Consider the following 72,089-nt stretch of genomic DNA (forward strand, 5'->3'; position numbering starts at 1 on the left):
GAATCTGTTCAGTAACTTGGCATAGAGTGATTCATTTCCTGTTTTTGTCACCATTGCTCTCTCCTCTGTTCTCTCCTGGTGGCTTCAGAGGCATCAATAGACAGAAAACAGGGTCAACTACAGAGGGACATTTTTAATGCTTTTCTATGTTTGCAATCTTCCCTAATTCTTTGTTTTCACTTTTACTTTTTTGAAAGACTTTATTTACTAATTGGAAAGACAGAGAGAGAGAGAGCATGGGCAGGTCTCTCTGATAGTGGATGTTTTCTTGTGTCTGTTGGCCAACTGTATGCCTTCTTTAGAAAAGTGTCTATTCATGTTCTCTGCCCATTTTTAAATCAAACTGTTTTTTTTCTAATGTTGAGTTGTACAAATTTCTTAGATATTTTGGATATTAACCCCTTATCAGAAACATCGTTTCTTCTCTCATATATGTTCTTTCATTCAGTAGATTGCTTTTTTATTTTGTTAATTGTTTCTCTTTTTGTGCAAAAGCTTGATGTTAGTCCCAATAGTATTTTGCTTTTGTTTCCCTTGCCTTAGGAGATGCATCTAGAAAAATGTTGCTATGGTCAATGTCAGAGAAATGATTATCTGTGTTATCTTCTAGGATTTGTATGTTTTCTGGTCTCACATTTATGTCCTTAGTTCATGTTTAAAAATTATTTGTTTTAGAGAGAGAGAGAGCACACGAGTGCAGAGAGGAGAAGGTTAGAGGGAGAAGGAGAGGGAAACTTCATCAGATTTCACACTCAGTGCAGAGCCTGACACGGGGCTTGATAATCACCACTCAGATCAGAACCCAAGCAGACACCATGAGTCGGATGCTTAACGGACTGAGCCACCCAGATGCCTCTGTCTTTAGTCTGTTTTGAGTTTATTTTTGTGTATGGTGTTAGAAAGTGGTCCAATTTCATCCTTTTATATGTAGCTATTCAGTATTCCCAGCACTATTTATTGAAAAGACTGTCTTTTTTCCATATTGTACATTCTTGCCTCCTTTGTCAAAGAATAATTGATCGTATAAGCTAGGGTTTAATTCTAGGCTCTCTATTCTATTCCATGTATCTATGTGTCTGTTTTTGTGCCAGTCTCATACTGTTTTGATTACTACAACTTTGCAGTATATCTTGAAATCTGGAATTGTAATACTTCCAGCTTTGTTTTTCTTTCTCAAGATTGCCTTGGGTATTCAGGGCTTTTGTGGTTCCCTAAAAATCTTATAATTATTTGTTCTAGTTTTGTGAAGACTGTTGTTGGTGTTTTGATAGGGATTGCACTCAATCTGTAGACTGCTTTAGGTAGTATGGATATTTTAACATAAACTAATGTAACATTGTGTGTCAACCATACTCAAATAAAATTTTAAAAATCTTTTAATACTTGGTAATAAATGAATAATTTTGAATTATTACCACCATTTCAAAATATGGAAGGCAGTAAAAATAACGTCATGAGAATTCAAATCTTTTTCTCTAAGATCAGGTTTAAGGCAAGGATGTCCCCTCTCACTACTCCTTTTCAACATAGTACTAGAAGTTCTGGTTAATACAATAGGATAATTAAGAGTATACAGATTGGGAAGGAAGAAATAAACTATTTTGTTTGCAGATTATATGATAATCTACGTAGAAAATCTGAAAAAAAATTAACAAAAAACCTCCTGGCTCTAATAAGGAATTATAGCAAGACTGAAGGATACAAAGATTAATACATAAGAATCTATCATTTTCCCATATACCAGTGAACAAGTAGAATTTGAAATTAAAAATGCAATACCATTTACATTAGCACCACTCCACAATAAAATACTTAGGTATAATCTGACAAAATATGTGTAAGATAAATATGAGGAAAACTACAAAACTCTGATGAACAAAATCAAACAGAACTAAATAAATGGAATGGTATTCCATGTTCATGGATCAGAAGAATCAATATTGTCAAGATGTCAGTTCTTCTCAACTTGGTCTATAGATTCAATGTGTTCTCAGGCAAAATCCCAGCAAATTATTTTTTGGTTATCAAGAAACCGATTATAAAATTCATATGGTAAGGCAAAAGATCCTGAATAGCCAACACAGTATCAAAGGAAAAAAATAAAGTTGTAGGACTGACACTACCCAACTTTAAGACTTACTATAAAGCTACATAATCATGACTATTTGACATTAAGAAAATAGTGGATAATAGATCAATAGAACAGAACAGACACCCAGAAATATAGTCAATTGAACTTTGACAAAAGAGCAAAAGTAATATAATGAAACAAAAGTGGTCTTTTCAACAAGTAATGCTGGAAAAAGGGGGTATCTACAAGCAAAAAGAAAAAATCAATCTAGACACAAACCTTATAGCTTTCATAAAAATTAGCTCAGAATGGATTACAGACCTAAATGTAAAATCAAGTATTATAAAACTCCTGGAAGATAACTATTGAAGAAGACCTAAACTAACCCGGGTTTGGTGATTACTTTTTATTTTATTTTATTTTTTATTTATATTAAAAAAGATTTTATTTTATTCATGAGAAGCACAGAAAGAGAGGCAGAGACATAGGCAGAGGGAGAAGCAGGCTCCTGGGGGGAAGCCCAATGTGGGACTCCATCCCAGGACCCCGAGACCATGCCCTGAGCCAAAGGCAGACACTCAACAACTGAGCCATCCAGTCATCCTAAGGTGATGACTTTTTAGAAACAACACTAAAGCTACAATACAGGAAAAAATAAGTGATAAGCTAGCCTTGATTAAATTAAAAGCTTTTTGCTCTGCAAAAGACAAAGTTAAGAAAGTGATAAAACAAATCACAGACTATGAGAAAATACTTGAAAAGACACATATGATGAAGGACTATTATTCAAAACATATAAATAACTCTTAAAACTCAACAATAAGACAGCAAACAACTTAGCTTAAAAAAAAAAAAGGACAATAGACCTTACCAAACACCTCACCAATGAAGGTATACATAACTAATAAGCATGTGAAAAGATACTCCACATCATATGTCATCAGGGGAATACAAATTAAAACAATGGGATACCACTGTACACCTATTAGAATGCCCAAAATCTGGTACACTGGCAACAGCAAATACAGATAAAGAGATGCAGCAACAGGAACTCTCATTTATTGCTGGTATGAATGCAAGATGGTACAGCCATTTTGGAAGATGGTTTAGTGGTTCCTTATAAAAAAGTAAATGTACTCTTATCATATGATCAACCAATTTTATAGTATTTAACCAAAGGAGTTGAAAACTTGTGTAGATGCAAAAACCTGCACACAGATATTTAGAGCAGCTTTCTTCACAATTGCCAAATCTTAGACACAACCACCATGTCCTTCAGGCAGTAAATGAATAAATGAACTGTGATATATCCAGACAATGAAATGTTATCTGGCACTATAAAAGAAAGTTGTCAAGCAATGGAAAGACATGAAGGAACTATAAATATGTATCACTAAATGAAGGAAGACAATCTGAAACAGCTATATGCTGTATGATGCCAGCTATATGACATAGGGAAAAGACAAAACTGTGGAGACAGTGAAAGGTCAGTGTTTCTTTTTATCTTTTGAGATCAGAGTGTTGTTGAAGGATAGGATAGGAGAGATGTGATCGGCAGAACACCAAGGATTTTCAGGGCAGTGAAAATACTCCCTATAATACCATAATTATGGATAGATATCATACATTTGTCCAAACCTATAGTATGTATTCCAAGAGTAAACCGTAATGTAAACTATGGACTTTAGATGACAAGAAGGTGTCAATATAAGTTCATGGATTGTAACAAACGTACCACTCTTGTGGGGAAAGTTGATAGTGGGGAAGTTATGCATAGATGGGCACAAAGGGTCCCTGAGAAATCTCTGTACCGTCCTCTAAGTTTTTCTGTGAACCTAAAACTGCTCTAAAAAAAGATAAAGTTCAATAAATAACTTGGGAAAATAGATCACAAATGACAGTTATAGGACCAGTGTCCTTTTTTTTTAGGACCGGTGTCCTTAATAAACACATGGTTCATGCAAATTAACAGTAAATAAACATTCCTGTAAAAGATTTGGAAAAGTTGCAAATGATGAATTCTTGAAAAAGAGAAATAAGGGCACTCGGGTGGCTCAGTCAGTTAAACTCTGTCTTTGGCCCAGGTCATAATCCCAGGGTCCTGGGATCAAGCCCCACATCGGGTTCCCTGCTCAAGAGGGAATCTGCTTCTCCTACTCCCTCTGCCCCTTCTCCTTCTGCTTATGCGCTGCGCTCTCTCTATATATCTCCCACTAAATAAATAAATAAATGAATAACAAAGACAAAATCTTTTTAAAAAAGGGAAAGAAAAAGAGAAGAAAGAAAAAAATATTTATAGTTACCGTTGAAATTAATTTGGAAAATGATTCTACCTTGCTCATAAAGAAGAAACTGAATTCATTTTTTAGGAGGTAGCTCTCAAGTTCATAATACATTTCAAAAATTAGCTCACAAAACTCATTGTTGTTACAAAATTCACCAGGTGATGTGCAAATGGTCACTTATGATTTGTTCTTGAGAATGCAAATTAGCATAAAGATTTGGGTGACTCATTAACTCTCAAATATATTTATGGGGCAGATGAATTAAGCTTAAATGAATGTACCATTCATAACATAACATAAACATTCTATGACTTTGAGTCAAAAAAGTTAAAAAAAATAAAAATGAAAGAAAAGAAAGAAAAGAAATGAATTATTACACTGTAATAATTCAGAAGTAGTGGGAGAGCCCAGCATAGTTGAGATAAATATGAGGTACATATGAAAAAATTAGTAGCAAGACTCAGAAAAATGTAACTTTAAAAGATGTTATTTAAAATAGTAACTGAATTTTCGCCTAGACTCTAAGAATATTGCTTCCTCATTTATAATTTAATTTAATATAATTTAAAGGGTTTGTAAAGATGGAAAAAATAAAGATTGCAAATTTGCTTGGTGCTGACTTAGAAGCACGGAAAAAACGGAGAAAACCTAGTTTCTCAGTCTGCATTGTTTCTGTTAGATCTCAGTGATGCTTCCTTCATTCCATGAGATGTTTCCATTCCATGAAAACATTCCATGAAAAGTTGACGATGGTGCTGGGAAAAGAGGTTTTGTGGATGCAGTCTTTTTTTTTTAAGATTTTATTTATTTATTTATTCATGAGACTCACACACACACACACACACACAGAGGCAGAGACACAGGCAGAGGGAGAAGCAGGCTCCATGCAGGGAGTCCGCGTGGGACTCAATCCCAGGTCTCCAGGATCATGCCCTGGGGTCTGAAGGTGGCGCTAAACTGCTGAGCCACCCAGGCTGCCCCTGGATGCAGTCTTTTGAGGGCCACTCAGATAAAGAAGCTGGCACCTGACCACCTCCATTGCTACATCTGTGCTCTGAGTGGGGAGACAAGGTTTCTCCACTACAACATGAGAGGAGTGGTGCTGGCTATGGGGAGGGGTGTCAATGCCAACTGTGGACACCAGTCTTACTTACTCCGTATCCTCTCTACATGAGTAAAATGGTATTCCACCTAGTGCTTGACTGCATTGTGTTTTCTTTGGCGAGTCTGATACTGAGATGAAGTGGGCAGCAGTATTTAGAGTGCTCTCCTGGGGTTGGTACCCTGGGCATGGTACTCTGCTTGACAAAAAGAAGACAGGTGCAACAGACACTTTGACAAATGGAAAACCTCAGAAAGCCAATGCTTCGCTCGTCAAATGTTTATATATTGGACTGTTAATAAAGCCGTGAGATTTTCAGCTAAAGCTTAAAATCTTGTCTTCATAGTACAACTATGCTGCTGACTCACTGCCTACATCTAAGTCAGGTCAGTTGACGGTTTGGGCGTTGCCCTGCATAGAGGCAGAGGCATGGATCAGATGGCATCTCAACCCCATCATCCCACAAATCAGGAGCAGGAATCCATGTCCTGATCGCTTCTGCATTACCAAGTCCACTGGGACAGCATGAATGTTGGCTCCAAGCTGCTCAGGAGCTTCCCTGGTATAATCTGAAACTAGCTTCTATCGACATAGGGCAAGGAGAGAGCAAAGAAAGCCTCAGGCCACTACAGATTTGTAGACAGCAGGTTTGATGAACAAGGAAACTTAAGAGGCTAGAACTGGGCAGATGCAAGACAGATAAATCTCCATACCTTCCCTCCAAATCTTCACTGGGCTCAGTCATATATCTAGGTGGTCTCAATGCCACATCCCCATCTCAAGGCTGTGTCCTTAGAGCAGCCTCTGGGAGCATGGAAGGAACTAGAATCCACATGTCAAGGACGGGGAAGGGGCAAGAAGTCTTTAATTATCAAGGTCCATGTAGCTCATGGGTCAAACAGCAGTCACATCCTCTTGATGACTTCTCCCAACAGAAGACAACAAAAGTCATACCCAGGTGAAACAGGGGAAGATCTCTTAGCACAATGTGGCCAACACACCTCACTGAACGTGTTTCAGATAGTGGTCTCCTATGGGAGTGAACTCATTCATCAGGAATAGGTATTTGTGACTTGAAAAGTCAATGCTACTGCTAGTAATAGGATTTTAAGACCATTAACTACTCACTCTGCATAGCCCTATATGAATCAATGGAGGTAAACAAATATAGGACCCAAGCCATAACGTAAAGTAAGTTGCTATAATCTCATTTGAGTGATATGTCACGTGATGCATAACACAAGAGGTGGGATTTGAGTGTCCCCATCATGATAGGACAACAGAATGACATGCAATGTAGGGGAGGGCATAGTCAAAGTTTGGAACTAATATCCATCAGTAGTTTAAGAATATATCTAGTACAGGTGACCAATGTAATAATTCAGATAGAAGAAATATTCATGATTCACAGTAGCATTTTGGGATGCCTCCCGTAAATAGTGTGCAATTCTGAAAAAGATGTTGTTAGTGGTTTGGTGTTATTTATGGGGATGGGAGAGATTATAATGGATCTCATAGTGGAACAGAATCAGGGGCCAGCCCTCCAATCCCAGTCTTGGGCTCTGCCTCCAGCCTGCGAGACAAGACCTGGGCAGGAGGGGACAGCCTCCTGCCATCCACATGATCCTGTGACAGGTGATGACTGGCAGTGCCTCCCAGTCTCCCCACAAGGCCCAGGACATTGCCACCAACAGTGCCACTTCATTCTTATAGCTGCCTGTTCCTCACATAGCCTTCTTGGAGTCTAGCAACTCCCCCCCGCCCCCAACCCCTCCTGTCTTAACGCCCTGATGTGTCTGCTTTGAATGAAAACCCACAGAAACCTCTATATGTCTCTGCTTCTGTCCCTGCCATGCTGGCAGATCCTGTGTGTATGCGTGTATGCAAATGCATGTGTGTATGCACGGGTGTGTGCCTGCGTGTGCGTGTACCTACGTGTTCACACCATCACAGTGAAAAGCCTGGATTAGAAGTGAGTAAGATCCACCTGGGACAGAATCCTGGTCCTGCCAGTCATTAGCCATGTGATCTTGTGAAAATCACCTAACTTTTCTCAGTTTTGGTTTCCTCAACGTTGAAGCAGGAGACAGAAATGACTCTCAATGGTGTCATGAGGGTCAGTAGAATCATGGGAGGGAAGCACAGTGGACACTCACATGTGAACTATCTATCCATCAATAATTAAAAGGGAATGGATTGTTTTCAGAGCACAGCTATTTTCCATCTGACTTTTTAAATGACCATTTTTTCCCACTGAGGTCTTTCATACATTTTCATATAGCAATACTCCTGAGGAGGAGACAGAGAGAAAAGCTGCACTGCTTTGCATGGGATGATGAGAATCTGTCTTATAGGCCGGAGGAGGGTGAGCCTGTGGATGAGAAAGCACGAAGGGGGAGAGACAGCGAGAGGGTTCCAGGCTGGGTGTATGTGGGAGAAGGCCCCACGGAGAGGAAGCCCCAAGGCCTAGGAGGTGGGAAGACCTTATAGAACAGGAGGGCTTGGGACTCATTCAGTAGGAATCTCCAGTGTCGCTGCTTTGCTTCTACATGGACACAAGGTTCTTTGAAGGAATTTGGGGGAACGTTTTTAGGAGAGTAAGATAAAGACTAATGTCAATGTGGCATGTAGCAGGTGTTCCTTCCATGTCTGGAGGGCAACATATCTAAAAAAATAAGCAAATTAATTAGATAAAGACAAATAGACCTGGATAATTGTGAGAAGAAAGTCCTCCCTCCAGAAGTCTCCACAATACTTCTCCAGAGCCTGAGATGAGCCCGATATGACTCAATAATATCTATCCCTGGGTCCTAACAGGCAAGGAGAACCAACAGCTGGTGAAATGTATGTGCGTACATGACTGTCACTATGTTAGGCTCTTTAACTGATGTATGCGTGTGTGTATTACATATGTGGATAATTCTATATATTATGTAGACATAGAGATGTAGATATAAACACAGATACAGATAAAAGGAGAGAGAGAGAGAGAGAGAGAATCCACCTTGTCTGTTACTCTAACCATCAGATATCTCAGAGTACGTGGCCTTCTGTGGTGCTCCACTGCCACTCATCTGTCATGGTTTCTCCTTAATGCACTGGGGAGAACACATGCTTCTCTCTACCATCCCCCACTCCAGGAAAAATTGCCCGTGACCTTAAGAGAGCCTCATCCAGGGCTCCACTGTGTTCAGGGTCAAGGCCAGCATTTTTTAGGGACAGTCAAGGCTCTGTGCAGCATGACTCTGTACAACTATTCCAGTTTCTGTTGGCTTCCCAAGAACTGGCACATTGGCTATACTGTAAACATGTCTCTCCCTACCCCATTCCTAGGCTTTACACCATGATATTTTCCTTTCTGAGACGATGCAGTTCAAGTCTCATTTGCTCAGTATCCTTTATGTAACATTGTCTTACATAGGAGTTCTTAATAAATCCTTTTACAACACAACTGTGTCTCATATTTCTCATTCCCCTTCAGCAACTAGTACACGCTTGCGCATGTATGCGTGGTTAATAGACCTTTAAAAGCCTTTCACTAGCATTAACACTGACTTGGAAGTGTGTGAACAGCCATTCCTGATGATTCCAGTCACCCTCATGAGAGATCATGCTCCAAGATAGGCCTAGTGACATGTGATGGCCACGCCCCTCTTCAGAAGTCAGCCACTGTTCCACCTGGCCATGACATTTGTTCAAGTTGTTCCAGTGGGCTGACATATGGGGGTGGGGTGGGGTGGTGAGGATATCCATGCCTTGGCTCATGTGGGAGCACAGCTCCTGATTCCTAGAATGATGGGGTAAGGAGGTCATCTGGTTCCTGCCTCTGCCTCCAGGCAGGGCAGCGCCCCAACCATTCAGCTGCTTGGACTTAGTGGTGAGTCAACCACGTGGCTGCAAGCATATCACTTGGACTGACACTTTGGCCTTGGATATTAGCTATCAATGGCTTTGGGACCATTCAGTAAACATGTTTGACTACCGAAGGCCTTCTGACATTACCTTTACACCCAAGGAGTCTGTCCCTCATCTCTCAGGCAGCCGGAGGGGGGCACTGCTGAGATCATATGGGAAGCATTTCAGACTGAATTAATTTTCCTCTGGGCCTTCCCACTCTGCTCCCTTCTGAGCTACAAATGAGCACTTAACAAATTGTAGTTTTCTTCATCTCTGCAAGTCTTTCTTTTAAAAATAAATGATAAATCGATATCCTAAAATCAGTAGAACATAGACATGATTGTTGCTTAAGTATTAAGTGGGGCAAGGTGTAATAAGAATGGCACAAAACTCATATAAAGAGTTGACAAATTGAATTACAGAAAGAATATGAATTTTATAGAGCATAAAGTATCATATATAAGGCAAAAAGACAACTACAGAGTGCTACAACGCATATGCCTGGTAAGAAGTTGATACCACTGGTATATAAATACATATTACAAATTCAAAACTACATGAACATACACAATGAAATGAGTAAAGGACACAGAGAGCCCATTCCTAATCCCTCGACCCCCTTGTGTCGTTATTGCCCTCATAGGCACACATATCCACACACGTTGTGTTAGTCCGGATTTTCCAGAGAAACAGAACCAGTAAGATGTGTGCACATAGCCAGAGAGATTTGTTTGAAGGAGTTGCTCACCCAGTTGTGGGTATTGGCAAGTTGGAAAACTGCAGAGCAGGCTGGCAGGCTAGAGACCCAGGAAGCGTTGACATTACAGCCGCCAGACGGAAGGCAGCGGCAGGCAGAAGTCCTTCTTCCTGGGCAGCCCTCAGTCTTTTTTCCTAATTCTTTCAACTGACTGGTGGAGGTCCATCCACATTATGGAGGGTTATCTGTTTTACCTGAAGTCAACTGATTTAAGGTTATCACACATTAAACAAAACAAAACAAAAAAGAAACATAAAAAAAACCTTCACAGCAACATCGAGATTGAGTGTCAGATTTAAAATCTGGGTGCCATGGCCTAGCCAAGGTCACACATAAAATTAACCATCCCAGTTCACTCCTTGTCAACCTGGCACCCATATATACCTCCTTAAACAATATTTAGGGAAGAGGGTGGGGCAAGATGGCTGAAGAGTAAAGTCCCCAAGTCACCTGTCCCCACCACATTACCTAGATAACCTTCAAATCATCCTGAAAATCTATGAATTCGGCCTGGGATTTAAAGAGAGAAGGGCTGGAATGCTACAGTGAGAAGACTTCGCGCTTCTATCAAGGTAGGAAGACGGGGGGAAAAAGAAATAAAGAAACAAAAGGCATCCAAGGGGGAGGGGCCCCGCGAGGAGCCGGGCTAAGGTCGGGGCGAGTGTCCCCAGGACAGGAGAGCCCCTTCCCAGAGAAGCAGGAGCTGCACCAACCTTCCCGGCGGAAAGGGGCCTGCAGGGAGTTAGAGCTGTACCCAGGAGGGCGGGGATGCCCTCGGGCTCCCGGGGACACTAACAGACACCTGTGTTCCGGGGAGAGTGCGCCACACCCCGGCAGCCGAGCTCCCTAAAGTGCTGCAGCGCGCACGGCTGGACCCGGGAGCACCTCAGAGGGGCTCTGGCAGAGGCTCCGTGCGGATGGGGCTGCGCCGCCAGGAGCGCGATTCCACCAGCGCAGGCCCGGGAGCACAGGGCACTGGGACACAGCCCAGGATCCAGCGCTCCCCAGGGACAGGCAGAGGCCAGGAGGGCCCAGGGCAGCAAGGACGCTCCTGCCACCAGCTGTGCAGATCAGCGGCCCCCACCCCCATAGCATCCAGGCCCCGGTGGACTGAGAGCTCTTTAGTTACTGCCGGAGCTGACTCCAGGGCTCCAGAGCTGGCCGCTGCCACTGTGGTTGTTCCTCCTGGGGCCTCACAGGGTAAAAAGCCCCCACTGAGCCTCACGGTGGCCTCATCGGACAAACAGGTTAAACATCACTCACTGAGCCCTGCACCAGGCAGGGAGCTGAGCAGCTCCCCCAAGTGCTAACACCTGAAAATCAGCACAGCAGCCCCCTTCCGCAGAAGACCAGCTAGAGGACAGGAGAAAAACAAATTATTGACCAAGCAGCACTGGAAAGTTCCAGGGGAAGTGGAGGGATTTACAGTATACAGAATCAGAGTATATTCCCCCTTATTTTTTGTTTTTTGATTTCTGTTTGCTTCCCCCCCTTTTTTCTTCTTTTCTTCTCTTTTTTTTCCTCTTTCTTTTCTTCTTTTTTTCTTTTTTCTTTTTTTCCTTTTTTCTCTTCTCTCTTTTTCTCCTTTTCCCAATACAACTTGTTTTTGGCTACTCTGCACTGAGCAAAATGACTAGAAGGAAAACCTCAAGTCAAAAGAAAGAATCAGAAACAGTCCTCTCTCCCACAGAGTTACAAAATCTGGATTACAATTCAATGTCAGAAAGCCAGTTTAGAAGCACTATTATAAAGCTACTGGTGGCTCTAGAAAAAAGCATAAAGGACTCAAGAGACTTCATGACTGCAGAATTTAGATCTAATCATGCAGAAATTAAAAATCAATTAAATGAGATGCAATCCAAACTAGAGATCCTAACGACGAGGGTTAGTGGAGTTGGAAGAACGAGTGAGTGACATAGTAGACAAGTTGATGGCAAAGAGGGAAACTGAGGAAAAAATGACAAACGATTAAAAGATCATGAGGCTAGATTAAGGGAAATAAGTGACAAGCTGAGGAAGAAAAATCTACGTTTAATTGGGGTTCCCGAGGGCACTGAAAGGGACAGAGGTCCAGAATATGGATTTGAATAAATCATAGCTGAAAACTTTCCTAATCTGGGAAGGGAAACAGGCACTCAGATCCCAGAAATAGAGAGATTCCCCCCTAAAATCAATAAAAACCGCTCAACACCTCGACATTTAATAGTGAAACTTGCAAATTCCAAAGATAAAGAGAAGATCTTTAAAACAGCAAGAGACAAGAAATCCCTGACTTTTATGGGGAGGAGTATCAGGGTAACAGCAGACCTCTCCACAGAGCCTTGGCAAGCCAGAAAGGGCTGGCAGGATATATTCAGGGTCCTAAATAAGAAAAACATGCAGCCAAGAATACTTTATCCACCAAGGCTCTAATTCAGACTAGGAGAGATAAAGAGCTTCCAAGACAGGCAGAAACTCAAAAAATATGTGACCACCAAACCAGCTCTGCAAGAAATTTTAAGGGAGACTCTTAAAATTCCCCTTCAATAAGAAGTCCAATGGAATAATCCACAAAAACAGAGACTGATTAGGTATCATGATGACACTAAACCCATATCTTTCAATAGTAACTCTGAACGTGAATGGGCTTAATGAACCCGTCAAAAGGCGCAGGGAGTCAGACTGGATAAAAAAGCAGGACACATCCATTTACTGTCTACAAAAGACTCACTTTAGACAGAAGGACACCTACAGCCTGAAAATAAAAGGTTGGAGAACCATGTACCATTCAAATGGTCCTCAAAAGAAAGCAGGGGTAGCCATCCTTATATCAGATAAACTAAAATTTACCCCGAAGACTGTAGTGAGAGATGAAGAGGGACACTATCTCATACTTAAAGGATCTATCCGACAAGAGGACTTAACAATCCTCAATATATATGCCCCGAATGTGGGAGCTGCCAAATATATCAATCAATTAATAACCGAAGTTAAGACATACTTAGATAATAATACACTTATTCTTGCTGACTTCAATCCAGCGCTTTCTACACTCAGTAGGTCTTCTAAGCACATCATCTCCAAAGAAACGAGAGCTTTAAATGATACACTGGACCAGATGGATTTCACAGATACCTACAGAACTCTACGTCCAAACGCAAATGAATACACATTCTTCTCAAGTGCACATGGAACTTTCTCCAGGATAGACCACATACTGGGTCACAAATCGGGTCTGAACTGATACCAAAAGATTGGGATCATCCCCTGCATATTCTCAGAGCATAATGCCTTGAAATTAGAACTAAATCACAACAAGAATTTTGGAAGCACTTCAAACACGTGGAGGTTACGGACCATCCTGCTGAAAGATGAAAGGGTCAACCAGGAAATTAAGGAAGAATTACAAAGATTCATGGAAACTATAAGAATGAAGATAGCACCATTCAAAATCTTTGGGATGCAGCAAAAGCAGTCCTAAGGGGGAAATACATGGAATACAAGCATCCATTCAAAAACTGGAAAGAACTCAAATACAAAAGCTAACCTTACACCTAAAGGATCTAGAGAAAAAACAGCAAATAGGTCCTACACCCAGCAGAAGAAGAGAGTTAATAAAGATTCGAGCAGAACTCAATGAAATCGAGACCAGAAGAACTGTGGAACAGATCAACAGAACCAGGAGTTGGTTCTTTGAAAGAATTAATAAGATAGATAAACCATCAGCCAGCCTTATTAAAAAGAAGAGAGAGAAGACTCAAATTACTAAAATCATGAATGAGAAAGGAGAGATCACTACCAACACCAAGGAAATACAAACGATTTTAAAAACATATTATGAACAGCTATACGCCAATAAATTAGGCAATCTAGAAGAAATGGACGCATTGTGGAAAGCCACAAACTACCAAAACTGGAACAGGAAGAAACAGAAAACCTGAACGGCCCAATAACCAGGGAGGAAACTGAAGCAGTCATCAAAAACCTCCCAAGACACAAGAGTCCAGGGCCAGATGGCTTCCCAAGGGAATTCTATCAAGCGTTTAAGAAGAAACCATACCTATTCTACAAAGCTGTTTGGAAAGATAGAAAGAGATGGAGTACTTCCAAATTCGTTCTATGAGGCCAGCATCACCTTAATTCCAAAACCAGACAAAGACCCCACCAAAAAGGAGACCAATATCAGACCAATATCCCTGATGAACATGGATGCAAAAATTCTCAACAAGATACTAGCCAATAGGATCCAACAGTACATTAAGAAAATTATTCACCAAGACCACGTAGGATTTATCCCCGGGACACAAGGCTGGTTCAACACTCGTAAAACAATCAATGTGATTCATCATTTCAGCAAGAGAAAAAACAAGAACCATATGATCCTCTCATTAGATGCAGAGAAAGCATTTGACAAAATACAGCATCCATTCCTGATCAAAACTCTTCAGAGTGTAGGGATAGAGGGAACATTCCTCAGCATCTTAAAAGCCATCTACGAAAAGCCCACAGCAAATATCATTCTCAATGGGGAAGCACTGGGAGCCTTTCCCCTAAGATCAGGAACAAGACAGGGATGTCCACTCTCACCACTGCTATTCAACATAGTACTGGAAGTCCTAGCCTCAGCAATCAGAAAACAAAAAGACACTAAAGGCATTCAAATTGGCAAAGAAGAAGTCAAACTCTCCCTCTTTGCCAATGACATGATACTCTACATAGAAAACCCAAAAGACCCACCCCAAGATTGCTGGAACTCATACAGTAATTTGGCACTGTGGCAGGATACAAAATCAATATCCAGAAGTCAGTGACATTTCTATACACTAACAATGAGACTGAAGAAAGAGAAATTAAAGAGTCAATCCCATTTACAATTGCACCCAAAAGCATAAGATACCTAGGAATACCTAACCAAAGAGGTAAAGGATCTATACGCTAAAAACTACAGAACACTTCTGAAGGAAATGGAGGAAGACACAAAGAGATGGAAAAATATTCCAGGCTTATGGATTGAAAAAATTAATATTGTGAAAATGTCAATGTTACCCAGGGCAATTTACACGTTTAATGAAACCCCTATCAAAATACCATGGACTTTCTTCAGAGAGTTGGAACAAATCATTTTAAGATTTGTGTGGAATCAGAAAAGACCCCGAATAGCCAGGGGAATTATAAAAAAGACAACCATATCTGGGGGCATCACAATGCCAGATTTCAGGTGGTACTACAAAGCTGTGGTCATCAAGACAGTGTCGTACTGGCACAAAAACAGACACATAGATCAATGGAACAGAATAGAGAACCCAGAAGTGGACCCTGAACTTTATGGTCAACTAATATTCGATGAAGGAGGAAAGACTCTCCACTGGAAGAAAGACAGTCTCGTCAATAAATGGTGCTGGGAAAATTGGACATCCACATGCAGAAGAATGAAACTAGACCACTCTCTTTCACCATACACAATGATAAACTCAAAATGGATGAAAGATCTAAATCGGAGACAAGATTCCATCAAAATACTAGAGGAGAACACAGGCAATACACTTTTTGAACTCGGCCAGAGTAACTTCTTGCAAGATACATCCACGAAGGCAAAAGAAACAAAAGCAGAAATGAACTATTGGGACTTCATCAAGATAAGAAGCTTTTGCACAGCAAAGGATACAGTCAACAAAACTAAAGGACAACCTACAGAATGGGAGAAGATATTTGCAAATGACGTATCAGATAGTTTCCAAGATCTCTAAAGAACTTATTAAATTCAACAGCAAAGAAACAAACAATCCAATCATGAAATGGGCAAACGACATGAACAGAAACTTCAGCGAGGAAGACATAGACATGGCCAACATGCACATGAGAAAATGCTCTGCATCACTTGCCATCAGGGAAATACAAATCCAAACCACAGTGAGATACCACCTCACACCAGTGAGAATGGGGAAAATCAACAAGACAGGAAACCACAAATGTTGGAGAGGATTTGGAGAAAGGGGAACCGTCTTGCACTGTTGGTGGGAATGTGAACTGGTGCAGCCACTCTGGAAAACTGTGTGGAGGTTCCTCAAAGAGTTAAAAATAGATCTGCCCTATGACCCAGCAATTGCACTGCTGGGGATTTACCCCAAGGATGCAGATGCAATGAAATGCCGGGACACCTGCACCCCGATGTTTATAGCAGGAATGTCCACAATAGCCAAACTGTGGAAGGAGCCTCGGAGTCCATTGAAAGATGAATGGATAAAGGAGATGTGGTTTATGTATACAATGGAATGTTCCTCAGCCATTAGAAACGACAAACACCCACCATTTGCTTCATCGTGGATGGAACTGGAGGGTATTATGCTGAGTGAAATAAGCCAATCGGAGAAGGACAAACAGTATATGGTCTCATTCATTTGGGGAATATAAAAAATAGTGAAAGGGAATAAATGGAAAGGAGAAAAAATGAGTGGGAAAAATCAGAAAGGGAGACAGAACATGAAAGAATCTAACTCTGGGAAACAAACTAGGGGTGGTGGAAGGGGAGGTGGGCGGGGGATGGGGGTTACTGGGTGGCGGGCACTGAGGGGGGCACTTGACAGGATGAGCACTGGGTGTTATTCTGTATGTTGACAAATTGAACACCAATAAAAAATAAATTTATAAAAAAAAAAACAACAACAATATTTAGCCTCCAAATAAGACAAAGACCAGGCCACACTTCCAGCTAATGTGATGCAGTCAGGCTGTGTATAGCAGATAATGCAAAAACCCTTTCTCCAGAAAAGGGTATAAAGTCCTTGAATGATGTTGATCTTTCTCTTTAATATCCTTAGCTTCACTTCTATTGTGTGATGTTGAACAACACTGAAATACGTCAGTCAATATATCTTATGTCATATGATATGGGAGGAAACCAAGGGTTTCCACTCACACACACACACACACACACACACACACACACACACACACATTCATAACAAAGGAAGGAAGTGCTCTTAGTAAGAAATACTCCTGGTTGTGGCCGTGATTCTTTTCTAGCTGGTGAGGTGATCCAATACTCATTCCTGAAGGGTATGGGCCATGAATAGTCCTATTGGAACTGGGTTCTTACGTTTCCCACGGACTTTAATCCAAGGGTGAGGCAGAACCAAGCGTCGCCCTAGGGGTCTCCTGTGTTCCACAGAGACTCTTCTTCACCTCCACTGTGAGGAGCAGTTTAATTTTCTCTGTGAAAATCAGGATCAATCACTCCACTGAGCTCAGTAACTACCTTCTGTGCCTGTTGATTCCGAGTCATGAGGAGGCCTAGTACCAGGTGGCAGTCTTCACTTCCTGTTCAGTGGAATCGCGCTGTCTCCTGGCGCCTTCTCCTATTCTAGACCCCTTTCAAAACAAGTAGGGTTGGAGTTACCCAGTCGATGGGCTAGAGTAGCACAACCCAGATGAAGGCTCTGTTACCTCCAGAATCCAAGGAGGCATGCTAGGTGTTGTGCCTCATGTTTTATTGCTGGAGGGGCCAGATGCAACTACTTCTGTGTCACTTTAGAAGGGATATCTCCACGTGCCCTGTACCACTGGACCCCTGGAAATTCCACTACCTCTTGTCAGTTATTTCCTACCCTCTGACATGCAAATACCTTGCCAGTAAGTCTAGAGTAATTGCTGCTTCTTACTTACCAAGTACTATCAGCATAGTATCATTGATGCAATGGATCAGTGTGATGACTTGTCAAAGGGAAGGACCATCAAGATCCCTGAGAAGTAAATTATGACACAGGGCAGCAGAATTGTCCTACTCCTGAGGAGGGACACAGTAAAGGTATATTGCTGGCCTTTCCAACTGAAAATAAACAACTTCAGCTGGTCTCTACTGACAGATATGAAGGAAAAAACAAAACAAAACATTTTCCAGATTACTAGCTGCATGTCAGTTACCAGGGCATGTGCTAACTTGCTCCAGGAAGGAAACTGCATCCGGTACAGCAGCTACAAGTGGAGTCACCACTGGCTTTAGCTTGCAATAACCCACCCTCATTCTCTAAGATCCATCTGTTTTCTGCACAAACCAAACAGGTGAGTTAAATGGGCGTGTGGTGGGAATCAGCACCCCTGCATCCTTGAGATTAAATTTATAGTATCACTAATCTCTTCAGTCCCTTCAGCGATGTGGTGTTACTTTTGATTTATCATTTTCCTGAGTAGAGACAGTTCTAACGGTTCTAATGGCTCCTAGTTGACCTCCCCATCCCAATAGCCCTCACTCCACTGATCAGAGAACCAATGTGGGGATTCTGACAGTTGCTCTGTGTGTCTATTCCTATCACACATTCTAGAACCAGGGAAATAACCACGAGGTGGGCTCAGGACCCACTGGGCCCACTGTGAGATGAAACTGAGCTAAAACTCCATCGATCACCTGACCTCCAGAAGCTCCCGTCCTACCAAATAGGGAGCAGAGTGGAGCAAAGTGATGTCTTGAGCCTCCTGGAATTAGTGTCAGTCCATAGCCAGTGTCCAGTTAGCCCCAAAGTCTGATTATTTTCTCTTTCCCCAGTGCACAATTCCCTGGAAAAAAGGTGCCATAGGTCCCTTTGGGGAAAGCCGGGGGAAATATTAGTAGCTTAAGTCTTTGGGAGAGTACAAGGGTTCTTCCTCCAGAGGACCCATCCTCCCCTTCATTCAAGGTGTTCCGTGTCTATTAACTAGCTCAAAGTTGGGAATTGATTGAGGGAGCATTATTCTCTTTTTACGGCTCAGAGTTTCGTTCACTTAGAGTTTTTCCTCTGATACCTATCAAGTAAGAAATTAATACCGTTCCCATCAATTTCACTTCCAAACCACCATGATGAACTGGCCAGAGCCACAGCTCTGTGAGCCAGAATGTTCTGATTGCTGCTTTGACCCTGCTCTCCAGGATAGTAACCACACCCGCTTTGCCTTGGGTCCTAAGTGCTGCCAATGGTGTCCAGTTATCCCTACTGCATTTAGGTTTCCCAATTCAGTGGCATCAGATTCCACTGTAGTTTCTAACCTACAGAGAAGAACTATCAGCTAGCTCTTCAAGGGTGCTGTGGTCTCCTCACAAATTTATTTCTCATAGTCAGGAGAGATGTGTCCTATCGACCCTTCCAGAGAAGACGAGCAGATCCCAACTGATAACTCCGCTGTAACATTCCAATAAACCTTTGGACCCCTTCCTCTGTAATATGCCAAGGAAGTCCTGGCATTTCATCTTCATTTAGTGTCAGCCACCTTCTGGTCCATGATTCAGCCAACCAACCAAACACCCGGTTAGAGCCCTGTCAACCCCCTCCATCACCACTGCCACCACACTACATAGCCTTGAGTCTAGGACATCTGCTTGGCAGACCTATAGGAATAAATCTGGCTCGATCCAACTTTATGTCCCTTCCACAATTATCTCATACCCTTAATATGCAGTACACACATATTCCCTGGGTTTATATCTGTATAAATTGGAAAAACTCATGTAGCTCTTTTGGAGTGTAGCATACCTGCTGATAGGTCACCCCTATCAACAAAAGGTGTACTTCACCTTTGGGGCTTAGGGGGCCTTGAGATGAGTTGTGCTTCCAGAAGCAAAGAGAGATGGTGGGATGGGACCTGAAGAGAACCAACAGTGCACTGGAAGGCAGCCACTTCCAGGAGCCTTTCAGCTTCCTCAGGAGATGTGTGGTTTACCTCCTCAGATGATATGAAAAGGTACTTCTACTGGCAAAAAACAAAGAAAACCAACAAAACAAAACAAAACAAAACAACAACAACCTGATGGAATTGAATTTAGAAATTCAAAGTCTCGGCTTTATCAGGATTTTCCCAAATGTCTCTATTCCAACTTTTCAGGGACCCACGGATGCAACAACTGGATATCATATGAGGCATGGTATCAGCCCTCAGGAGGACACTCCTTGCAAAAATGTATGGCTGAACCTAGTCAGGAAGAAACATCAAACAGACCCAAATTGACAGGCATTCCACCAAAGCCAAAACTGTTTCAAAATCTTCAAACCATAAAAAGCCTGGACTGTCACAGATGGGAGGGGACTAACAAATTCTGGCAACTAAAGGCAAGGTTGGTTCCTGAACTGGATTCTGAACCAATAAAAATTGGTTTTGCTCTCAAGGACATTAGTGGTGCCAAGGGGCAAATCTGAGTAAGTTCTGTAGACACCGAGGCCTCAGGGGAAGCAGAAGTCGAGGCCAGTATGAGAAAGATAAAGTAGGAATGAATAGAAAACAACAATCAAGGCAAGAGGGAATGAAGATTTCTAGTTTTATTGTTGCACATCAGGCTGGGTTGACAACAAGGTACGCTACAGAAGGGTGCAGGGTCTGTGCTTTGGGTTCCCAGGGTAGCCACACATATGGGGGAGGTGAGGAAATGGGTTTTTAGGAGAGGGGTTTTGGCTCCTGGACACCAGGGCACAGGGATCCTCTGGGCCAGAGCTCAAGGCTGCACTCAGACCCCGCAGCCACTTGAGCTGACCCAGAGGGGGAGCTGGAGCAGGGGCAGGAGGTAGGGTTTGGCCACTGGCTATCCCCAAGTATGTTCTTCTTGGCTCAGAGTCCGCTTCAGCAGCAGCCTCCAGACGACTGACTGCTGCCCCCTCCACAGCAGCCCGAGCCCCCCGAGGGCTGACTGCAACAACCAGAGCCCCCCGAGGGCTGGCTGCAGCAGCCTGAGCTCTGGTGTCTCTGGCGGTGGGACCTGTGTCGCCTGTGGTGGCTCAGGCAGCAGCCACCACCCCCGGAGCTGGAGCCACAGCAGCCTCCACCCCCGGAGCTGGAGCCACAGCAGCCCCCAGAGCTGACACTGCAGCAAGAAGAGACTGGGGGGCACTTTGGGGGACACTTGGGGGGGCACTTGGGGGCGGGGCACTTGGGAGGGGGCTGGCACTGCTGCTGGTTCTGCTGGCAGGACATCTCAGTGGGCAGGGTCAGGACCTGAGGGAGAGTCACACAGTGAGTCAGACCCAGGACACAGAGCCCCCCTGCCCCACCCCTTCCTGCTCTCAGTATCATTTCTAGTGCCTTTATTTGATGAACTGTTTAAATGGAGTCCTTGATAATTCCACCCTGGAAGTTTCATTATTTCTAATACTTAGGCATATTCTCTCCCACTATGTCCTTTGTGTCTCACAATTTCTATTTTAAGGTAGGCAGGGATTATTCTGTCTTTAAAAAGAAGGAGATGGAGGCAAAACCAGTATGAAACAAAATCTATCATGATTAATTATCTGGTAAGTGAAGGTGGTAATTTTTTCTATCTTGTCAACCAGAACTCTCAAACTGGCCAGTCTGGAAACCAGATCAGAATGTAAATATTCTCTCAAAGAAAGGAAATCAAGTATTTTTGCCTCCTAGTTCATTATTTCTAATAGTTCCGCTAATGTTCTCCTATCATCTCTTTGAGTCGAATGTTATGAGTTGTTTCATCTGTTATATAAGTGGAGAACTTCCGCCAAAAAATGTTATGAAACATTCTCAAAATCAAACATCTAGAGGAAATTTTCTACAGCAGAACACTTGGAACAGTTAATCTATATAAAAATCTCAGAAATAATTTATCTAGGTAGCAGTTTAGAAATGAAATTATTTCTTAGGGAAACCAGTCATTCCCTCTGGAGAACTTTCTAGATAACCTTGTCCTATAGGGACATAGATGTTCCTAGCTGCAAAGGACGTTGGAGATTGACTGGCTGAAAGAGCTGAGGAAAAGATAATTTAGTGTAAGCTGGGACTTGCACCAGGTCCCTAAGTGGGTATGGTGCTGTGGCATCTTGCAGACACTCACCTTAAACTAACACTCATCATCAAGATTTGAATTGTTCCTATTCAACTCTGCAGTCCTTAATCTCAGTATTTAAAATAAATCAGTCAGCTCTGACTTCTCCTCTTCTGACAACAGTTTAGGTCGGTACAGTGGTCAATGTTGCAAATCCTTCCACCAGAGACCAACAACTACAGATCAGTTGGTTTCTCCAAAGTACTGTCACCCTCATATGGTTCCTCCTGCTCATATTCCCAGGCTTCCTTGCTCCCTGCCCCTCCCTCAGTGTCCCTGAGACTTCTTGGTGACATGAACCCAACTTCATCTTCTCACCCACCACACACACACACACACACTGCAAAGGCCCTGCCCCACCCCCTGCTCTGGTTTGAGCTCCCTTTGTGGAAGGAACTGCTCTCCATCCCAGAGGACACTTACCAGTGCACAGGCAGTACTGGATCTGTCAGCACCTCAGGAGAGGAGTGCATGGAAGGGTTCTTCTCTGAGGCCCTTTTATCTTGGCTTTGAGCTCTGTCCTCGCCTGTGAGATAGGACCTGGGCATGAGGGGACAGCCCTCTGCCACCTACTTGGTCCTGTGACAGGTAGCGACTGGCATCTCCTTCCTGCCTCTTTCCACAGGGCCCAGGGTAGTAATAAGGCTGTTTAGAAATGGGGTTTGAGAGTGAATTCCTACCACCATCTGCCACTCAGGACTCTAGCCTCCCATTCTTGGAACCCATACCCCTGACCCCAATTTCCTTTCTTTCCTCCCAAATGTTAATTTAATGGTTACATACAACTGGGTTCCAGCCAAGTTCTTACTATATTCCTTCATGTTTTATTCTGTCCTGGTAATCCTGACACATTATTATTATAATGTGCGTGGTTCCAACTTTATAGAAATGGCATCATATTTGAGGTATTCATCTGCAACTTGCTCTCTTCTTTAAAAATTCTTTTTGTGGATTATTCAAGTTGATCTGTGTAGCTGTCATTTTATTCATTTTTACAACCTTATAGTATCCATCTTATGAGTACAGTGTTATTTTGATACCCTGTCTCTTTTGGACGGACATTCAAGTTGTTTGTACTATTTGCTGTATAAATATTGCAGCTATGGGGATTTGTGTGCATGTCTGCATGGGTATGTGTTGGAGAGACTCTCCAGGGTATGCATCTATAAGTGGAACTGTTGAATTTTCAATCATGTCCATCCCTCAAATTTGCTCTTTTCAATTTCTGTTTCTACTTAGGGTTTATAAGAATCACTCTTTCTGTACATCGTTGCTAAACTTAAATTATTACCATTTGATGTATATAAATTGATGTACACTTGTACCTTTAATATGTGTTTTCTGCTTAGTAATGATCATGAGCATCTTTTAATGTTTGTTGATCATTTTGGTTTCCTTTTCTGTGAATTATCTGTTCTCTTAAAATTTTTCCATTTGTCTCTTTTTGTTAGAATCTGTAATATTCTGGTTTCTAAGGCACTATTATTAAATGAATTGTGAACATCTTTCCTCTTGTTTGCTTTTTAATGGTGTCATTTGATGAGCAGATATTTCACTTTTTAATATAGCTCTATCTCTGCAACATTTACAATGCTATTTGCACTTTTCATGACTCTAAGAAGTCTCAACCATCCGTAAGCCCAGAAATCTGTTCAGAATTTTGTTTTCCTTAAAAAGCTGTAAAAACTCATTTTCTTTTTTAAATTAAGGGTTTTTTTTAACTAAGAATGGAATTTTTGTACATTTTATATTTTTTGACATTTTTTTCCAAATGAAAAATCAGTTGTCTATGATAATCAAATATTTTATTTTCCCCACTAATTTGAAATACCTCCTCAATCATAACTGAGTTTCCACATTTGTACAGCTCTATAGTTGGCCTGATCATTCTTTTCACTGCCAATTTGTTTGTCCCAGTGAGAATATCCTGCTGCCTTAATTACTATAGGTGTGTAATCTATTGTGATATCACATAGGTTCCATAACTTTGTTCCCCTCTTTAAGATTATCTTGGTGATTACCAGACCTTTGCTCTTTCATATAAAATTTAGAGGCAGCTTGTCACTTGTCACAAATGAAAATAAAGGAAAAGAAAACATCTTTAGAATTTTGATAGAAATATTGCTAAATATATGCATTTATATGTGAAGGATTGTCAGATATTTTTCATGATTTTCCTTTTGAGCCATTCAAGAATATGATATATCTCTATTTTGATATTCTGCAATGCCTTTCAGTAAAGACTCCTTATTTTATCAAAAATATTTTACATTAATATTTTAGATACTATAATTTTTGCTATTTTAAATAGCAACTTCTAAAAATTGTAATTTTGGATCTTTTATTTCTATTAATATAAATCTAATTTATTCTGTATTCTTTTTTTTTAATTTTTATTTATTTATGATAGTCACAGAGAGAGAGAGAGAGAGAGAGAGAGGCAGAGACATAGGCAGAGGGAGAAGCAGGATCCATGCACCGGGAGCCCGACGTGGGACTCGATCCCGGGTCTCCAGGATCGCGCCCTTGGCCAAAGGCAGGCGCCAAACTGCTGCGCCACCCAGGGATCCCTTATTCTGTATTCTGATCTTATATCTTGGAACTTTTCTAACTCTTAGTATTATTTTTATTTCTTGTGGTAATCATTCTTATTCACGTGATTTTCTTTCCTTTTTTTTTTTTTTAAGGAATTTCATGAATTTATTTATTCATGAAAGACAGAGAGAGGAAGGCAGAGACACAGGCAGAGGGGAAAGCAGGCTCCTCGCAGGGAGCCTGCCTGATGTGGGACTCGATCCCAGGACCCCAGGGTCACGACCTGAGCCGAAGGCAGATGCTCAACTGCTGAGCCACCCAGGAGTCCCTTACATGATTTTCTTTATCAAATCTTTTCTTTCTCCTTGGGTTACATTCTTAGAAGCTCAATTGCTATATTAAAGCAATTATGCTCATTTTAAAGTAGGCTTATTTAAAATTTTAATTTATATACACAACAATTATGTGTTGAAAATGAATCATCAAATTTCCATCCAGATGGTTATGGCAATTTATATTTCCAAAAACACCAAGACCTATTTCTGATCAGCAATAGTGAACTTTGTTATCCATCCTAAGTCTTTTCCAGTTCAGTATAAAGGAATAAATCTAACCAGAACTCATTACTGGAAAGTCATCCTTGTTTTATATGTAGTTCTTTGGTTATTTGTATGCACAAACATAAAACAATATGTTTCAAAATCTAGTAGTCACTTATATTTCTTTCTAAGCTATTTGTTCCTATGCTTAGCTCGTTGCTTTGTAGATCGTTTTATTTATTTTCTTTAAAATTGTAAGAACTTACTGTTTATTATGAATTTTAATTCCATTACTGACCTATAGATTTTATTTTTTCCTTATTTGATCAATGTTTCCATAATTTTAAAAAATGATGTGTTCTGTCATACAGAATTTTTTCCTATGTGATGAAATTTGTCAATATTTTTTGCCATGCTTAAAATAGTTTACCTATTATAAAGGAACAGTTAGGAGCGTATTTTAGTAATTTTGGAATATTGACTTATTGTTTGTACTATAGAGACTTATAGTTGCTGGCTCAAGAACACTGAGGCTGAATTAATTCTTACCAGGTCTCAACATTCTTCCTTCCTATCTCCTGAGATTATGAGAGCCTGACAACATAAGAAATACACTGTCTCAGAAAATTCATCCTTTGCTAGTACCCATTGTTTATATAAATCCCTTGAGATCTAGTGCCAGTCCTCAATGTTACATCATGCTGTTATCTTTTCACCTAAGCCCAAGTCAGCCTGATGTTTTGGGTGCTGATCTTTGTGGGGTCAGGACACTGACAGAATAGCTTACAAGTCTCATCATGCTTGGAATGGATGAGTTGGGTTCCTGAATCAGAACTCCCTATGTGAACCAGCAATTAATATCTTAATCACACTCACATTAAATACATTCTTTGAAACGATATGACCCACACCCAGATAATTTGCTGGCAGATTTCTGCAAGGTGATAAGGCTAGGACACAGTAATGTGAATATCTCATAGTGAGAATCCTGATGATAACGGCTTAAGTCACAATCAAAGTAAAGTTAGTGCTAGTATTAATGAATGGATTTTTGAACTCAGTATCCATGGAATGCATAGTGCCGTATTAGAGCTGATGAGGAATATAGAAATATAAGACCCAAGCTGGGATTCAAGAGAGTTTGTTTGGGTGTTTTTTTTTTTTTTGTATAATTTTTTATTGGAGTTCGATTTGCCAACATATAGCATAACACCCTGTGCTCATCCCATCAAGTGCCCCCCTCAGTGCCCGTTACCCAGTCACCCCCATCCCCTGCCCACCTCCCCTTCCACCACCCCTTGTTCGTTTCTCAGAGTTAGGAGTCTCTCGTGTTCTGTCTCCCTCTCTGATATTTTCCATTCATTTTCAAGGAGAGTTTGTTATAAGTGTATTTGAGAGAAGACTCACACAGGATACCACAGCAAGTTACATTTAAACAGCACAGTTTTAGAAGTACATAGATCATGGAACAAAGCATGGAGGGTTAACAGGGAGAATAAATTCAAAGTAGAGAAAATAGGCCATGTTAGCTTAAAAAGAACTTTGCTAAAAAGAGGTAGCAAAGCCTAAACTGGAGATGTAGTAAGGATACTACCGCAAAAGGCTTCAACCATCAGTCAGTAGAGACTGGAGCCCATCGTGGACACAGGGACCCCAAGAAGAAACATCCTTAATGATCTGGGGTAAATACTCTTGATGGAGAGGGCTAGAATCCAACAAACAACAATCAATGAGGAATTGAAAGCCAAGGAGGAGCAGAACAAAGAGGAAATATGATAGGCAAGAGGCAGAACAATTCAGGGAAGGCTGGACACCAGGGGCTACTAGAGGCTAAAAGAAACATGGTAAGATATACAGATGTGTATTTGTGCACACCCACACCCACATACACATAGTCACATATGTGGTCTCTCTCATAGTCTCTGTAATATCTCTAAGTAGAAGTACATATAGACACACACGTGCGCGCGCGCACACACACATGCCTCAACCACATACTAGTAGGGTTCATACCACACCAAGTGACCTGGGTGTTATGGAATTAACATCCATTGAGGATCTGGGAAATCCCAGAGTTCTTCCCATGCCTGGAGGCAGTAGACTTCCCTCACACAGTCTCTCTGGCTCTGATTCTTTTTCATCTGATAAGTGGTTTAGTTATTTAATAACCTTGCACCGTCATAGATAGGGCTCTTTTTCTGACTTACTATCAACCCAGATGTGAACTCTGACTCTTTCCTTTATCCCCTAAAAATGTGAAAATACCAGTACTACTTTCAAGAAAAGTCTGTGTTCATATAACTGAATTAAGGCCTTAGAGACTAGGAGTTGGGAGAAGCTTAGAAAACAGAAAGAGGCAAAAAATCATGTGTTGTCTTAATTATGCCTGTTCTTAAACATACTTTGGCCTCCACTCCACTACGGGTATCTTTCCATTGGCTGCTTTATGCTGGGCAATGCCCAGCCTTACACAGTCTCACTGTTTCCTTGCTGCCTTTCCTCTTTCTCATCTGTGGACTTCACTTCAGCCTTCCCACAGGACCCCTGGAAATTCCGAATTCTCAGTCTCACTGGTAGACCAGATCTTTTCTCTCTCCCTTATCTATAAAACTTCATTCCTGTCTCATACTATCTTCCTAAAACCTACCAACAATTTCAACAAAAGAGAAAAGTCTTATATTTTCTAACCAGATTCACTCTCCTTAGAAAACAGTTATAATTAAAAAAAAAAAAAGAATGTGTTGGCATTTGTTTAAAAATATGGCATGTTACAAACTCTCTACCAGAAATTTTCTTTGCATTAGCTCATTGGTTCTCTCACACATGCCCCCAAAGGTTATTTTTATATTATCTTTATTGTAGATGGACAAAACTGAGGACAAGAAGGATGAGGTATTTTTCAGAAGGCCACGCAGGTAACAGGTGGCAGAACCAAGGTCTGATTCCTCAAGCAGTTTCTTGGTTGCTATAGCACACATACATGTGTGCACACACACTCTCACGTATAAGATGATAAAGAATTGGAGGATTCTATGAAACGTGGTTTAAACCAGATTAAAACATTGAATTAAGATTTGAGGGGCAAGAAAAGAGACATTGGGAACTCACGCTCCAAAACTGAGCCAGGAAGGTATCTTATAGTAACAGCGGGAGAGTAAGGTGGGGGAAGTTTGCAGTTTTTCTCCCCTGCCACATTTTCTAAGTAGTTCTATTCCAAGTGGGGAGCAGCTACCTTGGGTTCCCATAGAGGGAGGCAGGGAGCGGCTGCCAGTCACTACCAGTCACAGGTCACAGGACCATGTGGGTGGCATGAGGCAGTACTGTCATGCTCAGGTCCTGTCTCACAGGCTGGGACAGAGCCCAAAGCCAGGATAAAAGGGCCTCAGGGTCAGAGTGGCTCCATACACTCCTCTCTTGAGGTGCTTACAGACTTACTGCACTGGTAAGTATCTCTTGGGAGGGAGCTTAGACCAGAGCAGAGGGGCAAGTGAGAGAGGGTCTTGGGGGCTGGAGGCCATGTGGGGAGGGGGAGAGAGGCCTCGTGAAGACTAAAGGAAAACATGGATGGGAGAGTACACTGCTGAGTCCCTGAGAGAAGAGTGGACAGCAGTGCCTCTGTGTTGTGCCAAATTGAGCTCTAGCTGTCAAGGTTCTCAGGTCAGAGGGAATAGAAGCACTGGCCATCAGGCTCTGCTAGAACAGCTTTAACAAGATGTTACATTTGAGAGTAAAATCATAAATTGTGACCATCTTTGCCAAGATGAGCTGGTAATTATCAACCAACAGAGAAAGAATTAATCTGAGGATGCTTTGGGTAGCTCTGAATCCCACATATCTATGGATCTGAAATGGAATTGGGTGTCTGTTGAGGAAGTCAGAGACACCAAGATCAGAATCACTGTGCTAAGATACAGGATGAGGCTTCAGGTGTGCTAGAAATGGCAGGGTATCACACTGCAGCTGGGGTGTCCGAACTCGGATCCCCTACCTGCACAAACATACCATTCTTGAGCTGCCGCAGTAAGAAAGTATGCATGTGGGAACAGCCAGCCTACCAGACCATCTATTTCTATCTACATGTCCTAGAACAAAATGATCTAGGAAGTAACAGTTCCTAATTTTCTTTCTTAGAGAGAATACTTATATTCTGATCTGGTTTCCAGGCTGGCCAGTTTGAGAGTTCTGGTTGACAAGATAGAAAAAATTACCACCTTCACTTACCAGATAATTAATCATGATAGATTTTGTTTCATACTGGTTTTGCCTCCATCTCCTTCTTTTGAAAGACAGAATAATCCCTGCCTACCTTAAAATAGAAATTGTGAGACACAAAGGACATAGTGGGAGAGAATATGCCTAAGTATTAGAAATAATGAAACTTCCAGGGTGGAATTATCAAGGACTCCATTTAAACAGTTCATCAAATAAAGGCACTAGAAATGATACTGAGAGCAGGAAGGGGTGGGGCAGGGGGGGCTCTGTGTCCTGGGTCTGACTCACTGTGTGACTCTCCCTCAGGTCCTGACCCTGCCCACTGAGATGTCCTGCCAGCAGAACCAGCAGCAGTGCCAGCCCCCTCCCAAGTGCCCCACCCCCAAGTGCCCCCCAAGTGTCCCCCAAAGTGCCCCCCAGTCTCTTCTTGCTGCAGTGTCAGCTCTGGGGGCTGCTGTGGCTCCAGCTCCGGGGGTGGCGGCTTCTGTGGCTCCAGCTCTGGGGGTGGCGGCTGCTGTGGCTCCAGCTCCGGGGGTGGTGGCTGCTGCCTGAGCCACCACAGGCGACACAGGTCCCACCGCCAGAGACACCAGAGCTCAGGCTGCTGCAGCCAGCCCTCGGGGGGCTCTGGTTGTTGCAGTCAGCCCTCGGGGGGCTCGGGCTGCTGTGGAGGGGGCAGCAGTCAGTCATCTGGAGGCTGCTGCTGAAGTCAACCCTGACCCCCTCTTCTCCTGACCTCCCTGAATGGTGGAGAGATCTGAGTAAACCTTTGAGCTCTGGCCAGAGGATCCCTCAACAGTGGTTTCCAGAAGCCGAAAATGTTTCTCTACAATTCATATCCTGACCTCATTCCACCTATCAGTGGCTGCCCTGGGAATCCCAAAGCATAGACCTCATGTCCCTCTGCAACTTCTATTATTGCATTCTGTTGAATTGAAACAATAAAACAGAATCTGTTCAGTAACTTGGCATAGAGTGATTTCATTTCCTGTTTTTGTCACCATTGTTCTCTCCTCTGTTCTCTCCTGGTGGCTTCAGAGGCATCAATAGACAGAGAACAGGGTCAACTACAGGAGGGACATTTTTAATGCTTTTCTATGTTTGCAATCTTCCCTAATTCTTTGTTTTCACTTTTACTTTTTTGAAAGACTTTATTTACTAATTGGAAAGACAGAGAGAGAGCATGGGCAGGTCTCTCTGATAGTGATGTTTTCTTGTGTCTGTTGGCCAACTGTATGCCTTCTTTAGAAAAGTGTCTATTCATGTTCTCTGCCCATTTTTAAATCAAACTGTTTTTTTTCTAATGTTGAGTTGTACAAATTTCTTAGATATTTTGGATATTAACCCCTTATCAGAAACATCGTTTCTTCTCTCATATACGTTCTTTCATTCAGTAGATTGCTTTTTTATTTTGTTAATTGTTTCTCTTTTTGTGCAAAAGCTTGATGTAGTCCCAATAGTATTTTGCTTTTGTTTCCCTTGCCTTAGGAGATGCATCTAGAAAAATGTTGCTATGGTCAATGTCAGAGAAATGATTATCTGTGTTATCTTCTAGGATTTGTATGTTTTCTGGTCTCACATTTATGTCCTTAGTTCATGTTTAAAAATTATTTGTTTTAGAGAGAGAGAGAGCACACGAGTGCAGAGAGGAGAAGGTTAGAGGGAGAAGGAGAGGGAAACTTCATCAGATTTCACACTCAGTGCAGAGCCTGACACGGGGCTTGATAATCACCACTCAGATCAGAACCCAAGCAGACACCATGAGTCGGATGCTTAACGGACTGAGCCACCCAGATGCCTCTGTCTTTAGTCTGTTTTGAGTTTATTTTTGTGTATGGTGTTAGAAAGTGGTCCAATTTCATCCTTTTATATGTAGCTATTCAGTTTTCCCAGCACTATTTATTGAAAAGACTGTCTTTTTTCCATACTGTACATTCTTGCCTCCTTTGTCAAAGAATAATTGATCGTATAAGCTAGGGTTTAATTCTAGGCTCTCTATTCTATTCCATGTATCTATGTGTCTGTTTTTGTGCCAGTCTCATACTGTTTTGATTACTACAACTTTGCAGTATATCTTGAAATCTGGAATTGTAATACTTCCAGCTTTGTTTTTCTTTCTCAAGATTGCCTAGGGTATTCAGGGCTTTTGTGGTTCCCTAAAAATCTTATAATTATTTGTTTTAGTTTTGTGGAGACTGTTGTTGGTGTTTCGATAGGGATTGCACTCAATCTGTAGACTGCTTTAAGTAGTATGGATATTTTAACATAAAACTAATGTAACATTGTGTGTCAACCATACTCAAATAAAATTTTAAAAATCTTTTAATACTTGGTAATAAATGAATAATTTTGAATTATTACCACCATTTCAAAATATGGAAGGCAGTAAAAATAACGTCATGAGAAATTCAAATCTTTTTCTCTAAGATCAGGTTTAAGACAAGGATGTCCCCTCTCACTACTCCTTTTCAACATAGTACTAGAAGTTCTGGTTAATACAATAGGATAATTCAGAGTATACAGATTGGGAAGGAAGAAATAAACTATTTTGTTTGCAGATTATATGATAATCTACGTAGAAAATCTGAAAAAAATTAACAAAAAACCTCCTGGCTCTAATAAGGAATTATAGCAAGACTGAAGGATACAAAGATTAATACATAAGAATCTATCATTTTCCCATATACCAGTGAACAAGTAGAATTTGAAATTAAAAATGCAATACCATTTACATTAGCACCACTCCACAATAAAATACTTAGGTATAAATCTGACAAAATATGTGTAAGATAAATATGAGGAAAACTACTAAACTCTGATGAACAAAATCAAACAGAACTAAATAAATGGAATGGTATTCCATGTTCATGGATCAGAAGAATCAATATTGTCAAGATGTCAGTTCTTCTCAACTTGGTCTGTAGATTCAATGTGTTCTCAGTCAAAATCCCAGCAAATTATTTTTTGGTTATCAAGAAACCGATTATAAAATTCATATGGTAAGGCAAAAGATCCTGAATAGCCAACACAGTATCAAAGGAAAAAAATAAAGTTGTAGGACTGACGCTACCCAACTTTAAGACTTACTATAAAGCTACATAATCATGACTATTTGACATTAAGAAAATAGTGAAAAATAGATCAATAGAACAGAACAGACACCCAGAAATATAGTCAATTGAGCTTTGACAAAAGAGCAAAAGTAATATAATGAAACAAAAGTGGTCTTTTCAACAAGTAATGCTGGAAAAAGGGGGTATCTACAAGCAAAAAGAAAAAAATCGATCTAGACACAAACCTTATAGCTTTCATAAAAATTAGCTCAGAATGGATTACAGACCTAAATGTAAAATCAAGCATTATAAAACTCCTGGAAGATAACTATTGAAGAAGACCTAAACTAACCCGGGTTTGGTGATTACTTTTTATTTTATTTTATTTTTTATTTATATTAAAAAAGATTTTATTTTATTCATGAGAAGCACAGAAAGAGAGGCAGAGACATAGGCAGAGGGAGAAGCAGGCTCCTGGGGGGAAGCCCAATGTGGGACTCCATCCCAGGACCCCGGGACCATGCCCTGAGCCAAAGGCAGATGCTCAACAACTGAGCCATCCAGTCATCCTAAGGTGATGACTTTTTAGAAACAACACTAAAGCTACAATACAGGAAAAAAAAATAAGTGATAAGCTAGCCTTGATTAAATTAAAAGCTTTTTGCTCTGCAAAAGACAAAGTTAAGAAAGTGATAAAACAAATCACAGACTATGAGAAAATACTTGAAAAAGACACATATGATGAAGGACTATTATTCAAAACATATAAATAACTCTTAAAACTCAACAATAAGACAGCAAACAACTTAGCTTAAAAAAAAAAAAAGGACAATAGACCTTACCAAACACCTCACCAATGAAGGTATACATAACTAATAAGCATGTGAAAAGATACTCCACATCATATGTCCTCAGGGGAATACAAATTAAAACAATGGGATACCACTGTACACCTATTAGAATGCCCAAAATCTGGTACACTGGCAACACCAAATACAGATAAAGAGATGCAGCAACAGGAACTCTCATTTATTGCTGGTATGAATGCAAAATGGTACAGCCATTTTGGAAGATGGTTTAGTGGTTCCTTATAAAAAAATAAATGTACTCTTATCATATGATCAACCAATCTTATAGTATTTAACCAAAGGAGTTGAAAACTTGTGTAGATGCAAAAACCTGCACACAGATATTTAGAGCAGCTTTCTTCACAATTGCCAAATCTTAGACACAACCACCATGTCCTTCAGGCGGTAAATGAATAAATGAACTGTGATATATCCAGACAATGAAATGTTATCTGGCACTATAAAAGAAAGTTGTCAAGCAATGGAAAGACATGAAGGAACTATAAATATGTATCACTAAATGAAGGAAGACAATCTGAAACAGCTATATGCTGTATGATGCCAGCTATATGACAAAGGGAAAAGACAAAACTGTGGAGACAGTGAAAGGTCAGTGTTTCTTTTTATCTTTTTGAGATCAGAGTGTTGTTGAAGGATAGGATAGGAGAGATGTGATCGACAGAACACCAAGGATTTTCAGGGCAGTGAAAATACTCCCTATAATACCCTAATTATGGATAGATATCATACATTTGTCCAAACCTATAGTATGTATTCCAAGAGTAAACCGTAATGTAAACTATGGACTTTAGATGAATTCGTTTTTTAGGAGGTAGCTCTCAAGTTCATAATACATTTCAAAAATTAGCTCACAAAACTCATTGTTGTTACAAAATTCACCAGGTGATGTGCAAATGATCACTTATGATTTGTTCTTGAGAATGCAAATTAACATAAAGATTTGGGTGACTCATTAACTCTCAAATATATTTATTGGGGCAGATGAATTAAGCTTAAATGAATGCACCATTCATAACATAACATAAACATTCTATGACTTTGAGTCAAAAAAGTTAAAAAAATAAAAATGAAAGAAAAGAAAGAAAAGAAATGAATTATTACACTGTAATAATTCAGAAGTAATGGGAGAGCCCAGCATAGTTGAGATAAATATGAGGTACATATGAAAAAATTAGTAGCAAGACTCAAAAAAATGTAACTTTAGGGATCCCTGGGTGGCACAGCAGTTTGGCGCCTGCCTTTGGCCCAGGGCGCGATCCTGGAGACCCGGGATCGAATCCCACGTCGGGCTCCTGGTGCATGGAGCCTGCTTCTCCCTCTGCCTGTGTCTCAGCCTCTCTCTCTCTTTCTCTCTCTGTGACTATCATAAATAAATAAAACTTAAAAAAAAAATAAAAGAAAAAGAAAAATGTAACTTTAAAAGATGTTATTTAAAATAGTAACTGAATTTTCGCCTAGACTCTAAGAATATTGCTTCCTCATTTATAATTTAATTTAATATAATTTAAAGGGTTTGTAAAGATGGAAAAAATAAAGATTGCAGATTTGCTTGGTGCTGGCTTAGAAGCACGGAAAAAATAGAGAAAAGCTAGTTTCTCAGTCTGCATTGTTTCTGTTAGATCTCAGCGATGCTTCCTTCATTCCATGAGATAATGAAAAGTTGACGATGGTGCTGGGAAAAGAGGTTTTGTGGATGCAGTCTTTTTTTTTTAAGATTTTATTTATTTATTTATCCATGAGACACACACACACACACACACACACACACACACACAGAGGCAGAGACACAGGCAGAGGGAGAAGCAGGCTCCATGCAGGGAGTCCGCGTTGGACCCAATCCCAGGTCTCCAGGATCATGCCCTGGGGTCTGAAGGTGGCGCTAAACTGCTGAGCCACCCAGGCTGCCCCTGGATGCAGTCTTTTGAGGGCCACTCAGATAAAGAAGCTGGCACCTGACCACCTCCATTGCTACATCTGTGCTCTGAGTGGGGAGACATGGTTTCTCCACTACAACATGAGAGGAGTGGTGCTGGCTATGGGGAGGGGTGTCAATGCCAACTGTGGACACCAGTCTTACTCCGTATCCTCTCTACATGAGTGAAATGGTATTCCACCTAGTGCTTGACTGCATTGTGTTTTCTTTGGCGAGTCTGATACTGAGATGAAGTGGGCAGCAGTATTTAGAGTGCTCTCCTGGGGTTGGTAACCTGGGCATGGTACTCTGCTTGACAAAAAGAAGACAGGTGCAACAGACACTTTGACAAATGGAAAACCTCAGAAAGCCAATGCTTCGCTCGTCAAATGTTTATATATTGGACTGTTAATAAAGCCGTGAGATTTTCAGCTAAAGCTTAAAATCTTGTCTTCATTGTACAACTATGCTGCTGACTCACTGCCTACATCTAAGTCAGGTCAGTTGACGGTTTGGGTGTTGCCCTGCATAGAGGCAGAGGCATGGATCAGATGGCATCTCAACCCCATCATCCCACAAATCAGGAGCAGGAATCCATGTCCTGATCGCTTCTGCATTACCAAGTCCTCTGGGACAGCATGAATGTTGGCTCCAAGCTGCTCAGGAGCTTCCCTGGTATAATCTGAAACTAGCTTCTATCGACATAGGGCAAGGAGAGAGCAAAGAAAGCCTCAGGCCACTACAGATTTGTAGACAGCAGGTTTGATGAACAAGGAAACTTAAGAGGCTAGAACTGGGCAGCTGCAAGACAGATAAATCTCCATACCTTCCCTCCAAATCTTCACTGGGCTCAGTCATATATCTAGGTGGTCTCAATGCCACATCCCCATCTCAAGGCTGTGTCCTTAGAGCAGCCTCTGGGAGCATGGAAGGAACTAGAATCCACATGTCAAGGACGGGGAAGGGGCAAGAAGTCTTTAATTATCAAGGTCCATGTAGCTCATGGGTCAAACAGCAGTCACATCCTCTTGATGACCTCTCCCAACAGAAGAGAACAAAAGTCATACCCAGGTGAAACAGGGGAAGATCTCTTAGCACAATGTGGCCAACACACCTCACTGAACGTGTTTCAGATAGTGGTCTCCTATGGGAGTGAACTCATTCATCAGGAATAGGTATTTGTGACTTGAAAAGTCAATGCTACTGCTAGTAATAGGATTTTAAGACCATTAACTACTCACTCTGCATAGCCCTATATGAATCAATGGAGGTAAACAAATATAGGACCCAAGCCATAACGTAAAGTAAGTTGCTATAATCTCATTTGAGTGATATGTCACGTGATGCATAACACAAGAGGTGGGATTTGAGTGTCCCCATCATGATAGGATAACAGATGACATGCAATGTAGGGGAGGGCATAGTCAAAGTTTGGAACTAATATCCATCAGTAGTTTAAGAATATATCTAGTACAGGTGACCAATGTAAAAATTCAGATAGAAGAAATATTCATGATTCACAGTAGCATTTTGGGATGCCTCCCGTAAATAGTGTGCAATTCTGAAAAAGATGTTGTTAGTGGTTTGGTGTTAATTATTTATGGGGATGGGAGAGATTATACTGGATCTCATAGTGGAACAGAATCAAGGGGCCAGCCCTCCAATCCCAGTCTTGGGCTCTGCCTCCAGCCTGCGAGACAACACCTGGGCAGGAGGAGGAGACAGCCTCCTGCCATCCACATGATCCTGTGACAGGTGATGACTGGCAGTGCCTCCCAGTCTCCCCACAAAGCCCAGGACATTGCCACCAACAGTGCCACTTCATTCTTATAGCTGCCTGTTCCTCACATAGCCTTCTTGGAGTCTAGCAACTCCCCACCCCCCAACCCCTCCTGTCTTAACGCCCTGATGTGTCTGCTTTGAATGAAGACCCACAGAAACCTCTACATGTCTCTGCTTCTGTCCCTGCCATGCTGGCAGATCCTGTGTGTATGCGTGTATGCAAATGCATGTGTGTATGCACGGGTGTGTGCCTGCGTGTGCGTGTACCTACGTGTTCACACCATCACAGTGAAAAGCCTGGATTAGAAGTGAGTAAGATCCACCTGGGACAGAATCCTGGTCCTGCCAGTCATTAGCCATGTGATCTTGTGAAAATCACCTAACTTTTCTCAGTTTTGGTTTCCTCAACGTTGAAGCAGGAGACAGAAATGACTCTCAATGGTGTCATGAGGGTCAGTAGAATCATGGGAGGGAAGCACAGTGGACACTCACATGTGAACTATCTATCCATCAATAATTAAAAGGGAATGGATTGTTTTCAGAGCACAGCTATTTTCCATCTGACTTTTTAAATGACCATTTTTTCCCACTGAGGTCTTTCATACATTTTCATATAGCAATACTCCTGAGGAGGAGACAGAGAGAAAAGCTGCACTGCTTTGCATGGGATGAAGAGAATCTGTCTTATAGGCCGGAGGAGGGTGAGCCTGTGGATGAGAAAGCACGAAGGGAGAGAGTCAGCGAGAGGGTTCCAGGCTGGGTGTATGTGGGAGAAGGCCCCACGGAGAGGATGCCCCAAGGCCTAAGAGGTGGGAAGACCTTATAGAACAGGAGGGCTTGGGACTCATTCAGTAGGAATCTCCAGTATCGCTGCTTTGCTTCTACATGGACACAAGGTTCTTTGAAGGAATTTGGGGGAACGTTTTTAGGAGAGTAAGATAAAGACTAATGTCAATGTGGCATATAGCAGGTGTTCCTTCCATGTCTGGAGGGCAACATATCTAAAAAAATAAGCAAATTAATTAGATAAAGACAAATAGACCTGGATAATTGTGAGAAGAAAGTCCTCCCTCCAGAAGTCTCCACAATACTTCTCCAGAGCCTGAGATGAGCCCGATATGACTCAATAATATCTATCCCTGGGTCCTAACAGGCAAGGAGAACCAACAGCTGGTGAAATGTATGTGCGTACATGACTGTCACTATGTTAGGCTCTTTAACTGATGTATGCGTGTGTGTATTACATATGTGGATAATTCTATATATTATGTAGACATAGAGATGTAGATATAAACACAGATACAGATAAAAGGAGAGAGAGAGAGAGAGAGAGAGAGAATCCACCTTGTCTGTTACTCTAACCATCAGATATCTCAGAGTACGTGGCCTTCTGTGGTGCTCCACTGCCACTCATCTGTCATGGTTTCTCCTTAATGCACTGGGGAGAACACATGCTTCTCTCTACCATCCCCCACTCCAGGAAAAATTGCCCGTGACCTTAAGATAGCCTCATCCAGGGCTCCACTGTGTTCAGGGTCAAGGCCAGCATTTTTTAGGGACAGGCAAGGCTCTGTGCAGCATGACTCTGTACAACTATTCCAGTTTCTGTTGGCTTCCCAAGAACTGGCACATTGGCTATACTGTAAACATGTCTCTCCCTACCCCATTCTTAGGCTTTACACCATGATATTTTCCTTTCTGAGACGATGCAGTTCAAGTCTCATTTGCTCAGTATCCTTTATGTAACATTGTCTTACCTACGTAAGGATTAATAAATCCTTTTACAACACAACTGTGTCTCATATTTCTCATTCCCCTTCAGCAACTAGTACACGCTTGCGCATGTATGCGTGGTTAATAGACCTTTAAAAGCCTTTCACTAGCATTAACACTGACTTGGAAGTGTGTGAACAGCCATTCCTGATGATTCCAGTCACCCTCATGAGAGATCATGCTCCAAGATAGGCCTAGTGACATGTGATGGCCACGCCCCTCTTCAGAAGTCAGCCACTGTTCCACCTGGCCATGACATTTGTTCAAGTTGTTCCAGTGGGCTGACATATGGGGGTGGGGTGGGGTGGTGAGGATATCCATGCCTTGGCTCACGTGGGAGCACAGCTCCTGATTCCTAGAATGATGGGGTAAGGAGGTCATCTGGTTCCTGCCTCTGCCTCCAGGCAGGGCAGCACCCCAACCATTCAGCTGCTTGGACTTAGTGGTGAGTCAACCACGTGGCTGCAAGCATATCACTTGGACTGACACTTTGGCCTTGGATATTAGCTATCAATGGCTTTGGGACCATTCAGTAAACATGTTTGACTACCGAAGGCCTTCTGACATTACCTTTTCACCCAAGGAGTCTGTCCCTCATCTCTCAGGCAGCCGGAGGGGGGCACTGCTGAGATCATATGGGAAGCATTTCAGACTGAATTAATTTTCCTCTGGGCCTTCCCACTATGCTCCCTTCTGAGCTACAAATGAGCACTTAACAAATTGTAGTTTTCTTCATCTCTGCAAGTCTTTCTTTTAAAAATAAATGATAAATCGATATCCTAAAATCAGTAGAACATAGACATGATTGTTGCTTAAGTATTAAGTGGGGCAAGGTGTAATAAGAATGGCACAAAACTCAGGGATCCCTGGGTGGTGCAGCGGTTTAGCGCCTGCCTTTGGCCCAGGGCGCGATCCTGGAGACCCGGGATCGAATCCCACGTCGGGCTCTCGGTGCATGGAGCCTGCTTCTCCCTCTGCCTGTGTCTCTGCCTCTCTCTCTCTGTGACTATCATAAATAAATAAAATTTAAAAAAAAATAATAATGGCACAAAACTCATATAAAGAGTTGACAAATTGAATTACAGAAAGAATATGAATTTTATAGAGCATAAAGTATCATATATAAGGCAAAAAGACAACTACAGAGTGCTACAACGCATATGCCTGGTAAGAAGTTGATACCACTGGTATATAAATACATATTACAAATTCAAAACTACATGAACATACACAATGAAATGAGTAAAGGACACAGAGAGCCCATTCCTAATCCCTCGACCCCCTTGTGTCGTTATTGCCCTCATAGGCACACATATCCACACACGTTGTGTTAGTCCGGATTTTCCAGAGAAACAGAACCAGTAAGATGTGTGCACATAGCCAGAGAGATTTGTTTGAAGGAGTTGCTCACCCAGTTGTGGGTATTGGCAAGTTGGAAAACTGCAGAGCAGGCTGGCAGGCTAGAGACCCAGGAAGCGTTGACATTACAGCCGCCAGACGGAAGGCAGCGGCAGGCAGAAGTCCTTCTTCCTGGGCAGCCCTCAGTCTTTTTTCCTAATTCTTTCAACTGACTGGTGGAGGTCCATCCACATTATGGAGGGTAATCTGTTTTACCTGAAGTCAACTGATTTAAGGTTATCACACATTAAACAAAACAAAAAAGAAACATAAAAAAAACCTTCACAGCAACATCGAGATTGAGTGTCAGATTTAAAATCTGGGTGCCATGGCCTAGCCAAGGTCACACATAAAATTAACCATCCCAGTTCACTCCTTGTCAACCTGGCACCCATATATACCTCCTTAAACAATATTTAGGGAAGAGGGTGGGGCAAGATGGCTGAAGAGTAAGGTCCCCAAGTCACCTGTCCCCACCAAATTACCTAGATAACCTTCAAATCATCCTGAAAATCTATGAATTCGGCCTGGGATTTAAAGAGAGAACGGCTGGAATGCTACAGTGAGAAGAGTTCGCGCTTCTATCAAGGTAGGAAGACGGGGGGAAAAAGAAATAAAGAAACAAAAGGCATCCAAGGGGGAGGGGCCCCGCGAGGAGCCGGGCTAAGGCCGGGGCGAGTGTCCCCAGGACAGGAGAGCCCCTTCCCAGAGAAGCAGGAGCTGCACCAACCTTCCCGGCGGAAGGGGGCCTGCAGGGAGTTAGAGCAGGATCCAGGAGGGCGGGGATGCCCTCGGGCTCCCGGGGACACTAACAGACACCTGTGTTCCGGGGAGAGTGCGCCACACCCCGGCAGCTGAGCTCCCTAAAGTGCTGCAGCGCGCACGGCTGGACCCGGGAGCAGCTCAGAGGGGCTCTGGCAGAGGCTCCGTGCGGAGGGTGCTGCGCCGCCAGGAGCGCGATTCCACCAGCGCAGGCCCGGGAGCACAGGGCGCTGGGACACAGCCCAGGATCCAGCGCTCCCCAGGGACAGGCAGAGGCCAGGAGGGCCCAGGGCAGCAAGGACGCTCCTGCCACCAGCTGTGCAGATCAGCGGCCCCCACCCCCATAGCATCCAGGCCCCGGTGGACTGAGAGCTCTTTAGTTACTGCCGGAGCTGACTCCAGGGCTCCAGAGCTGGCCGCTGCCACTGTGGTTGTTCCTCCTGGGGCCTCACAGGGTAAACAGCCCCCACTGAGCCTCACGGTGGCCTCATCGGACAAACAGGTTAAACATCACTCACTGAGCCCTGCACCAGGCAGGGAGCTGAGCAGCTCCCCCAAGTGCTAACACCTGAAAATCAGCACAGCAGCCCCCTTCCGCAGAAGACCAGCTAGAGGACAGGAGAAAAACAAATTATTGACCAAGCAGCACTGGAAAGTTCCAGGGGAAGTGGAGGGATTTACAGTATACAGAATCAGAGTATATTCCCCCTTATTTTTTGTTTTTTGATTTCTGTTTGCTTCCCCCCCTTTTTTCTTCTTTTCTTCTCTTTTTTTTCTCTTTATTTTCTTCTTTTTTTCTTTTTTCTTTTTTTCCTTTTTTCTCTTCTCTCTTTTTCTCCTTTTCCCAATACAACTTGTTTTTGGCTACTCTGCACTGAGCAAAATGACTAGAAGGAAAACCTCACGTCAAAAGAAAGAATCAGAAACAGTCCTCTCTCCCACAGAGTTACAAAATCTGGATTACAATTCAATGTCAGAAAGCCAGTGTAGAAGCACTATTATAAAGCTACTGGTGGCTCTAGAAAAAAGCATAAAGGACTCAAGAGACTTCATGACTGCAGAATTTAGATCTAATCATGCAGAAATTAAAAATCAATTAAATGAGATGCAATCCAAACTAGAGATCCTAACGACGAGGGTTAATGGAGGTGGAAGAACGAGTGAGTGACATAGTAGACAAGTTGATGGCAAAGAGGGAAACTGAGGAAAAAATGACAAACGATTAAAAGATCATGAGGCTAGATTAAGGGAAATAAGTGACAAGCTGAGGAAGAAAAATCTACGTTTAATTGGGGTTCCCGAGGGCACCGAAAGGGACAGAGGTCCAGAATATGGATTTGAATAAATCATAGCTGAAAACTTTCCTAATCTGGGAAGGGAAACAGGCACTCAGATCCCAGAAATAGAGAGATTCCCCCCTAAAATCAATAAAAACCGCTCAACACCTCGACATTTAATAGTGAAACTTGCAAATTCCAAAGATAAAGAGAAGATCTTTAAAACAGCAAGAGACAAGAAATCCCTGACTTTTATGGGGAGGAGTATCAGGGTAACAGCAGACCTCTCCACAGAGACCTGGCAAGCCAGAAAGGGCTGGCAGGATATATTCAGGGTCCTAAATAAGAAAAACATGCAGCCAAGAATACTTTATCCACCAAGGCTCTCATTCAGACTAGGAGAGATAAAGAGCTTCCAAGACAGGCAGAAACTCAAAAAATATGTGACCACCAAACCAGCTCTGCAAGAAATTTTAAGGGAGACTCTTAAAATTCCCCTTCAATAAGAAGTCCAATGGAATAATCCACAAAAACAGAGACTGAATAGGTATCATGATGACACTAAACCCATATCTTTCAATAGTAACTCTGAACGTGAATGGGCTTAATGAACCCGTCAAAAGGCGCAGGGAGTCAGACTGGATAAAAAAGCAGGACACATCCATTTGCTGTCTACAAAAGACTCACTTTAGACAGAAGGACACCTACAGCCTGAAAATAAAAGGTTGGAGAACCATGTACCATTCAAATGGTCCTCAAAAGAAAGCAGGGGTAGCCATCCTTATATCAGATAAACTAAAATTTACCCCGAAGACTGTAGTGAGAGATGAAGAGGGACACTATCTCATACTTAAAGGATCTATCCAACAAGAGGACTTAACAATCCTCAATATATATGCCCCGAATGTGGGAGCTGCCAAATATATCAATCAATTAATAACCGAAGTTAAGACATACTTAGATAATAATACACTTATTCTTGCTGACTTCAATCTAGTGCTTTCTACACTCAATAGGTCTTCTAAGCACATCATCTCCAAAGAAACGAGAGCTTTAAATGATACACTGGACCAGATGGATTTCACAGATACCTACAGAACTCTACGTCCAAACGCAAATGAATACACATTCTTCTCAAGTGCACATGGAACTTTCTCCAGAATAGACCACATACTGGGTCACAAATCGGGTCTGAACCGATACCAAAAGATTGGGATCATCCCCTGCATATTCTCAGAGCATAATGCCTTGAAATTAGAACTAAATCACAACAAGAAGTTTGGAAGCACTTCAAACACGTGGAGGTTAAGGACCATCCTGCTAAAAGATGAAACGGTCAACCAGGAAATTAAGGAAGAATTACAAAGATTCATGGAAACTATAAGAATGAAGATACCACTGTTCAAAATCTTTGGGATGCAGCAAAAGCAGTCCTAAGGGGGAAATACATGGAATACAAGCATCCATTCAAAAACTGGAAAGAACTCAAATACAAAAGCTAACCTTACACCTAAAGGAGCTAGAGAAAAAACAGCAAATAGGTCCTACACCCAGCAGAAGAAGAGAGTTAATAAAGATTCGAGCAGAACTCAATGAAATCGAGACCAGAAGAACTGTGGAACAGATCAACAGAACCAGGAGTTGGTTCTTTGAAAGAATTAATAAGATAGATAAACCATCAGCCAGCCTTATTAAAAAGAAGAGAGAGAAGACTCAAATTACTAAAATCATGAATGAGAAAGGAGAGATCACTACCAACACCAAGGAAATACAAACGATTTTAAAAACATATTATGAACAGCTATACGCCAATAAATTAGGCAATCTAGAAGAAATGGACGCATTCCTGGAAAGCCACAAACTACCAAAACTGGAACAGGAAGAAACAGAAAACCTGAACGGCCCAATAACCAGGGAGGAAACTGAAGCAGTCATCAAAAACCTCCCAAGACACAAGAGTCCAGGGCCAGATGGCTTCCCAAGGGAATTCTATCAAACGTTTAAGAAGAAACCATACCTATTCTACAAAGCTGTTTGGAAAGATAGAAAGAGATGGAGTACTTCCAAATTCGTTCTATGAGGCCAGCATCACCTTAATTCCAAAACCAGACAAAGACCCCACCAAAAAGGAGAACTACAGACCACTATCCCTGATGAACATGGATGCAAAAATTCTCAACAAGATACTAGCCAATAGGATCCAACAGTACATTAAGAAAATTATTCACCAAGACCACGTAGGATTTATCCCCGGGACACAAGGCTGGTTCAACACTTGTAAAACAATCAATGTGATTCATCATTTCAGCAAGAGAAAAAACAAGAACCATATGATCCTCTCATTAGATGCAGAGAAAGCATTTGACAAAATACAGCATCCATTCCTGATCAAAACTCTTCAGAGTGTAGGGATAGAGGGAACATTCCTCGACATCTTAAAAGCCATCTACGAAAAGCCCACAGCAAATATCATTCTCAATGGGGAAGCACTGGGAGCCTTTCCCCTAAGATCAGGAACAAGACAGGGATGTCCACTCTCACCACTGCTATTCAACATAGTACTGGAAGTCCTAGCCTCAGCAATCAGAAAACAAAAAGACACTAAAGGCATTCAAATTGGCAAAGAAGAAGTCAAACTCTCCCTCTTTGCCAATGACATGATACTCTACATAGAAAACCCAAAAGACCCACCCCAAGATTGCTGGAACTCATACAGTAATTTGGCAGTGTGGCAGGATACAAAATCAATATCCAGAAGTCAGTGACATTTCTATACACTAACAATGAGACTGAAGAAAGAGAAATTAAAGAGTCAATCCCATTTACAATTGCACCCAAAAGCATAAGATACCTAGGAATACCTAACCAAAGAGGTAAAGGATCTATACCCTAAAAACTACAGAACACTTCTGAAGGAAATGGAGGAAGACACAAAGAGATGGAAAAATATTCCAGGCTTATGGATTGAAAAAATTAATATTGTGAAAATGTCAATGTTACCCAGGGCAATTTACACGTTTAATGAAACCCCTATCAAAATACCATGGACTTTCTTCAGAGAGTTGGAACAAATCATTTTAAGATTTGTGTGGAATCAGAAAAGACCCCGAATAGCCAGGGGAATTATAAAAAAGAAAACCATATCTGGGGGCATCAAAATGCCAGATTTCAGGTTGTACTACAAAGCTGTGGTCATCAAGACAGTGTGGTACTGGCACAAAAACAGACACATAGATCAATGGAACAGAATAGAGAACCCAGAAGTGGACCCTGAACTTTATGGTCAACTAATATTCGATGAAGGAGGAAAGACTCTCCACTGGAAGAAAGACAGTCTCGTCAATAAATGGTGCTGGGAAAATTGGACATCCACACGCAGAAGAATGAAACTAGACCGCTCTCTTTCACCATACACAATGATAAACTCAAAATGGATGAAAGATCTAAATGGGAGACAAGATTCCATCAAAATCCTAGAGGAGAACACAGGCAATACACTTTTTGAACTCGGCCACAGTAACTTCTTGCAAGATACATCCACGAAGGCAAAAGAAACAAAAGCAGAAATGAACTATTGGGACTTCATCAAGATAAGAAGCTTTTGCACAGCAAAGGATACAGTCAACAAAACTAAAGGACAACCTACAGGATGGGAGAAGATATTTGCTAATGACATATCAGATAAAGGGCTAGTGTCCAAGATCTATAAAGAACTTATTAAACTCAACAGCAAAGAAACAAACAATCCAATCATGAAATGGGCAAACGACATAAACAGAAACTTCACCGAGGAAGACATAGACATGGCCAACATGCACATGAGAAAATGCTCTGCATCACTTGCCATCAGGGAAATACAAATCCAAACCACAGTGAGATACCACCTCACACCAGTGAGAATGGGGAAAATCAACAAGACAGGAAACCACAAATGTTGGAGAGGATTTGGAGAAAGGGGAACCCTCTTGCACTGTTGGTGGGAATGTGAACTGGTGCAGCCACTCTGGAAAACTGTGTGGAGGTTCCTCAAAGAGTTAAAAATAGATCTGCCCTATGACCCAGCAATTGCACTGCTGGGGATTTACCCCAAGGATGCAGATGCAATGAAACGCCGGGACACCTGCACCCCGATGTTTCTAGCAACAATGTCCACAATAGCCAAACTGTGGAAGGAGCCTCCGTGTCCATTGAAAGATGAATGGATAAAGGAGATGTGGTTTATGTATACAATGGAATATTCCTCAGCCATTAGAAACGACAAATACCCACCATTTGCTTCATCGTGGATGGAACTGGAGGGTATTATGCTGAGTGAAATAAGCCAATCGGAGAAGGACAAACAGTATATGGTCTCATTCATTTGGGGAATATAAAAAATAGTGAAAGGGAATAAATGGAAAGGAGAAAAAATGAGTGGGAAATATCAGAAAGGGAGACAGAACATGAAAGAATCTAACTCTGGGAAACAAACTAGGGGTGGTGGAAGGGGAGGTGGGCGGGGGATGGGGGTTACTGGGTGGCGGGCACTGAGGGGGGCACTTGACGGGATGAGCACTGGGTGTTATTCTGTATGTTGACAAATTGAACACCAATAAAAAATAAATTTATAAAAAAACAACAACAACAACAATATTTAGCCTCCAAATAAGACAAAGACCAGGCCACACTTCCAGCTAATGTGATGCAGTCAGGCTGTGTATAGCAGATAATGCAAAAACCCTTTCTCCAGAAAAGGGTATAAAGTCCTTGAATGATGTTGATCTTTCTCCTTAATATCCTTAGCTTCACTTCTATTGTGTGATGTTGAACAACACTGAAATACGTCAGTCAATACATCTTATGTCATATGATATGGGAGGAAACCAAGGGTTTCCACTCACACACACACACACACACACATTCATAACAAAGGAAGGAAGTGCTCTTAGTAAGAAATACTCCTGGTTGTGGCCGTGATTCTTTTCTAGCTGGTGAGGTGATCCAATACTCATTCCTGAAGGGTCTGGGCCATGAATAGTCCTATTGGAACTGGGTTCTTACGTTTTCCACGGACTTTAATCCAAGGGTGAGGCAGAACCAAGCGTCGCCCTAGGGGTCTCCTGTGTTCCACACAGACTCTTCTTCACCTCCACTGTGAGGAGCAGTTTAATTTTCTCTGTGAAAATCAGGATCAATCACTCCACTGAGCTCAGTAACTACCTTCCGTGCCTGTTGATTCCGAGTCATGAGGAGGCCTAGTACCAGGTGGCAGTCTTCACTTCCTGTTCAGTGGAATCGCGCTGTCTCCTGGCGCCTTCTCCTATTCTGGACCCCTTTCAAAACAAGTAGGGTTGGAGTTACCCAGTCGATGGGCTAGAGTAGCACAACCCAGATGAAGGCTCTGTTACCTCCAGAATCCAAGGAGGCATGCTAGGTGTTGTGCCTCATGTTTTATTGCTGGAGGGGCCAGATGCAACTACTTCTGTGTCACTTTAGAAGGGATATCTCCACGTGCCCTGTACCACTGGACCCCTGGAAATTCCTCTGACCTCTTGTCAGTTATTTCCTACCCTCTGACATGCAAATACCTTGCCAGTAAGTCTAGAGTAATTGCTGCTTCTTACTTACCAAGTACTATCAGCATAGTATCATTGATGCAATGGATCAGTGTGATGACTTGTCAAAGGGAAGGACCATCAAGATCCCTGAGAACTAAATTATGACACAGGGCAGCAGAATTGTCCTGCTCCTGAGGAGGGACACAGTAAAGGTATATTGCTGGCCTTTCCAACTGAAAATAAACGACTTCAGCTGGTCTCTACTGACAGATATGAAGGAAAAAACAAAACAAAACATTTTCCAGATTACTAGCTGCATGTCAGTTACCAGGGCATGTGCTAACTTGCTCCAGGAAGGAAACTGCATCCGGTAAAGCAGCTACAAGTGGAGTCACCACTGGCTTTAGCTTGCAATAACCCACCCTCATTCTCTAAGATCCATCTGTTTTCTGCACAAACCAAATAGGTGAGTTAAATGGGCGTGTGGTGGGAATCAGCACCCCTGCATCCTTGAGATTAAATTTATAGTATCACTAATCTCTTCAGTCCCTTCAGCGATGTGGTGTTGCTTTTGATTTATCATTTTCCTGGGTAGAGACAGTTCTAACGGTTCTAATGGCTCCTAGTTGACCTCCCCATCCCAATAGCCCTCACTCCACTGATCAGAGAACCAATGTGGGGATTCTGACAGTTGCTGTGTGTGTCTGTTACTATCACACATTCTAGAGCCAGAGAAATAACCACGAGGTGGGCTCAGGACCCACTGGGCCCACTGAGAGATGAAACTGAGCTAAAACTCCATCGATCACCTGACCTCCAGAAGCTCCCGTCCTACCAAATAGGGAGCAGAGTGGAGCAAAGTGATGTCTTGAGCCTCCTGGAATTAGTGTCAGTCCACAGCCAGTGTCCAGTTAGCCCCAAAGTCTGATTATTTTCTCTTTCCCCAGTGCACAATTTCCCTGGAAAAAAGTGCCAAAAAGTTTCCCTTTGGGGAAAGCCGGGGGAAATATTAGTAGCTTAAGTCTTTGGGAGAGTACAAGGGTTCTTCCTCCAGAGGACCCATCCTCCCCTTCATTCAAGGTGTTCTGTGTCTATAAACTAGCTCAAAGTTGGGAATTGATTGAGGGAGCATTATTCTCTTTTTACGGCTCAGAGTTTCGTTCACTTAGAGTTTTTCCTCTGATACCTATCAAGTAAGAAATTAATACCGTTCCCATCAATTTCACTTCCAAACCACCATGATGAACTGGCCAGAGCCACAGCTCTGTGAGCCAGAATGTTCTGATTGCTGCTTTGACCCTGCTCTCCAGGATAGTAACCACACCCGCTTTGTCTTTGGTCCTAAGTGCTGCCAATGGTGTCCAGTTATCCCTATTGCATTTAGGTTTCCCAATTCAGTGGCATCAGATTCCACTGTAGTTTCTAACCTACAGAGAAGAACTATCAGCTAGCTCTTCAAGGGTGCTGTGGTCTCCTCACAAATTTATTTCTCATAGTCAGGAGAGATGTGTCCTATGGACCCTTCCAGAGAAGACGAGCAGATCCCAACTGATAACTCCGCTGTAACATTCCAATAAACCTTTGGACCCCTTCCTCTGTAATATGCCAAGGAAGTCCTGGCATTTCATCTTCATTTAGTGTCAGCCACCTTCTGGTCCATGATTCAGCCAACCAACCAAACACCCGGTTAGAGCCCTGTCAACCCCCTCCATCACCACTGCCACCACACTACATAGCCTTGAGTCTAGGACATCTGCTTGGCAGACCTATAGGAATAAATCTGGCTCGATCCAACTTTATGTCCCTTCCACAATTATCTCATACCCTTAATATGCAGTACACACATATTCCCTGGGTTTATATCTGTATAAATTGGAAAAACTCATGTAGCTCTTTTGGAGTGTAGCATACCTGCTGATAGGTCACCCCTATCAACAAAAGGTGTACTTCACCTTTTGGGGCCTAGGGGGCCTTGAGATGAGGTGCGCTTCCAGAAGCAAAGAGAGATGGTGGGATGGGACCTGAAGAGAACCAACAGTGCACTGGAAGGCAGCCACTTCCAGGAGCCTTTCAGCTTCCTCAGGAGATGTGTGGTTAACCTCCTCAGATGATATGAAAAGGTACTTCTACTGGCAAAAAACAAAGAAAACCAACAAAACAAAACAAAACAAAACAACAACAACAACAACCTGATGGAATTGAATTTAGAAATTCAATGTCTCGGCTTTATCAGGATTTTCCCAAATGTCTCTATTTCAATTTTCAGCGACCCAGGGATGCAACAACTGGATATCATATGAGGCATGGTATCAGCCCTCAGGAGGACACTCCTTGCAAAAATGTATGGCTGAACCTAGTCAGGAAGAAACATCAAACAGACCCAAATTGACAGGCATTCCACCAAAACCAAAACTGTTCCAAATCTTCAAATCATAAAAGGTTAAAAGACTAGATGTCACAGATGGGAGGGGACTAACAAATTCTGGCAACTAAAGGCAAGGTTGGTTCCTGAACTGGATTCTGAACCAATAAAAATTGGTTTTGCTCTTAAGGACATTAGTGGTGCCAAGGGGCAAATCTGAGTAAGTTCTGTAGACACCGAGGCCTCAGGGGAAGCAGAAGTTGAGGCCAGTATGAGAAAGATAAAGTAGGAATGAATAGAAAACAACAATCGAGGCAAGAGGGAATGAAGATTTCTAGTTTTATTGTTGCACATCAGGCTGGGTTGACAACAAGGTACACTACAGAAGGGTGCAGGGTCTGTGCTTTGGGTTCCCAGGGTAGCCACACATATGGGGGAGGTGAGGAAATGGGTTTTTAGGAAAGGGGTTTTGGCTCCTGGACACCAGGGCACAGGGATCCTCTGGGCCAGAGCTCAAGGCTGCACTCAGACCCCGAGGCACTTGAGCTGACCCAGCAGGGGGAGCTGGAGCAGAGGCAGGAGGTAGGGTTTGGCCACTGGCTATCCCCAAGTATGTTCTTCTTGGCTCAGAGTCCACTTCAGCAGCAGCCTCCAGATGACTGACTGCTGCCCCCTCCACAGCAGCCTGAGCCCCCTGAGGGCTGACTGCAACAACCAGAGCCCCCCGAGGGCTGGCTGCAGCAGCCTGAGCTCTGGTGTCTCTGGCGGTGGGACCTGTGTCGCCTGTGGTGGCTCAGGCAGCAGCCACCACCCCCGGAGCTGGAGCCACAGCAGCCTCCACCCCCAGAGCTGGAGCCACAGCAGCCCCCAGAGCTGACACTGCAGCAAGAAGAGACTGGGGGGCACTTTGGGGGACACTTGGGGGGGCACTTGGGGCGGGGCACTTGGGAGGGGGCTGGCACTGCTGCTGGTTCTGCTGGCAGGACATCTCAGTGGGCAGGGTCAGGACCTGAGGGAGAGTCACACAGTGAGTCAGACCCAGGACACAGAGCCCCCCCTGCCCCACCCCTTCCTGCTCTCAGTATCATTTCTAGTGCCTTTATTTGATGAACTGTTTAAATGGAGTCCTTGATAATTCCACCCTGGAAGTTTCATTATTTCTAATACTTAGGCATATTCTCTCCCACTATGTCCTTTGTGTCTCACAATTTCTATTTTAAGGTAGGCAGGGATTATTCTGTCTTTCAAAAGAAGGAGATGGAGGCAAAACCAGTATGAACAAAATCTATCATGATTAATTATCTGGTAAGTGAAGGTGGTAATTTTTTCTATCTTGTCAACCAGAACTCTCAAACTGGCCAGTCTGGAAACCAGATCACAATGTAAGTATTCTCTCAAAGAAAGGAAATCAAGTATTTTTACCTCCTAGTTCATTATTTCTAATAGTTCCGCAAATGTTCTCCTATCATCTCTTTGAATCGAATGTTATGAGTTGTTTCATCTGTTATATAAGTGGAGAACTTCCGCCAAAAAATGTTATGAAACATTCTCAAAATCAAACATCTAGAGGAAATTTTCTACAGCAGAACACTTGGAACAGTTAATCTATATAAAAATCTCAGAAATAATTTATCTAGGTAGCAGTTTAGAAATGAAATTATTTCTTAGGGAAACCAGTCATTCCCTCTGGAGAACTTTCTAGATAACCTTGTCCTGTAGGGACATAGATGTTCCTAGCTGCAAAGGACGTTGGAGATTGACTGGCTGAAAGAGCTGAGGAAAAGATAATTTAGTGTAAGCTGGGACTTGCACCAGGTCCCTAAGTGGGTATGGTGCTGTGGCATCTTGCAGACACTCACCTTAAACTAACACTCATCATCAAGATTTGAATTGTTCCTATTCAACTCTGCAGTCCTTAATCTCAGTATTTAAAATAAATCAGTCAGCTCTGACTTCTCCTCTTCTGACAACAGTTTAGGTCGGTACAGTGGTCAATGTTGCAAATCCTTCCACCAGAGACCAACAACTACAGATCAGTTGGTTTCTCCAAAGTACTGTCACCCTCATATGGTTCCTCCTGCTCATATTCCCAGGCTTCCTTGCTCCCTGCCCCTCCCTCAGTGTCCCTGAGACTTCTTGGTGACATGAACCCAACTTCATCTTCTCACCCACCACACACACACACACACACACTGCAAAGGCCCTGCCCCACCCCCTGCTCTGGTTTGAGCTCCCTTTGTGGAAGGAACTGCTCTCCATCCCAGAGGACACTTACCAGTGCACAGGCAGTACTGGATCTGTCAGCACCTCAGGAGAGGAGTGCATGGAAGGGTTCTTCTCTGAGGCCCTTTTATCTTGGCTTTGAGCTCTGTCCTCGCCTGTGAGATAGGACCTGGGCATGAGGGGACAGCCCTCTGCCACCTACTTGGTCCTGTGACAGGTAGCGACTGGCATCTCCTTCCTGCCTCTTTCCACAGGGCCCAGGGTAGTAATAGGGCTGTTTAGAAATGGGGTTTGAGAGTGAATTCCTACCACCATCTGCCACTCAGGACTCTAGCCTCCCATTCTTGGAACCCATACCCCTGACCCCAATTTCCTTTCTTTCCTCCCAAATGTTAATTTAATGGTTACATACAACTGGGTTCCAGCCAAGTTCTTACTATATTCCTTCATGTTTTATTCTGTCCTGGTAATCCTGACACATTATTATTATAATGTGCGTGGTTCCAACTTTATAGAAATGGCATCATATTTGAGGTATTCATCTGCAACTTGCTCTCTTCTTTAAAAATTCTTTTTGTGGATTATTCAAGTTGATCTGTGTAGCTGTCATTTTATTCATTTTTACAACCTTATAGTATCCATCTTATGAGTACAGTGTTATTTTGATACCCTGTCTCTTTTGGACGGACATTCAAGTTGTTTATACTATTTGCTGTATAAATATTGCAGCTATGGGGATTTGTGTGCATGTCTGCATGGGTATGTGTTTGGAGAGACTCTCCAGGGTATGCATCTATAAGTGAGAACTGTTGAATTTTCAATCATGTCCATCCCTCAAATTTGCTCTTTTCAATTTCTGTTTCTACTTAGGGTTTATAAGAATCACTCTTTCTGTACATCGTTGCTAAACTTAAATTATTACCATTTGACGTATATAAATTGATGTACACTTGTACCTTTAATATGTGTTTTCTGCTTAGTAATGATCATGAGCATCTTTTAATGTTTGTTGATCATTTTGGTTTCCTTTTCTGTGAATTATCTGTTCTCTTAAAATTTTTCCATTTGTCTCTTTTTGTTAGAATCTGTAATATTCTGGTTTCTAAGGCACTATTATTAAATGAATTGTGAACATCTTTCTTCTTGTTTGCTTTTTAATGGTGTCATTTGATGAGCAGATATTTCACTTTTTAATATAGCTCTATCTCTGCAACATTTACAATGCTATTTGCACTTTTCATGACTCTAAGAAGTCTCAACCATCCGTAAGCCAGAAATCTGTTCAGAATTTTGTTTTCCTTAAAAGCTGTAAAAACTCATTTTCTTTTTAAAATTAAGGGCTTTTTTTAACTAAGAATGGAATTTTTGTACATTTTATATTTTTTAACATTTTTTTCCAAATGAAAAATCATTGTCTATGATAATCAAATATTTTATTTTCCCCACTAATTTGAAATACCTCCTCAATCATAACTGAGTTTCCACATTTGTACAGCTCTATAGTTGGCCTGATCATTCTTTTCACTGCCAATTTGTTTGTCCCAGTGAGAATATCCTGCTGCCTTAATTACTATAGGTGTGTAATCTATTGTGATATCACATAGGTTCCATAACTTTGTTCCCCTCTTTAAGATTATCTTGGTGATTACCAGACCTTTGCTCTTTCATATAAAATTTAGAGGCAGCTTGTCACTTGTCACAAATGAAATAAAGGAAAAGAAAACATCTTTAGAATTTTGATAGAAATATTGCTAAATATATGCATTGATATGTGAAGGATTGTCAGATATTTTCATGATTTTCCTTTTGAGCCATTCAAGAATATGATATATCTCTATTTTGATATTCTGCAATGCCTTTCAGTAAAGACTCCTTATTGTATCAAAAATATTTTACATTAATATTTTAGATACTATAATTTTTTGCTATTTTAAATAGGCAACTTCTAAAATTGTAATTTTGGATCTTTTATTTCTATTAATATAAATCTAATTTATTTGTATTCTGATCTTATATCTTGGAACTTTTCTAACTCTTAGTATTATTTTTATTTCTTGTAATCATTCTTATTCACGTGATTTTCTTTCCTTTTTTTTTTTTAAGGAAATTTCATGCATTTATTTATTCATGAAAGACAGAGAGAGGAAGGCAGAGACACAGGCAGAGGGGAAAGCAGGCTCCTCGCAGGGAGCCTGCCTGATGTGGACTCAATCCCAGGACCCCATATCACGACCTGACCCGAAGGCAGACACTCAAGTGCTGAGCCACCCAGAGTCCCTTTACATGATTTTCTTTATCAAATCTTTCTTTCTCCTTGGGTTACATTCTTAGAAGCTCAATTGCTATATTAAAGCAATTATGCTCATTTTACAGTAGGCTTATTTAAAATTTTAATTTATATACACAACAATTATGTGTGAAAATGAATCATCAAATTCCATCCAGATGGTTATGGCAATTTATATTTCCAAAAACACCAAGACCTATTCTGATCAGCAATAGTGAACTTTGTTATCCATCCTAAGTCTTTTCCAGTTCAGTATAAAGGAATAAATCTAACCAGAACTCATTACTGGAAAGTCATCCTTGTTTTATATGTAGTTCTTTGGTTATTTGTATGCACAAACATAAAACAATATGTTTCAAAATCTAGTAGTCACTTATATTTCTTCTAAGCTATTTGTTCCTATGCTTAGCTCGTTGCTTTGTAGATCGTTTTATTTATTTTCTTTAAAATTGTAAGAACTTACTGTTTATTATGAATTTTAATTCCATTACTGACCTATAGATTTATTTTTTCCTTATTTGATCAATGTTTCCATAATTTTAAAAAATGATGTGTTCTGTCATACAGAATTTTCCTATGTGATGAAATTTGTCAATATTTTTTGCCATGCTTAAAATAGTTTACCTATTATAAAGGAAACAGTTAGGAGCGTAATTTTAGTAATTTTGGAATATTGACTTATTGTTTGTACTATAGAGACTTATAGTTGCTGGCTCAAGAACACTGAGGCTGAATTAATTCTTACCAGGTCTCAACATTCTTCCTTCCTATCTCCTAGATTATGAGAGCCTGACAACATAAGAAAATACACTGTCTCAGAAAATTCATCCTTTGCTAGTACCCATTGTTTATATAAATCCCTTGAGATCTAGTGCCAGTCCTCAATGTTACATCATGCTGTTATCTTTTCACCTAAGCCCAAGTCAGCCTGATGTTTTGGGTGCTGATCTTTGTGGGGTCAGGACACTGACAGAATAGCTTACAAGTCTCATCATGCTTGGAATGGATGAGTTGGGTTCCTGAATCAGAACTCCCTATGTGAACCAGCAATTAATATCTTAATCACACTCACATTAAATACATTCTTTGAAACGATATGACCCACACCCAGATAATTTGCTGGCAGATTTCTGCAAGGTGATAAGGCTAGGACACAGTAATGTGAATATCTCAGTGAGAATCCTGATGATAACGGCTTAAGTCACAATCAAAGTAAAGTTAGTGCTAGTATTAATGAATGGATTTTTGAACTCAGTATCCATGGAATGCATAGTGCCCGTATTAGAGCTGATGAGGAATATAGAAATATAAGACCCAAGCTGGGATTCAAGAGAGTTTGTTTGGGTTTTTTTTTTGTATAATTTTTTATTGGAGTTCGATTTGCCAACATATAGCATAACACCCAGTGCTCATCCCATCAAGTGCCCCCCTCAGTGCCCGTTACCCCAGTCACACCCCATCCCCTGCCCACCTACCCCTTCCACCACCCCTTGTTCGTTTCCCAGAGTTAGGAGTCTCTCGTGTTCTGTCTCCCTCTCTGATATTTTCCATTCATTTTCAAGGAGAGTTTGTTATAAGTGTATTTGAGAGAAGACTCACACAGGATACCACAGCAAGTTACATTTAAACAGCACAGTTTTAGAAGTACATAGATCATGGAACAAAGCATGGAGGGTTAACAGGGAGAATAAATTCAAAGTAGAGAAAATAGGCCATGTTAGCTTAAAAAGAACTTTGCTAAAAAGAGGGTAGCAAAGCCTAAACTGGAGATGTAGTAAGGATACTACCGCAAAAGGCTTCAACCATCAGTCAGTAGAGACTGGAGCCCATCGTGGACACAGGGACCCCAAAGAAGAAACATCCTTAATGATCTGGGGTAAATACTCTTGATGGAGAGGGCTAGAATCCAACAAATAGCAATCAATGAGGAATTGAAAGCCAAGGAGGAGCAGAACAAAGAGGAAATATGATAGGCAAGAGGCAGAACAATTCAGGGAAGGCTGGACACCAGGGGCTACTAGAGGCTAAAAGAAACATGGTAAGATATACAGATGTGTATTTGTGCACACCCACACCCACATACACATAGTCACATATGTGGTCTCTCTCATAGTCTCTGTAATATCTCTAAGTAGAAGTACATATAGACACACACATGTACACACACAGGTGCGCGCGCGCACACACACATGCCTCAACCACATACTAGTAGGGTTCATACCACACCAAGTGACCTGGGTGTTATGGAATTAACATCCATTGAGGATCTGGGAAAATCCCAGAGTTCTTCCCATGCCTGGAGGCAGTAGACTTCCCTCACACAGTCTCTCTGGCTCTGATTCTTTTTCATCTGATAAGTGGTTTAGTTATTTAATAACCTTGCACCGTCATAGATAGGGCTCTTTTTCTGACTACTATCAACCCAGATGTGAACTCTGACTCTTTCCTTTATCCCCTAAAAATGTGAAAATACCAGTACTACTTTCAAGAAAAGTCTGTGTTCATATAACTGAATTAAGGCCTTAGAGACTAGGAGTTGGGAGAAGCTTAGAAAACAGAAAGAGGCAAAAAATCATGTGTTGTCTTAATTATGCCTGTTCTTAAACATACTTTGGCCTCCACTCCACTACGGGTATCTTTCCATTGGCTGCTTTATGCTGGGCAATGCCCAGCCTTACACAGTCTCACTGTTTCCTTGCTGCCTTTCCTCTTTCTCATCTGTGGACTTCACTTCAGCCTTCCCACAGGACCCCTGGAAATTCTGAATTCTCAGTCTCACTGGTAGACCAGATCTTTTCTCTCTCCCTTATCTATAAAACTTCATTCCTGTTTCATACTATCTTCCTAAAACCTACCAACAATTTCAACAAAAGAGAAAAGTCTTATATTTTCTAACCAGATTCACTCTCCTTAGAAAACAGTTATAATTAAAAAAAAAATGTGTTGGCATTTGTTTAAAAATATGGCATGTTACAAACTCTCTACCAGAAATTTTCTTTGCATTAGCTCATTGGTTCTCTCACACATGCCCCCAAAAGTTATTTTTATATTATCTTATTGTAGATGGACAAAACTGAGGACAAGAAGGATGAGGTATTTTCAGAAGGCCACGCAGGTAATAGGTGGCAGAACCAGGGTCTGATTCCTCAAGCAGTTTCTTGGTTGCTCTAGCACACATACATGTGTGCACACACACACTCACGTATAAGATGATAAAGAATTGGAGGATTCTATGAAACTTGGTTTAAACCAGATTAAAACATTGAATTAAGATTTGAGGGGCAAGAAAAGAGACATTGGGAACTCACGCTCCAAAACTGAGCCAGGAAGGTATCTTATAGGAACAGCGGGAGAGTAAGGTGGGGGAAGTTTGCAGTTTTTCTCCCCTGCCACATTTTCTAAGTAGTTCTATTCCAAGTGGGGAGCAGCTACCTTGGGTTCCCATAGAGGGAGGCAGGAAGCGGCTGCCAGTCACTACCAGTCACAGGTCACAGGACCATGTGGGTGGCATGAGGCAGTACTGTCATGCTCAGGTCCTGTCTCACAGGCTGGGACAGAGCCTAAAGCCAGGATAAAAGGGCCTCAGGGTCAGAGTGGCTCCATACACTCCTCTCCTGAGGTGCTTACAGACTTACTGCACTGGTAAGTATCTCTTGGGAGGGAGCTTAGACCAGAGCAGAGGGGCAAGTGAGAGAGGGTCTTGGGGGCTGGAGGCCATGTGGGGAGGGGGAGAGAGGCCTCGTGAAGACTAAAGGAAAACATGGATGGGAGAGTACACTGCTGAGTCCCTGAGAGAAGAGTGGACAGCAGTGCCTCTGTGTTGTACCAAACTGAGCTCTAGCTGTCAAGGTTCTCAGGTCAGAGGGAATAGAAGCACTGGCCATCAGGCTCTGCTAGAACAGCTTTAACAAGATGTTACATTTGAGAGTAAAATCATAAATTGTGACCATCTTTGCCAAGATGAGCCGGTAATTCTCAACCAACAGAGAAAGAATTAATCTGAGGATGCTTTGGGTAGCTCTGAATCCCACATATCTATGGATCTGAAATGGAATTGGGTGTCTGTTGAGGAAGTCAGAGACACCAAGATCAGAATCACTGTGCTAAGATACAGGATGAGGCTTCAGGTGTGCTAGAAATGGCAGGGTATCACACTGCAGCTGGGGTGTCCGAACTCGGATCCCCTACCTGCACAAACATACCATTCTTGAGCTGCCGCAGTAAGAAAGTATGCATGTGGGAACAGCCAGCCTACCAGACCATCTATTTCTATCTACATGTCCTAGAACAAAATGATCTAGGAAGTAACAGTTCCTAATTTTCTTTCTTTGAGAGAATACTTACATTCTGATCTGGTTTCCAGGCTGGCCAGTTTGAGAGTTCTGGTTGACAAGATAGAAAAAATTACCACCTTCAATTACCAGATAATTAATCATGATAGATTTTGTTTCATACTGGTTTTGCCTCCATCTCCTTCTTTTGAAAGACAGAATAATCCCTGCCTACCTTAAAATAGAAATTGTGAGACGCAAAGGACATAGTGGGAGAGAATATGCCTAAGTATTAGAAATAATGAAACTTCCAGGGTGGAATTATCAAGGACTCCATTTAAACAGTTCATCAAATAAAGGCACTAGAAATGATACTGAGAGCAGGAAGGGGTGGGGCAGGGGGGGCTCTGTGTCCTGGGTCTGACTCACTGTGTGACTCTCCCTCAGGTCCTGACCCTGCCCACTGAGATGTCCTGCCAGCAGAACCAGCAGCAGTGCCAGCCCCCTCCCAAGTGCCCCGCCCCCAAGTGCCCCCCCAAGTGTCCTCCAAAGTGCCCCACAGTCTCTTCTTGCTGCAGTGTCAGCTCTGGGGGCTGCTGTGGCTCCAGCTCTGGGGGTGGCGGCTGCTGTGGTTCCAGCTCCGGGGGTGGTGGCTGCTGCCTGAGCCACCACAGGCGACACAGGTCCCACCGCCAGAGACACCAGAGCTCAGGCTGCTGCAGCCAGCCCTCGGGGGGCTCTGGTTGTTGCAGTCAGCCCTCGGGGGGCTCGGGCTGCTGTGGAGGGGGCAGCAGTCAGTCATCTGGAGGCTGCTGCTGAAGTCAACCCTGACCCCCTCTTCTCCTGACCTCCCTGAATGGTGGAGAGATCTGAGTAAACCTTTGAGCTCTGGCCAGAGGATCCCTCAACAGTGGTTTCCAGAAGCCGAAAATGTTTCTCTACAATTCATATCCTGACCTCATTCCACCTATCAGTGGCTGCCCTGGGAATCCCAAAGCATAGACCTCATGTCCCTCTGCAACTTCTATTATTGCATTCTGTTGAATTGAAACAATAAAACAGAATCTGTTCAGTAACTTGGCATAGAGTGATTTCATTTCCTGTTTTTGTCACCATTGTTTTCTCCTCTGTTCTCTCCTGGTGGCTTCAGAGGCATCAATAGACAGAGAACAGGGTCAACTACAGGAGGGACATTTTTAATGCTTTTCTATGTTTGCAATCTTCCCTAATTCTTTGTTTTCACTTTTACTTTTTTGAAAGACTTTATTTACTAATTGGAAAGACAGAGAGAGAGAGAGCATGGGCAGGTCTCTCTGATAATGATGTTTTCTTGTGTCTGTTGGCCAACTGTATGCCTTCTTTAGAAAAGTGTCTATTCATGTTCTCTGCCCATTTTTAAATCAAACTGTTTTTTTTCTAATGTTGAGTTGTACAAATTTCTTAGATATTTTGGATATTAACCCCTTATCAGAAACATCGTTTCTTCTCTCATATATGTTCTTTCATTCAGTAGATTGCTTTTTTATTTTGTTAATTGTTTCTCTTTTTGTGCAAAAGCTTGATGTAGTCCCAATAGTATTTTGCTTTTGTTTCCCTTGCCTTAGGAGATGCATCTAGAAAAATGTTGCTATGGTCAATGTCAGAGAAATTATTATCTGTGTTATCTTCTAGGATTTGTATGTTTTCTGGTCTCACATTTATGTCCTTAGTTCATGTTTAAAAATTATTTGTTTTAGAGAGAGAGAGAGCACACGAGTGCAGAGAGGAGAAGGTTAGAGGGAGAAGGAGAGGGAAACTTCATCAGATTTCACACTCAGTGCAGAGCCTGACACGGGGCTTGATAATCACCACTCAGATCAGAACCCAAGCAGACACCATGAGTCGGATGCTTAACGGACTGAGCCACCCAGATGCCTCTGTCTTTAGTCTGTTTTGAGTTTATTTTTGTGTATGGTGTTAGAAAGTGGTCCAATTTCATCCTTTTATATGTAGCTATTCAGTTTTCCCAGCACTATTTATTGAAAAGACTGTCTTTTTTCCATATTGTACATTCTTGCCTCCTTTGTCAAAGAATAATTGATCGTATAAGCTAGGGTTTAATTCTAGGCTCTCTATTCTATTCCATGTATCTATGTGTCTGTTTTTGTGCCAGTCTCATACTGTTTTGATTACTACAACTTTGCAGTATATCTTGAAATCTGGAATTGTAATACTTCCAGCTTTGTTTTTCTTTCTCAAGATTGCCTTGGGTATTCAGGGCTTTTGTGGTTCCCTAAAAATCTTATAATTATTTGTTCTAGTTTTGTGAAGACTGTTGTTGGTGTTTCGATAGGGATTGCACTCAATCTGTAGACTGCTTTAGGTAGTATGGATATTTTAACATAAAACTAATGTAACATTGTGTGTCAACCATACTCAAATAAAATTTTAAAAATCTTTTAATACTTGGTAATAAATGAATAATTTTGAATTATTACCACCATTTCAAAATATGGAAGGCAGTAAAAATAACGTCATGAGAAATTCAAATCTTTTTCTCTAAGATCAGGTTTAAGGCAAGGATGTCCCCTCTCACTACTCCTTTTCAACATAGTACTAGAAGTTCTGGTTAATACAATAGGATAATTAAGAGTATACAGATTGGGAAGGAAGAAATAAACTATTTTGTTTGCAGATTATATGATAATCTACGTAGAAAATCTGAAAAAAATTAACAAAAAACCTCCTGGCTCTAATAAGGAATTATAGCAAGACTGAAGGATACAAAGATTAATACATAAGAATCTATCATTTTCCCATATACCAGTGAACAAGTAGAATTTGAAATTAAAAATGCAATACCATTTACATTAGCACCACTCCACAATAAAATACTTAGGTATAAATCTGACAAAATATGTGTAAGATAAATATGAGGAAAACTACAAAACTCTGATGAACAAAATCAAACAGAACTAAATAAATGGAATGGTATTCCATGTTCATGGATCAGAAGAATCAATATTGTCAAGATGTCAGTTCTTCTCAACTTGGTCTATAGATTCAATGTGTTCTCAGTCAAAATCCCAGCAAATTATTTTTTGGTTATCAAGAAACCGATTATAAAATTCATATGGTAAGGCAAAAGATCCTGAATAGCCAACACAGTATCAAAGGAAAAAAATAAAGTTGTAGGACTGACACTACCCAACTTTAAGACTTACTATAAAGCTACATAATCATGACTATTTGACATTAAGAAAATAGTGGATAATAGATCAATAGAACAGAACAGACACCCAGAAATATAGTCAATTGAGCTTTGACAAAAGAGCAAAAGTAATATAATGAAACAAAAGTGGTCTTTTCAACAAGTAATGCTGGAAAAAGGGGGTATCTACAAGCAAAAAGAAAAAAATCAATCTAGACACAAACCTTATAGCTTTCATAAAAATTAGCTCAGAATGGATTACAGACCTAAATGTAAAATCAAGCATTATAAAACTCCTGGAAGATAACTATTGAAGAAGACCTAAACTAACCCGGGTTTGGTGATTACTTTTTATTTTATTTTATTTTTTATTTATATTAAAAAGATTTTATTTTATTCATGAGAAGCACAGAAAGAGAGGCAGAGACATAGGCAGAGGGAGAAGCAGGCTCCTGGGGGGAAGCCCAATGTGGGACTCCATCCCAGGACCCCGAGACCATGCCCTGAGCCAAAGGCAGACACTCAACAACTGAGCCATCCAGTCATCCTAAGGTGATGACTTTTTAGAAACAACACTAAAGCTACAATACAGGAAAAAAATAAGTGATAAGCTAGCCTTGATTAAATTAAAAGCTTTTGCTCTGCAAAAGACAAAGTTAAGAAAGTGATAAAACAAATCACAGACTATGAGAAAATACTTGAAAAAGACACATATGATGAAGGACTATTATTCAAAACATATAAATAACTCTTAAAACTCAACAATAAGACAGCAAACAACTTAGCTTAAAAAAAAAAAAAGGACAATAGACCTTACCAAACACCTCACCAATGAAGGTATACATAACTAATAAGCATGTGAAAAGATACTCCACATCATATGTCATCAGGGGAATACAAATTAAAACAATGGGATACCACTGTACACCTATTAGAATGCCCAAAATCTGGTACACTGGCAACACCAAATACAGATAAAGAGATGCAGCAACAGGAACTCTCATTTATTGCTGGTACGAATGCAAGATGGTACAGCCATTTTGGAAGATGGTTTAGTGGTTCCTTATAAAAAAGTAAATGTACTCTTATCATATGATCAACCAATTTTATAGTATTTAACCAAAGGAGTTGAAAACTTGTGTAGATGCAAAAACCTGCACACAGATATTTAGAGCAGCTTTCTTCACAATTGCCAAATCTTAGACACAACCACCATGTCCTTCAGGCAGTAAATGAATAAATGAACTGTGATATATCCAGACAATGAAATGTTATCTGGCACTATAAAAGAAAGTTGTCAAGCAATGGAAAGACATGAAGGAACTATAAATATGTATCACTAAATGAAGGAAGACAATCTGAAACAGCTATATGCTGTATGATGCCAGCTATATGACATAGGGAAAAGACAAAACTGTGGAGACAGTGAAAGGTCAGTGTTTCTTTTTATCTTTTGAGATCAGAGTGTTGTTGAAGGATAGGATAGGAGAGATGTGATCGGCAGAACACCAAGGATTTTCAGGGCAGTGAAAATACTCCCTATAATACCATAATTATGGATAGATATCATACATTTGTCCAAACCTATAGTATGTATTCCAAGAGTAAACCGTAATGTAAACTATGGAATTTAGATGACAAGAAGGTGTCAATATAAGTTCATGGATTGTAACAAACGTACCACTCTTGTGGGGAAAGTTGATAGTGGGGAAGTTATGCATAGATGGGCACAAAGGGTACATGAGAAATCTCTGTACCGTCCTCTAAGTTTTTCTGTGAACCTAAAACTGCTCTAAAAAAAGATAAAGTTCAATAAATAACTTGGGAAAATAGATCACAAATGACAGTTATAGGACCAGTGTCCTTTTTTTTTTTTTTTTTTTTTTAGGACCGGTGTCCTTAATAAACACATGGTTCATGCAAATTAACAGTAAATAAACATTCCTGTAAAAGATTTGGAAAAGTTGCAAATGATGAATTCTTGAAAAAGAGAAATAAGGGCACTCGGGTGGCTCAGTCAGTTAAACTCTGTCTTTGGCCCAGGTCAGAATCCCAGGGTCCTGGGATCAAGCCCCACATCGGGTTCCCTGCTCAAGAGGGAATCTGCTTCTCCTACTCCCTCTGCCCCTTCTCCTTCTGCTTATGCGCTGCGCTCTCTCTATATATCTCCCACTAAATAAATAAATAAATGAATAACAAAGACAAAATCTTTTTAAAAAAGGGAAAGAAAAAGAGAAGAAAGAAAAAAAATATTTATAGTTACCGTTGAAATTAATTTGGAAAAATGATTCTACCTTGCTCATAAAGAAGAAACTGAATTCATTTTTTAGGAGGTAGCTCTCAAGTTCATAATACATTTCAAAAATTAGCTCACAAAACTCATTGTTGTTACAAAATTCACCAGGTGATGTGCAAATGGTCACTTATGATTTGTTCTTGAGAATGCAAATTAGCATAAAGATTTGGGTGACTCATTAACTCTCAAATATATTTATGGGGCAGATGAATTAAGCTTAAATGAATGTACCATTCATAACATAACATAAACATTCTATGACTTTGAGTCAAAAAAGTTAAAAAAAATAAAAATGAAAGAAAAGAAAGAAAAGAAATGAATTATTACACTGTAATAATTCAGAAGTAATGGGAGAGCCCAGCATAGTTGAGATAAATATGAGGTACATATGAAAAAATTAGTAGCAAGACTCAGAAAAATGTAACTTTAAAATATGTTATTTAAAATAGTAACTGAATTTTCGCCTAGACTCTAAGAATATTGCTTCCTCATTTATAATTTAATTTAATATAATTTAAAGGGTTTGTAAAGATGGAAAAAATAAAGATTGCAAATTTGCTTGGTGCTGACTTAGAAGCACGGAAAAAACGGAGAAAACCTAGTTTCTCAGTCTGCATTGTTTCTGTTAGATCTCAGTGATGCTTCCTTCATTCCATGAGAAAATGAAAAGTTGACGATGGTGCTGGGAAAAGAGGTTTTGTGGATGCAGTCTTTTTTTTAAAGATTTTATTTATTTATTTATTCATGAGACACACACACACACACACACAGAGGCAGAGACACAGGCAGAGGGAGAAGCAGGCTCCATGCAGGGAGTCCCTGTGGGACCCAATCCCAGGTCTCCAAGATCATGCCCTGGGGTCTGAAGGTGGCGCTAAACTGCTGAGCCACCCAGGCTGCCCCTGGATGCAGTCTTTTGAGGGCCACTCAGATAAAGAAGCTGGCACCTGACCACCTCCATTGCTACATCTGTGCTCTGAGTGGGGAGACAAGGTTTCTCCACTACAACATGAGAGGAGTGGTGCTGGCTATGGGGAGGGGTGTCAATGCCAACTGTGGACACCAGTCTTACTCCGTATCCTCTCTACATGAGTGAAATGGTATTCCACCTAGTGCTTGACTGCATTGTGTTTTCTTTGGCGAGTCTGATACTGAGATGAAGTGGGCAGCAGTATTTAGAGTGTTCTCCTGGGGTTGGTAACCTGGGCATGGTACTCTGCTTGACAAAAAGAAGACAGGTGCAACAGACACTTTGACAAATGGAAAACCTCAGAAAGCCAATGCTTCGCTCGTCAAATGTTTATATATTGGACTGTTAATAAAGCCGTGAGATTTTCAGCTAAAGCTTAAAATCTTGTCTTCATAGTACAACTATGCTGCTGACTCACTGCCTACATCTAAGTCAGGTCAGTTGACGGTTTGGGCGTTGCCCTGCATAGAGGCAGAGGCATGGATCAGATGGCATCTCAACCCCATCATCCCACAAATCAGGAGCAGGAATCCATGTCCTGATCACTTCTGCATTACCAAGTCCACTGGGACAGCATGAATGTTGGCTCCAAGCTGCTCAGGAGCTTCCCTGGTATAATCTGAAACTAGCTTCTATCGACATAGGGCAAGGAGAGAGCAAAGAAAGCCTCAGGCCACTACAGATTTGTAGACAGCAGGTTTGATGAACAAGGAAACTTAAGAGGCTAGAACTGGGCAGATGCAAGACAGATAAATCTCCATACCTTCCCTCCAAATCTTCACTGGGCTCAGTCATATATCTAAGTGGTCTCAATGCCACATCCCCATCTCAAGGCTGTGTCCTTAGAGCAGCCTCTGGGAGCATGGAAGGAACTAGAATCCACATGTCAAGGACGGGGAAGGGGCAAGAAGTCTTTAATTATCAAGGTCCATGTAGCTCATGGGTCAAACAGCAGTCACATCCTCTTGATGACTTCTCCCAACAGAAGACAACAAAAGTCATACCCAGGTGAAACAGGGGAAGATCTCTTAGCACAATGTGGCCAACACACCTCACTGAACGTGTTTCAGATAGTGGTCTCCTATGGGAGTGAACTCATTCATCAGGAATAGGTATTTGTGACTTGAAAAGTCAATGCTACTGCTAGTAATAGGATTTTAAGACCATTAACTACTCACTCTGCATAGCCCTATATGAATCAATGGAGGTAAACAAATATAGGACCCAAGCCATAACGTAAAGTAAGTTGCTATAATCTCATTTGAGTGATATGTCACGTGATGCATAACACAAGAGGTGGGATTTGAGTGTCCCCATCATGATAGGACAACAGAATGACATGCAATGTAGGGGAGGGCATAGTCAAAGTTTGGAACTAATATCCATCAGTAGTTTAAGAATATATCTAGTACAGGTGACCAATGTAATAATTCAGATAGAAGAAATATTCATGATTCACAGTAGATTTTGGGATGCCTCCCGTAAATAGTGTGCAATTCTGAAAAAGATGTTGTTAGTGGTTTGGTGTTATTTATGGGGATGGGAGAGATTATAATGGATCTCATAGTGGAACAGAATCAGGGGCCAGCCCTCCAATCCCAGTCTTGGGCTCTGCCTCCAGCCTGCGAGACAAGACCTGGGCAGGAGGGGACAGCCTCCTGCCATCCACATGATCCTGTGACAGGTGATGACTGGCAGTGCCTCCCAGTCTCCCCACAAGGCCCAGGACATTGCCACCAACAGTGCCACTTCATTCTTATAGCTGCCTGTTCCTCACATAGCCTTCTTGGAGTCTAGCAACTCCCCCCCCCCAACCCCTCCTGTCTTAACGCCCTGATGTGTCTGCTTTGAATGAAAACCCACAGAAACCTCTATATGTCTCTGCTTCTGTCCCTGCCATGCTGGCAGATCCTGTGTGTATGCGTGTATGCAAATGCATGTGTGTATGCACGGGTGTGTGCCTGCGTGTGCGTGTACCTACGTGTTCACACCATCACAGTGAAAAGCCTGGATTAGAAGTGAGTAAGATCCACCTGGGACAGAATCCTGGTCCTGCCAGTCATTAGCCATGTGATCTTGTGAAAATCACCTAACTTTTCTCAGTTTTGGTTTCCTCAACGTTGAAGCAGGAGACAGAAATGACTCTCAATGGTGTCATGAGGGTCAGTAGAATCATGGGAGGGAAGCACAGTGGACACTCACATGTGAACTATCTATCCATCAATAATTAAAAGGGAATGGATTGTTTTCAGAGCACAGCTATTTTCCATCTGACTTTTTAAATGACCATTTTTTCCCACTGAGGTCTTTCATACATTTTCATATAGCAATACTCCTGAGGAGGAGACAGAGAGAAAAGCTGCACTGCTTTGCATGGGATGATGAGAATCTGTCTTATAGGCCGGAGGAGGGTGAGCCTGTGGATGAGAAAGCACGAAGGGGGAGAGACAGCGAGAGGGTTCCAGGCTGGGTGTATGTGGGAGAAGGCCCCACGGAGAGGAAGCCCCAAGGCCTAGGAGGTGGGAAGACCTTATAGAACAGGAGGGCTTGGGACTCATTCAGTAGGAATCTCCAGTGTCGCTGCTTTGCTTCTACATGGACACAAGGTTCTTTGAAGGAATTTGGGGGAACGTTTTTAGGAGAGTAAGATAAAGACTAATGTCAATGTGGCATGTAGCAGGTGTTCCTTCCATGTCTGGAGGGCAACATATCTAAAAAAATAAGCAAATTAATTAGATAAAGACAAATAGACCTGGATAATTGTGAGAAGAAAGTCCTCCCTCCAGAAGTCTCCACAATACTTCTCCAGAGCCTGAGATGAGCCCGATATGACTCAATAATATCTATCCCTGGGTCCTAACAGGCAAGGAGAACCAACAGCTTGTGAAATGTATGTGCGTACATGACTGTCACTATGTTAGGCTCTTTAACTGATGTATGCGTGTGTGTATTACATATGTGGATAATTCTATATATTATGTAGACATAGAGATGTAGATATAAACACAGATACAGATAAAAGGAGAGAGAGAGAGAGAGAGAGAATCCACCTTGTCTGTTACTCTAACCATCAGATATCTCAGAGTACGTGGCCTTCTGTGGTGCTCCACTGCCACTCATCTGTCATGGTTTCTCCTTAATGCACTGGGGAGAACACATGCTTCTCTCTACCATCCCCCACTCCAGGAAAAATTGCCCGTGACCTTAAGAGAGCCTCATCCAGGGCTCCACTGTGTTCAGGGTCAAGGCCAGCATTTTTTAGGGACAGTCAAGGCTCTGTGCAGCATGACTCTGTACAACTATTCCAGTTTCTGTTGGCTTCCCAAGAACTGGCACATTGGCTATACTGTAAACATGTCTCTCCCTACCCCATTCCTAGGCTTTACACCATGATATTTTCCTTTCTGAGACGATGCAGTTCAAGTCTCATTTGCTCAGTATCCTTTATGTAACATTGTCTTACCTACGTAAGGATTAATAAATCCTTTTACAACACAACTGTGTCTCATATTTCTCATTCCCCTTCAGCAACTAGTACACGCTTGCGCATGTATGCGTGGTTAATAGACCTTTAAAAGCCTTTCACTAGCATTAACACTGACTTGGAAGTGTGTGAACAGCCATTCCTGATGATTCCAGTCACCCTCATGAGAGATCATGCTCCAAGATAGGCCTAGTGACATGTGATGGCCACGCCCCTCTTCAGAAGTCAGCCACTGTTCCACCTGGCCATGACATTTGTTCAAGTTGTTCCAGTGGGCTGACATATGGGGGTGGGGTGGGGTGGTGAGGATATCCATGCCTTGGCTCACGTGGGAGCACAGCTCCTGATTCCTAGAATGATGGGGTAAGGAGGTCATCTGGTTCCTGCCTCTGCCTCCAGGCAGGGCAGCGCCCCAACCATTCAGCTGCTTGAACTTAGTGGTGAGTCAACCACGTGGCTGCAAGCATATCACTTGGACTGACACTTTGGCCTTGGATATTAGCTATCAATGGCTTTGGGACCATTCAGTAAACATGTTTGACTACCGAAGGCCTTCTGACATTACCTTTTCACCCAAGGAGTCTGTCCCTCATCTCTCAGGCAGCCGGAGGGGGGCACTGCTGAGATCATATGGGAAGCATTTCAGACTGAATTAATTTTCCTCTGGGCCTTCCCACTATGCTCCCTTCTGAGCTACAAATGAGCACTTAACAAATTGTAGTTTTCTTCATCTCTGCAAGTCTTTCTTTTAAAAATAAATGATAAATCGATATCCTAAAATCAGTAGAACATAGACATGATTGTTGCTTAAGTATTAAGTGGGGCAAGGTGTAATAAGAATGGCACAAAACTCAGGGATCCCTGGGTGGTGCAGCGGTTTAGCGCCTGCCTTTGGCCCAGGGCGCGATCCTGGAGACCCGGGATCGAATCCCACATTGGGCTCTCGGTGCATGGAGCCTGCTTCTCCCTCTGCCTGTGTCTCTGCCTCTCTCTCTCTGTGACTATCATAAATAAATAAAATTTAAAAAAAAAAAAAAAGAATGGCACAAAACTCATATAAAGAGTTGACAAATTGAATTACAGAAAGAATATGAATTTTATAGAGCATAAAGTATCATATATAAGGCAAAAAGACAACTACAGAGTGCTACAACGCATATGCCTGGTAAGAAGTTGATACCACTGGTATATAAATACACATTACAAATTCAAAACTACATGAACATACACAATGAAATGAGTAAAGGACACAGAGAGCCCATTCCTAATCCCTCGACCCCCTTGTGTCGTTATTGCCCTCATAGGCACACATATCCACACACGTTGTGTTAGTCTGGATTTTCCAGAGAAACAGAACCAGTAAGATGTGTGCACATAGCCAGAGAGATTTGTTTGAAGGAGTTGCTCACCCAGTTGTGGGTATTGGCAAGTTGGAAAACTGCAGAGCAGGCTGGCAGGCTAGAGACCCAGGAAGCGTTGACATTACAGCCGCCAGACGGAAGGCAGTGGCAGGCAGAAGTCCTTCTTCCTGGGCAGCCCTCAGTCTTTTTTCCTAATTCTTTCAACTGACTGGTGGAGGTCCATCCACATTATGGAGGGTAATCTGTTTTACCTGAAGTCAACTGATTTAAGGTTATCACACATTAAACAAAACAAAACAAAAAAGAAACATTAAAAAAACCTTCACAGCAACATCGAGATTGAGTGTCAGATTTAAAATCTGGGTGCCATGGCCTAGCCAAGGTCACACATAAAATTAACCATCCCAGTTCACTCCTTGTCAACCTGGCACCCATATATACCTCCTTAAACAATATTTAGGGAAGAGGGTGGGGCAAGATGGCTGAAGAGTAAGGTCCCCAAGTCACCTGTCCCCACCAAATTACCTAGATAACCTTCAAATCATCCTGAAAATCTATGAATTCGGCCTGGGATTTAAAGAGAGAACGGCTAGAATGCTACAGTGAGAAGAGTTCGCGCTTCTATCAAGGTAGGAAGACGGGGAAAAAGAAATAAAGAAACAAAAGGCATCCAAGGGGGAGGGGCCCCGCGAGGAGCCGGGCTAAGGCCGGGGCGAGTGTCCCCAGGACAGGAGAGCCCCTTCCCGGAGAAGCAGGAGCTGCACCAACCTTCCCGGCGGAAAGGGGCCTGCAGGGAGTTAGAGCGGGACCCCAGGAGGGCGGGGATGCCCTCGGGCTCCCGGGGACACTAACAGACACCTGTGTTCCGGGGAGAGTGCGCCACACCCCGGCAGCCGAGCTCCCTAAAGTGCTGCAGCGCGCACGGCTGGACCCGGGAGCAGCTCAGAGGGGCTCTGGCAGAGGCTCCGTGCGGAGGGGGCTGCGCCGCCAGGAGCGCGATTCCACCAGCGCAGGCCCGGGAGCACAGGGCACTGGGACACAGCCCAGGATCCAGCGCTCCCCAGGGACAGGCAGAGGCCAGGAGGGCCCAGGGCAGCAAGGACGCTCCTGCCACCAGCTGTGCAGATCAGCGGCCCCCACCCCCATAGCATCCAGGCCCCTGTGGACTGAGAGCTCTTTAGTTACTGCCGGAGCTGACTCCAGGGCTCCAGAGCTGGCCGCTGCCACTGTGGTTGTTCCTCCTGGGGCCTCACAGGGTAAACAGCCCCCACTGAGCCTCACGGTGGCCTCATCGGACAAACAGGTTAAACATCACTCACTGAGCCCTGCACCAGGCAGGGAGCTGAGCAGCTCCCCCAAGTGCTAACACCTGAAAATCAGCACAGCAGCCCCCTTCTGCAGAAGACCAGCTAGAGGACAGGAGAAAAACAAATTATTGACCAAGCAGCACTGGAAAGTTCCAGGGGAAGTGGAGGGATTTACAGTATACAGAATCAGAGTATATTCCCCCTTATTTTTTGTTTTTTGATTTCTGTTTGCTTCCCCCCCTTTTTTCTTCTTTTCTTCTCTTTTTTTTCTCTTTCTTTTCTTCTTTTTTTCTTTTTTCTTTTTTTCCTTTTTTCTCTTCTCTCTTTTTCTCCTTTTCCCAATACAACTTGTTTTTGGCTACTCTGCACTGAGCAAAATGACTAGAAGGAAAACCTCACGTCAAAAGAAAGAATCAGAAACAGTCCTCTCTCCCACAGAGTTACAAAATCTGGATTACAATTCAATGTCAGAAAGCCAGTGTAGAAGCACTATTATAAAGCTACTGGTGTCTCTAGAAAAAAGCATAAAGGACTCAAGAGACTTCATGACTGCAGAATTTAGATCTAATCATGCAGAAATTAAAAATCAATTAAATGAGATGCAATCCAAACTAGAGATCCTAACGACGAGGGTTAATGGAGGTGGAAGAACGAGTGAGTGACATAGTAGACAAGTTGATGGCAAAGAGGGAAACTGAGGAAAAAATGACAAACGATTAAAAGATCATGAGGCTAGATTAAGGGAAATAAGTGACAAGCTGAGGAAGAAAAATATATGTTTAATTGGGGTTCCCGAGGGCACCGAAA

The 72,089-nt window shown here is 42.0% G+C and overlaps 3 long non-coding RNA genes across 3 annotated transcripts; 2 read left to right on the forward strand and 1 right to left on the reverse strand.

The window, feature by feature from the left end:
- Positions 1 to 20,351: 20,351 nt before the first annotated feature.
- On the reverse strand, positions 20,352 to 22,502 carry LOC119878525. The gene is made up of 2 exons (XR_005386969.1): positions 22,306 to 22,502; positions 20,352 to 21,041 (listed from the first exon to the last, which is right to left on the reverse strand). It is a non-coding gene; the product is annotated as an uncharacterized LOC119878525 (long non-coding RNA).
- Positions 22,503 to 28,266: 5,764 nt separating this feature from the next.
- On the forward strand, positions 28,267 to 30,132 carry LOC119878526. The gene is made up of 2 exons (XR_005386970.1): positions 28,267 to 28,398; positions 29,475 to 30,132. It is a non-coding gene; the product is annotated as an uncharacterized LOC119878526 (long non-coding RNA).
- Positions 30,133 to 57,938: 27,806 nt separating this feature from the next.
- On the forward strand, positions 57,939 to 59,750 carry LOC119878527. The gene is made up of 2 exons (XR_005386971.1): positions 57,939 to 58,045; positions 59,122 to 59,750. It is a non-coding gene; the product is annotated as an uncharacterized LOC119878527 (long non-coding RNA).
- The last annotated feature ends 12,339 nt before the right edge of the window (positions 59,751 to 72,089 follow it).

The sequence above is a fragment of the Canis lupus genome, unplaced genomic scaffold (genome assembly GCF_011100685.1).
Source record: "Canis lupus familiaris isolate Mischka breed German Shepherd unplaced genomic scaffold, alternate assembly UU_Cfam_GSD_1.0 chrUn_S1694H1888, whole genome shotgun sequence".
In the NCBI taxonomy this organism is placed as follows: Eukaryota; Metazoa; Chordata; class Mammalia; order Carnivora; family Canidae; genus Canis; species Canis lupus.